Source organism: Zalophus californianus, chromosome 5 (genome assembly GCF_009762305.2).
Source record: "Zalophus californianus isolate mZalCal1 chromosome 5, mZalCal1.pri.v2, whole genome shotgun sequence".
Classification (NCBI taxonomy): domain Eukaryota; kingdom Metazoa; phylum Chordata; class Mammalia; order Carnivora; family Otariidae; genus Zalophus; species Zalophus californianus.
Genome location: NC_045599.1, coordinates 175,536 through 247,398, shown reverse-complemented (window position 1 = coordinate 247,398; position 71,863 = coordinate 175,536). Strand labels below are relative to the sequence as shown.

General features: G+C 53.0%; 2 protein-coding genes across 2 annotated transcripts; one reads left to right on the top strand and one right to left on the bottom strand.

The window, feature by feature from the left end:
- Positions 1-12,419: 12,419 nt before the first annotated feature.
- On the bottom strand, positions 12,420-60,917 carry SNAP47 (synaptosome associated protein 47). Its single transcript, XM_027624361.2, is given in 7 exon segments — positions 12,420-12,748; positions 13,227-13,390; positions 26,734-26,858; positions 34,637-34,816; positions 34,819-35,126; positions 52,181-52,710; positions 60,591-60,917. Coding segments are annotated over 6 exon segments (1,488 nt in total). The 5' UTR covers positions 60,789-60,917; the 3' UTR covers positions 12,420-12,748; positions 13,227-13,243.
- Positions 60,918-60,998: 81 nt separating this feature from the next.
- On the top strand, positions 60,999-69,007 carry JMJD4 (jumonji domain containing 4). Its single transcript, XM_027624362.2, is given in 11 exon segments — positions 60,999-61,054; positions 61,150-61,235; positions 61,326-61,491; positions 62,294-62,403; positions 62,923-63,138; positions 63,354-63,527; positions 63,710-63,983; positions 63,985-64,063; positions 64,572-64,718; positions 65,077-68,329; positions 68,872-69,007. Coding segments are annotated over 10 exon segments (1,611 nt in total). The 3' UTR covers positions 65,380-68,329; positions 68,872-69,007.
- Positions 69,008-71,863: the final 2,856 nt, after the last annotated feature.

Below are 71,863 nucleotides of genomic sequence, written 5' to 3'. Positions count from 1 at the left end.
CAAGGTGTCCACTCTCTGTGGGTACATGGGGAGTGACAGCCAGACCACAGCTCTCCTGGAAACAGAGGGGCAGATCCCCAGATGCTCCCAGCATCCCTGCTTTGCTGTGCACACAGCCACTCCCAGTAACTCAGCACTAATCAGATGGGGATGTACAGGGTTCTGCAGGTGGAATCAAGGTCCCAGATCAGTGGACCTTCGGACATATCCGGGTGGGCCTGACCTCATCACGTGAGGTCCTTTACAAGGGGACTGTTCTCCCGCAGGTCACAGGAGGGGCGTCTGAAATTCCCAGCATGGAAAGGATCTGGCTGTTGGTGTGGATGGAGGGGGCCATGGGGTGAGGAATGCAGGTAACCTCCAGGAGCTCAGAGCAGCCCAGCCGACAGCCAGAAAGGAAAGCGGGACCTCGGCAAGAAGCCGGACTCTGCCAGCAGCCTGGATGTGCTTGGAGGAGCTGGGAGGAGCCGCAAGGATGCAGCCCGGCCCACACCCTGGCCTCAGATTCTGGCCTCTGGAGCCGTGAGAAAATACATCGCTCTTGCTTCAAGACACCCAGTTTGTGCCGCTTTGTTCTGGCAGCCCCAGGAACTAGTACAGACCTCTTAGCAGGGCGTGGGGCCCCAAACTGTGGAAGTGGCTTTGGAATTGGGGAACGACGTGAGAATCTTGAGACACACGAGAGAAAAAGCTGGGGCTGCCTTGAACAGTCCGCGGTCCAAGAGCCAGTGGGCACTCAGGCAGAGACTGGGGGCCTTGTCATGGCAGCAGGGGCCTCGGCTGAACTGTGGCCTCCTGTTGGGCACAAACTGGGACTTGGGAGCCACGGCCCCCCTGGGAGATTCCTGAGCCAGCGGTGGAAGGAGCGACACAGAGGCAAACAGAGGAAGACGAGGAAGACGCCCAGAGAAGCTCCTGATGTTTGGGAAGTTCCCCGCCTGCCCGGGTCGCAGGGTTGCGCGGTTGGGAGCGCTCGCCCCACACAAACCCTGCACGTGGCTTGCGGGCACCCCCGCTTCTCCGTGGCGGAAACCAGGAGCAGTGCGGCCTTGAGGCCGTGAACGTCGTGTTAGCACAAGTACTGTCCGCTTAGATGGAAAGGGACCGAGGGAAGCAGGCACAAAACAGGCTGGGACATGCTCTTCCTTCAAGAAAAGACAGTGGCTCCAAGAGCGGGGAGCAAAGCCCTGAGTCACAGGCCTTGAAAGCCGCTGGAGTTTGCCTTGCTGGACTTGAAATTTCCTTTCCTCCCCCGACTCACCGCCTTCTTCAGGAGACTCTCTTTCTCAGAGCAGTTTCAGGGTCATAGCAGAATTGAGTGGAAGGGACAGAGTTCCCACATATGTTCTGACCCCACAAATCACAGCTTCTCCCGCTGCCAACATCCCACACCAGAGGCGTGTGTTTATTCAGATGGAAGCGCCTATGCTGACACATCATGGTCACCCCAGGTCCACAGCGTCCATCAGGGTGCAGTCTTGGTGCCGAGCGCTCTATGGGTTCAGACAAGTGTACCCACATTGCAGCAGTATCACACACAGAGTGATGGTTTCAAGGCCCTGGAGCCCCGCTGGGCCCCCCCGAGTCCCCCAGCGCCCCCCGAGGGGCTCTGTCTCCTGTCTCCACGGTCCCACCTTCGCGAGAACGCCGCCGTCCACTTGGAAGCACACGGCGAGTAGCCTGCTCGGATGGGCTTCTTCTGCCGCGTCTTCTCGTGGTGGGAGCTCGCTTCTTCCCAGCACTGACCCCTGTTCGTCGTCTGGGGGGACCACATTTCATTGATTCATTTGGTCCTCTGGATAACAGTCTTTTTTCAGGCATGCCTTTTGCAAAAATTCTCTCATTGTCTTGACGGTGTTTTTCCCAGAGCAGAAGATTTACATTGTAATGAAGTCCAGCTTATCCATTCTGTCTTTTGCAGGCCCTGCCTTCAGTGTTGGGTCTAAAAGGCTGTCTGGGTTTCCCCCACATTGTCTTCCAGTTTTATCATTGTAGGGTTTGCATTTGGGCCCATAATCTCTTTTTGAGTTAGGTTTTGTGAAGGATATAAGATCTCTGCCTAAGAAGACACGAACAGACATTTTTCCAAAGAAGACATCCCAATGGCCAACAGACACATGAAAAAGTGCTCAACATCGCTTGGCATCAGGGAAATCCAAATCAAAACCTCAATGAGATACCACCTCACACCCGTCAGAATGGCTAAAAATAACAAGTCAGGAAACGACAGATGTTGGCGGGGATGCGGAGAAAGGGGAACCCTCCTACACTGTTGGTGGGAATGCAAGCTGGTGCAACCACTCTGGAAAACAGTATGGAGGTTCCTCAAACAGTTGAAATTAGAGCTACCATACGATCCAGCAATTGCACTACTGGGTATTTACCACAAAGATACAATTGTAGGGATCCGAAGGGGTATGTGCACCCCAATGTTTATAGCAGCAATGTCCACAATAGCCAAACTGTGGAAAGAGCCAAGATGTCCATCGACAGATGAATGGATAAAGAAGATGTGGTATATATATACAATGGAATAGTATGCAGCCATCAAAAGGAATGAGGTATTGCCATTTGCAACGACATGGATGGAAAGGGAGGGTGTTATGCTGAGTGAAATAAGTCAATCAGAGAAAGACAGGTATCATATGACCTCACTGATATGAGGAATTCTTAATCTCAGGAAACAAAATAAGTGTTGCTGAAGTGGTGGGGGGTGGGAGGGATTGGGTGGCTGGGTGATAGACTCTGGGGAGGGTATGTGCTATGGTGAGCGCTGTGAATTGTGCAAGAATGTTGAATCACAGATCTGTGCTTCTGAATCAACTAATGCAAGATATGTTAAGGAAAATAAAGATGAAGATAGCAGGAGGGGAAGAATGAAGGGGAGTAAATCAGAGGGGGAGACGAACCATGAGAGACGATGGACTGAAAAACAAACTGAGGGTTCTGGAGGGGAGGGGTGGGGGGATGGGTTAGCCTGGTGGTGGGTATTAAAGAGGGCACGTTCTGCGTGGAGCACTGGGTGTTATGCACAAACAATGAATCATGGAACACTACATCCAAAACTAATGATGTAATGAATGGTGATTAACATAACAATAAAAAATTAAAAAAAAAATCTCTGCCTAGATTTTTTTTTTTGCATGTGGATGCCCAGCACACTTTGTTGTAAGGACTGTCTGTGCACCATTGTTTTGCCTTTGCTTTTTTGTCCAAGATCGGTCGGCTCTCTGTTTGTGGGTGTATGTCTGGGCTCTCTGGTCTGTTCCAGTTCTACTTGTCTGTTCTTTCACCGATACCATACTGTCTTGATTATTGTGTCTTTACAGTGGGTCTTGACCAATCTCTGACTGTTCTTCTCATTCAACATTGACTTGCCTATTCTGAGTCTTATGCCTCTGAAAATACACTTTATAATCAGCTTGTTGACATCCTCAGAATAACTTGCTGGGATTTTAAATGGGATTGCACTCAATCTATAGATTAAGTTTGGAAATGCTTACATCTTGACAGTATAGAATCTTCTTATCTGTAAACAAAGACAGTTTTCTCCCCTTTCCAATCCGTATACTTTTCCTATTTTATTGTGTTAGCTAGCACTTCCAGTATGACATTGAAAAGGAATGGCAAAAGGGAACACTTTGCCTTGTTAATGATCTGAGCAGGAAATTTTCTGGTTTCTCACCATTAAATATGATGTTAGCAATTGATGTTTTATAGATGTTCTTTATGAAGGTGACAAAGTTTCCCTCTGTTCTTATTTTACTGGAAGTTTTTTTATTTTTATTTTAATATGAATGGGTGTTGGAATTTGTCAAATGCTTTCTCTACGTCTATTAATATGATCATATGGTTTCTCTTTAGTCTGTTGATGTGATGGATTCTATTAATTGATTTTTGGATGGTGAACCACCCAGCCTTGCACACCACTTGGTCCTGGTGTATTTTATGCATTGTTGGATTTGATTTGCTAACCTTTTGTTGAGGATTTTTGCATCTATGGTCATGAGAGATATGTGCCTGTAGTTCCCTTGGAATGTCTTTGCCAGATTTGTATTAGGGTAATGCTGGCCTCATAGAATGGGTTAGGAAGTATTCTCTCTGCTTCTATCTTTTACAAGAGACTGTAGATAATTACTATAACCTCTTCCTTATATGTTTGGTAGAATTCACCAGTGAATCCATCTGGGCCTGGTGCTTTCTGTCTGGGATGACTGAAATCACTGATTCATTTCCTCCAGTAGATATATGTCTATTCAAATTGTCTATCTTTTGTAATGTGAATTTTGGCAGATTTTGTACTTCAAGGAATTGGTCCATTTCACCTAGCTTATCAAAGTTTTGGGCACAATTATTCATAATATTCCTTTATTATCATTTTAATGTCCATGGGATCTGCTCCTCTATAGGTAAGGTAAGGTGATTTTCCCCTCTTGGCTTGTTTCAAGATTTTTTTCTTTATCTTTAATTTTCTAAAGTTTGATTATGATATGCCTAGGTTTAGGGTTTTTCACTGTTATTTTGTTTTTGCATTGATCCTGTTTGGCGTACTCTCAGCTTCCTGAATCCATAGTTTGGTGTCTGGAATTAATGTGGGGGGAAATTCTCAGTTGTTATTACTTTCAAATATTTCTGCTGTTCTTCTCTCTTGCCTCTTCTGGTCTTCCCCTCAAACGTATACTTCACCTTTTGTACTTGTCCCACAGACCTTGGAGAATCTGGGTTCCTTGTTTTCTGGTCTTGTTTCTCTTTGCTTTCATCTTGGAAATTTCTGTTGACACATCCCCAAGCTCACAGAATCTTTCTTCAGCTGCATCCACTCTACAGATGAGCCTGTCAAAAACATTCCTCTTTTCAGTCATGGTGTTTCTGATCTCTAGCATTTTCTTTTTATTCTCTCTTAGCATTTCTATCCCTCAGAGCACATTGCCCGTCTGTTCTTGGGTGCTGTCTACTTTATCCACTAGAGTCCTTAGCTGTTTTAAATTCCTGGTCTGATAATTCGAACACGACTGCCTTGCCTGGTTCTGATGCTACTGTCTCTTCAAACTGTGTTGTGTTTTAGTGTGCCTGGTGATTTTTTTCTTGATAGTGAGACATGATGTACCAAGTGAAAGGAACCACTGTAAACAGGCTTTTAGTGATACAGTGAGGTGTGGGGAGGTCTTGGTCTTCAGTGAGCTGGTGCCTCCACTGTGACCTTCATCTGTGCTTCTCGGTCCCACTCACACCCCTGCTGGTGGGGCAGATGGCTACCGCAAGCTGCAGGTTATTTCCCTTCCAGATCTGTTCCTACTGGGAAGACGGGCGGGTGCTCTGGCATATTTCACAATGGCTACTCCCCCTCCCTGCCAGGAACACGGGGGGATGCTTTCTCTAATCTTTCCTGTGAGAACCTGGTATGACTCCCCACCCCTGGAGTCCTCTCTCAGACTGGTCCACACTGAGCCTCCAGACACCTGTCTGTTAGAGTGTAGGCTTATGCACCCGGGCACTGGTTCCCAAGGGGGTGTCTGCTCCAGTAGGTTGTGATTCTCTGAGTTCACCTGTGAGGTCTGTGCACCGGTGAGGGGTGGGTGAGGGGGAGACCCCACCGAGACTGTCTGTGCACAGTGAAGGGTGGGTGAGGGGGAGACCCCACCGAGACTGTGAGTGTGTGCATGGTGAGGGGGTGGGTGATGGGGAGACCCCCTCTGAGACTGTGAGGTCTGAGCATGGTGAGGGGTATATTCCTATGCTGGGCAGTGTAACAAGGGAGGACCGAGCATTTTCATGGCAGCAGATCTTGGACTATAGGCATCCTAGGATCAGGGTGTGAATACAGGAGAGCAGAGCACTTACTTTGCCAAACCCAAAGGTCAGAGTGAGCTTGGACAAGATGCCATGGTCTCCTTTCTCATGACCTGAACACTCCTGCGAGCACATGAGGCAAGTAGGCTGCAAGGTCGGGCACCTCTGGATTTGGGTTGGTCTGGAGGGATCAGGACACTGTTGCTACCAGGGCGTCTTGTTCTGCCCCCCCAGTAATTTCTCCAACCCCCTCGGTGACACCTTTTCTCAGGGTCATGTCCTGCATGGATAAGCCAGGTAGGAAGAAAGCTGGTCTGTGGGTTTAGCAGGCAGCCAGTGACTCCAGAAGGAAACCAATTTCCTATGGGATGAGGCATACAAGGGTGGGTTTGGCTCTGCACCCTGAGCAGTCCTGCTGCCTCTGGGCCCCACGCTGTGATCTGAGCCACCTTCCCTTCCCTTCCCTACACACTGTCCTCCCTGCAGCCTCGCTCCCTATTGGCTAGTTGTCACCGAGGGGGTTGGAGAAATTGCTGGGGGAGCAGAACAGGATGCCCTGGTAGCAACCGTGTCCTCATCCCTAGAGACCAACCCTAACCCTAACCCTGAAGTGCAGAGTGGACAGTATCTGCCAGAGTCGTCAAGCAAGGCATCAGAGCAAAACCACACACGGCGGCAGACGTGAGTGTCTGATTCATGGATGAAGCACTCACTCAGCACTTGGGGATGGTGCCGGGGCCTGACCTCCTGCCTGACCCCAGTATCTCATTGCCCGGCAATGACTCACAGAGCTATTGCCACCTTTGGAACCACAGTGTCATGTCCATTGGAAAATGCAGCCTGAGGTCCCAATGGCGATATCCACGGGATGTCATAAGGCTGTACGTTCCCTGCTTTTCCTTGTTAACCTTAAAAGTTATTTTTTTATTATGTTCTGTTAGTCACCATACTGTACTTCATTAGTTTTTGATGTAGTGATCCATGAATCATTAGTTGACACCCAGCGCTCCATGCAGTACGTGTCCTCCTTAATACCCATCACTGGGCTAACCCATCCCCCACCCCCCTCCCTTCTGTAACCCTCAGTTTGTTTCTCAGAGTCCATAGTCTCTCATGGTTCATCTCTCCCACCAATCCCCGCCCCCCCATTCTTCCCTTCCTTCTCCTAATGTCCTCCATGTTATTCCTTATGTTCCACAAATAAGTGAAACCATATGATAATCGAATTTCTCTGCTTGACTTATTTCACTTAGCATCATCTCCTCCAGGCCCATCCATGCTGATGTAAAAGTTGGGTATTCATCCTTTCTGATGGCTGAGTACTATTTCCTTGTATATATGGACCACATCTTCTTTATCCATTCATCTGTTGAAGGGCATCTCGGCTCTTTCCACAGTTTGGCTATTGCGGACATTGCTGCTATGAACATTGGGGTGCATATGGCCCTTCTTTTCAATACATCTGTGTCTTTGGGGTAAATATCCAGGAGTGCAATTGCTGGGTCATAGGGTAGCTCTATTTTTAAATTTTTGAGGAAACTCCACACTGTTTTCCAAACTGGCTGCACCAACTTGCATTCCCACCAACAGTGTAAGAGGGTTCCCCTTTCTCCATAACCTCTCCAACATTTGTTGTTTCTTGCCCTGTCCATTTTTGCCATTCTAACTGGTGTAAGGTGGTATCTCAATGTGGTTTTGATTTGATCTATAAAGAACTTCTCAAACCCAACACCCAAAAATCAAATAATCCAGGCAAAAAATGGGCAGAAGACATGAACAGACACTTCTCCCAAGACATACAAAGGGCCACCAGACACAGGAAAAAAATGTTCAACATCACTAGCCATCAGGGAAATTCAAATAAAATAGTTATTTTACCAGCAAGAATTGGTTTATTCTGGGATAATAGAGAATTGCAGTTCTGGACACTCTAATGGTTTCTCATCCACTGGACTTGAAGGGGTAGTCAGTTTCTGATAGAACATGCAATGCACACCGTTTCCTTCTGGGGCCTATAACTGATGACTCTTTCTGGTTGGGCATGTTTCCCTTGGGGTCTGTAATGACAGCTCTTCATGCTCCCCCTTCTGGCCTCCCTGGCTACCATCAGAGTCCACTTTAGGGAGGCTTCCCTTAATTTTCACCTCCTTGCCTTAAAGCGTGGGACCAGTGCTTGTGGCTGTCTCCCCACCCAGGGCATCTGCCCCAGTGTCTCCGAACAAGGGTCAGCATCACCAAAATCCTGAGCCAGCTGCATGGCCAGGCCACTGTGGGTGGGTGGGGCGGCCCCAAGGGCAGTGGTGTCGGGCTGTTTGAGCACTTTTGGGGAAGCCTGTGAGGCCCTGACCCTCCTCCGCATCCAGCTGGGTTTCTGCACCCTGCAACCAGACGGACACAAGCCCTTTGCTCCTTCTAGGAAAGATGCTCTTTTTCTAACCTTCCCGCCTGCTCCAAGCAGAATCTGAAGGACCCTGGGGAAGCTGGTGGGGGAGGATGCCAGAGGGTCAGTGTGGAGCCACTGCCCAGGACAGCAGTTGTGCATGACGGGGCACCAACCATGCTTTGAGGACATGCTCATCCATACCTGCTGGAGCCCTGGACATGCAGGCCAGGCTGACAGAGCAGTCTCCACTCTGGTCCTGCCCCTAGCTCCGTGTCCCTGCAGCCCAGGGCTCCTTACCTGGTACCACGGCCCTCCACCCCAGATACTGAGTGTGATCCCTGTGTGGCTCTCCCGGGCTGGGAGGAGCTCTTGGGATCTGCAAATCGATACCTTCCCTCTGCTCTTGCCTGCCTGCGTGTGCTGAGGAAACCTAGGGACGAGACTGAGCGGCCCTTCTGGGAAGCAGGACCACCCCTGCCTCTAGCCCTGTGGGTTTTCACTTTCAAAATGAATCAGGGAAAATTACCTCCTCGACAGGCTTGCTGCTGTTCCAAGTTTCCAGATGGGTGCCAAAAGTCTGAAATATTATGTGGATGTGGAAATCAGTTGCAAATGTGAAAACTGACTACAATTTGCGTGTCTTTCAAGTTTTACTCAAGCCTGTAGCTAATAATTAAACTGGCAGCAGGTGAGAATGGAGAGGGCTCCTCGCAGGTGAGGCTGATGGTCTCGTGCCAGGGTTGACATCCCAACCAACAGAACTGCCTCCTAGAGGGCATTTTATCAAACTCCAAACCCAACCAAGAGCCCCCACCCTGACTGCATATAGTCGAGGTTTTTTGTGTGTGTGGTATTGGAAAATGTCTCAAGGATGTTTGTTTTTTCCTCTCCTAAAATTTCTGCATGTGCAGACTTGGGGGCCTGTAGAGAAAGTCACTTACGGAAACCAGCACCAGTCATTCCTCACCTCTCTCCCTCCCCTCTCCTAGGTCTGCCTTTTAAGGGGACAGGACTATGTGCCATCACTGCAGCCTCTGAGGCTTGGGGCAGCTGAGCACAGCCCGGGAGCGGGGTGGGGATCTCCCAGCTGCTCAGGCCACACTCGAGTTTGGGGCTGAAGAGGGCAGTGTGTCGCCCTCCAGGACAGAAGGCCAAGTGCAGCCTCCTAAGGAACACACACCCCTGGGCGGGTGGTGGGCCTGCCGCCTGCCCTACAGCTTCCGTGCTAGGACGTGTTTAAAATTCAATTAGTTGAAACAATAGCATCAAAACAAGAATAACATTACATGACACATTTGAATGTCACAGGCAGCTTTATCTGAATACATCAAGCCCGTTTGCTTACAAGTCTAGGCTGCTGTCTTGTAAACCGCACACCTCCGATGTTGCAACAGACATCCTAGGGCTCAAAAGATGAGGTAGTTACTTCTGGGCCTTTTACAGAAGAAGTGTGCCCATCCCTGCCCAAAACTAACTGATTAGCTCAGGACTGTTTGGTCCTGACTGAGAATCAGCAGTCTCACGTCAGCACAATGCGGGTGCCACAGCTCCGAGAGTGTTGCTTTTGGCCCACAGTTATGTCGAGCAAAACCAAACTCAAAGCATTTTGTGTTTTAGGAAGTGCAAACACCTCAACGGGTAACAGACCAACATAATCCAACCCCATCAGTTCGAGGGCAAACAGATTTTGGTGCAGGAATAAAGCACATGGGTGACCTCAACCCCATATACAGAGTTCGAGGTCCACATGAGGAAAGTAAAACAGGAAGGAGGGGATGCCACAAGCCCCATTCCAAACAGCAAGCTACTGCTGACCATAGTCCCCGGTCCTCCTGACACTCTCCAGAGAATCTACTCACCTGCTGCAGAGACCCTGGCTCCAGCCATCACACCAACGCCTGGGCTACCTGAGGGTCACAGGAGAGATCATGAGCCTGACTGCTCACCTGCTTCCCCTTGTCCAGCTTCCAGGAGCAACTCGGTGTCCACTCTCAGTTATGTTCTCTACAAGAGCCCAAAATGTGGAGGCAGAGCCCGTCCACCCAAACTAGGGAGTAGTTGGAGGTGGAGCGAGCCCACATAAAGGGAAGAGTAGTAGGGAAAAGGTAGAGCACCTGGAGGGGGAGCAGTGGGGGGTGGAGGTAGAGCACCTGGGGTGTTGTGGGGACAGTCGGAGGTGGTGTGGTGGTGCACAGCTGGCATTGGGAGTAGGGGGTTTTGGAGTTATCGCCTGGTTTCATAAGGTTTTTGCACTTTTGCCTCTGCCTTGGAGACTAACAGTCAGTTCAACAGGTGGGTTTCTGTGCTTAGGCTAAAGGCAGATCAGTTTGGCAATGGATTTTTTTGCTGTGGGAAGGGTCTAAGGTGAACAAGCTAAGTCTAGGGTCAAGGTTAGTAAGTACCATGAAAAGATCCTGCTGGACCTTTCTTTTTAACACTATAATTCTGCAGAGAAAGACTGTAGTCTCTATCATTTAAGCATGTGTGGGAGAGAATGACCTATAGAATGACCTATAGTCCTCTAAAAATGCTACAATGCCTTTGGTCCCACATACCTTCATGCCCAGTGCCTGGGGTTTTAAGCATCCCCAGGTGCTGGAAAAGGAGACTTGTTCCGGGTAGAGTCCTGTCACCGGCCTAAGTGTGTGCAGCCCCCATGCCATGCAGGTGCTGGGCAGTGCATGTCTTCAGGACAAGTGGAAGCTGGCTGGACTTCCTTAGCAGCGCCCTCCTGGGATTCAGAACAGCATCAAGAGCGGCGGGGGGGCAGGTCTGTTTTCCCTTTGGCTGCTCAGGGCTCTCCACAGACGGATATGGGAGAAAGCAGGCCTGCTGGCAGCAAGTCACCTGGCCTGCTCCTCAGAAACACTTGAGAAGCATGTATACCCATACGGATTCTGACCGAGGAACCTGGGGGCGGTGGGTGTGTGGGCGTTTTCAGAGTCCCTGGTGCGAGCCCAGAGTGCGGCTGTGGCTCAGAACCACATGCTCCACCTCTGGAACGTCATCATTACTCGAGGGCGGTTGGGAGAAGCTGCAGCTTCCGGGCACACGGCCTGTCCCCTGTACTCGACCTGGGCCTGGGGCCTGGGCTGCCTCTCCTCCGGCATCACCCCCCCCGGCACCAGAGGGTACGGTCCAGCCGCCGCCTCTGGGCACTGTGTAAACTCTCAGTGACTGTCCTTGCTGCCGCGTCCACATACCGGCTGTGCTCTCCCTGCCCTCCCCCGCGCTGGGCCTGAGGGGAAGGAGCTGCCTGGGGCTGCGGCCTCTGCAATGGCTGTGCTGCCTCCTCACTGCACCAGGAAAGGCCAGGAGCAGCCACTCACACACCAGCACTGCATTCGGAAACCCTGAAAGGACAGGTGCACCTCTCATTTGGAAGGTTGGGAAGTACATAACAAATAAAGCAGCTGGAGACTAGGAACAGAATTCAGCACATTCAAAGAGTGAAGAATTAGAAGGCCCCTGGGAAGGTTTTTCTCTGGACCTGCTCCTTCCTGTGTCTTCTTGAACAGGTCAGCTTCCAGAAGGCTGAGCACTCCTAGGGAACCCCAGCAAAGCTTGGAATGTAACCTTAGTGGAAACTGTCACACAATGCAAAGGCTGACCTGATGAGAGAAGGGAGAGGGGGATTTGAGACGGCCATGCAGTGGGAGGCAGAGACTGGGGAGATGCGGCCACAAGCCCAGAACTCCCCCCCGCCCCCGAGATGGGAGAGGCCGGAGGGAACCTCCCGGAGCCTTCAGAGGGGGCATGGCCCTGCGACCTTGACCACAGACTCCTGGCCTCCAGACCCAGGAGAGGACAAAGCCTGCTGTCCTAAGACCCCCATTTGTGGTCATTTGTTGGCAGCCCCAGAAAACTAGCACTGCACCTGTGCATTCACTCTTCAAACCACGCGGGACTCAGAATGCCAGCACAGGGCCTGCCGGAGGAGATCCAGAGGAAAGGGGCCTCAAAGGGACACTTCGACAAGGCCCAATGGCACCTCTCTGTGCACTGCCCTCCGGGACCCTATACCAAAGCAGTCTAGAGGGGGCCTGTTCTGCTGTGACAGGGGAAGGGGGTCACTCAGTTCTCCACTCTGCCCCCGTCCATCCTTCCCTGAGGGGCCCTCCCACTAATGCACCCAAAACCAAGCAAAAAGCAGCATGACCGCCTATCTTCAAAATATATTCTAAAACTATGATTTCTCTCTTGTTTCTGCATAGAAATGGGGCAGTTAAAGAAAAAAAATCAACACTTTTTAAACAGGTGCAGTGTGTATTATTTTTACACTTGGCTATGAACTGGGCAGTGAAAAGAATATTCCCAGTGTTCACAGGATGACCTTGAGAGGAACTGGAGTCACAGTACAACCAAAAAGAAACAGGCCCGTCAGAGAACAAAACAAGTCACAGAACAAAGTGACTGTGGACGGGCCCATGCAGAGCAGCCTGCAGAGGGGAACAGGCTCGGGCCTGTCTATGGTCCTAGGGAAGGGGTTCTGCTGACACAGGATGCAGGGTTCAGGTGCACAGACTCAGAAATCAGCACATTTCTGTCATAGGGATTTAAATGGCCCTTTTACACCTGGCAAGAACAGAGAATAAAAATTCAGCTACTGGCCATGCTAACCATGCAAAGCAGGCATCGAGCACTGGGTACAGCCAGCCTTGCAGGGAGGAGCCTTCCTGCTGCTGGGGACCCTCTGAAGGGCTCAAGTATGAGTGGGGAGCCGAGGACTGAGGGGAGGGAGGGGGAGAAGGGAGCCAGGGCCTGTGGGGAGTGGGGAGCGGGGAGCAAGGGGAGCTGGGGCCACAACTGCAGGGGCGTGCTGGGGGGGGGACTCGCCGAATCTGCAGGCAGAACTCCCCTCTCCTGGAGCTCCTCCTTCCCGCGTGTGCAGTGGTCGGGATCCTTTACCCTGAGGCAAGCCTGCACCTCCTGGCCCAGGGCCTCCAACTACTAACCCACCCTTGGAATGACTTTCCAGGTGTTTAGGTCAAGGACGTGTGCAGGTATTGAGAACAAAGTACTCAGGGGAGTGACTGTCATCAAAACCAGTCACCTCTCTGCTCTTCTGTCCTAGGTCAGTTTTTTGGCACGTCGGTTATGCTTGTCGATGGTTAAGGTGGTCCGATCGACGGCCGCAGTGATGCCGTCCAGGGCCTCGTCCTGCCTCTCCAGCTCCTTCTCAGTGTCCAGGGCGAGACTCTTCAGCTTCCTCAGGATCTGCAAGAGCAGCACACAGGGCAGGATGGGTTGCCCTTTCTTAAACTCTCAAAAATAGATGCTATTTCTTTCTATCACTTTTATAGTACTTAGGAAATTCTGTGAGTCAGTGGGGATGACAAACACTCTGTCCTCGCATCCTGGGTTTGGGTCTCAGCTCTGCGGCTCACCAGCACTGACCACCAGGGAGCAATGACCCCCAGGGAGCTCTGACCCCCCCCTAAGGAGCCCTGAACCCCAGGGGGCACCGAACCCCAGGGAGCATTGACCCCCAGGGAGCACTGATGCCCCAGGGAAAACTGACCCCCCCCCCCAGGGAGCTCTGAAGCCCAGGGAGCACTAAACCCCAGGAAGCAATGACCCCCAGGGAGCTCTGACCTCCAAGGAACATGACCCCCAGGGAGCTCTGAACTCCCCCAGGGAGCACTGACACCCCCAAGGAACACTAAGCCCCAGGCAGCACTGACCCCCAGGGAGCTCTGACCTCCAGGGAACACGACCCCCAGAGAGCTCTGACCCCCAGGGAACACTGACCTTCAGAGAGCTCTGACCCCCGGGGAGCACTAACACCCGGGCAGCACTGACCCCCCCAAGGGGCACTGACCCCCCCCCAAGGAACACTCACCCCTAGGGAACACTCACCCCCAGGGAGCTCTGACCCTCAGGGAACACTGACCCCCAGGGAGCACTGACTCCCAGGGAGCTCTGACCCCCCAGGGAGCTCTGACCCCCCAGGGTACGCTGACCCCCAGGGAGCGCTGACGCCCCAGGGCGGCAGAGCTGAGGCAGATGAGGCGTCAGCCCTCTGGCCCTGCTCCAGGCCACAGCCCCCACACCTCCTGACAATGCCCCTGGGGCACTGCTATTCCAACCACACAGCAGTAGCGGGGGGTGGGGGGTCGGCTGGTCCAGGGCCCACCCAGGACCCAACCCCTGTCTTCATAACTTGTCTGCACCCACGTACTAGCTGCAGACGGAAGTAGAAGAAAAGCCAAACCCATCTTGCCTATCTGTTGGAAACATTTCACAGATACCTCCATAGCCCGAGGCGACGAAGCAGCTACCAAAGCACAACCCTGTGGGCGCACCTGGGGCTTCTAGAGGCCAGGCCCCTCACCCCCTCTCTGGGACTCACGTCATGCTTCATACGTCTCATGCACTGCTGAGAACAGCTACTTTATTGCAATCCTATCGAGACTACTTGCATTGTGAAATGTACTTTAACCACATGCGTGGTGAGCCTGCCTTTAAAAATTTAATATCCTCAAGCTGACAACAAAAAGGAATGATTTTAAGAGAAATCTTAATGACCAACTACTTGCAATAAATGTTAATACCTCTTTTAGGGAAAGTTTTAGATCCCTGGTTAGGTCAAGACAAAGGAACTGCAGACTGTGAATCATCAGAGTCCTGGGTGCCCGTTTACCAACTCGCTGTGGATCGACCGTGTACAGCCGTGTGCCAAGTCCTCTGTCCCGTGGGATGGATGTCAGCAGCGAGGGCCCCAGATCTAACTGAGCTGGCAGTGCACCACGCCACACACGGAGATCACCGTCATGGGCACGGCCAGGGGACACTGCAGCCTGGGAGCGGCCCCAGGTCAAGGAGAGCACGTGGCACCCCAGGGGAAGGGGAGGAGGGCGTGGCCAAGGTGCTCGTGCGCTCAGCTCACACGAAGCAGCCTTGCACTGCGCACCAACACGTGGGCGAGCCGCTTCGTCTGACACACGAGGACCAGAATGGAGGCAGGGAGGTGGCCAGAGGATAATAAGATCAACTCCGTCCTCAGGAACGGGGAGGCTTGAATGAGCTCACAAATGTGAACAAGCTGTGAAAACTATAAAGTGCGATGTGAGGTGCCCCGCCAAGTCCTGGAAGGCTCAGCGGCAGGAGCCCCGTGCCGGACCCATGCTGTAGAGGGACCTGAGACCATCTGCAGTCACACGTGCTCATGACAGAGGCAGGACGTAGCCCACATCTCTCTGCAAACAACGGCATCATCCCCAGGAGCTCCTCCGTCCAGGCGCCGAGGAACAAATCCTGGCCCAAGGTAGCAGGCTCAGACACCAGCCTTTTGCGCCCTCCTCTGGGAGCCGCTGAGTCACTGGAAAAACTGGACGGAGCTCTGGAAAGTATACTGTGGGGTCAGTCGGCTCCGAGGGACGGGCTGGATGACCTAATACAGGAGGTCTTTTCCATCGCGTTCCTATGACCTCATATGGCTGAGGCCCAAACGGCACAATAAACAGTCGCAGCTCAGCACGGTGGGATGCAGGTCCTTGAGCACTTCTCTGCTCAACGACCCCTCCCAGCAGGCCTGCACTTTTCCGTGCACTCACGAGGCTGCTCTGCCGGGCACGGGCACACCACAGCCCCGGGGAGACCAGCCTCTGCCACCTGCTCGCACCTGATGTCACAGCCACAAGTGGCCCCCCCGCCCTGTGTGGGGCAATCAGGCCGCACGCGCTGTCTGCAACCTCTACGTCCTTGTCAACTACATCAAGTGTCCCTCGGGCCCAGGAGGCTCTGAGCTGTGTCCTGTGTGGATGGTCCATTGTCCTGCTCCAGGACTCACACTGCAAGTAGAAAGTCAGGACATAGGACCAGAGAAGAAAGTAAACATTGTCCCGAGCCCGGATCCAATCTGTGCCCGTCAGGCAAGCACTGTTGGTGGCACGGGGGCGCTGTGTGCCCAGGTTCCTTCCATCGCGTGCCCATATGCTGGTACGGGGACGTGACCCTGGGAGTGGAGGCAGGCATCCATGCAGCTCTGTTTCCTGCTTCCCGAATGAGGGGGAGGGCCGTGGGGCTCTGTGAACCCTCAAACTCAATGTTTCACACATCAGGCTGACAGGACGTGCCCAAGATCCCAAGCTAGCAGCCAGCTCACAGTATGGGCCGGACGTGATGAGCCCGTGGATAACAGGTATCACTGTGCGATGGTGCAGACGTCACAGAACCAGGACGGACAGGACCGCACACGTTCCTTAAAAAGGCAAAAGGGCCATCAGCAGGGATCAGCAAGCCATTCAGCCACGGGAAGAGGGCGGGAGCCCCGGGCCTGCTCCTGGAGCCACGAGCAGCCATGGCAAAGGTCCCGCGTAAGGAGAGCCACACCTGTGACTTTAAATTTTCTAATGCTCATATTTTCAACAGTAAAAACGATAAGCATTTCTTAGACTTTTATTTATTTAAGTAATCTCTACATCCTCACATGGGGCTCAAACTTACGACCCCAAGATCAAGAGTCGCATGTTCCTCCAACGGAGCCAGTCAGGTGCCCCGTAAAAAATGACAAGCATCATTAATCTTAACAATGCATCCTGTTTAATCCAACCAAGTAAAAATATTATCGTTTCCCCATGAAGTCAACATGAAGAATAATGACCGAGATCTGTTCTCTGCTGGCTGGTGAATGGTATACTCGTGGCACATCTCCGCACTGCCCTCCCACCGGGGGCCACGCTCCGTGACAGCCCCTACTGTCTCCCTGCCCACAGAAGCAGCGGCACCGGGACGAATTCCTACGGTTCTGAGTCTATGCTTCTTACGCGCAGAGCCACGGTGATAACAGGCACAGCACTTACTTTGTAAGCAAGACCGACTGACGTGCCTACGAAAGCTGAGCATTTTATGGAGTCCATAGCGTACACACGGACTCATTCCTCTTGAACTGTCTGATTGTGAAAATGCCTGAGACCTCTCCTTCGCAGCTTCAAATGCTTCCAACTGCGCTTGAAATTAGCTAATACTGCAAAAACCCGAATGATCTGCACAGCTACTGAGTTTGCAAAGAAAGTTACTGAGTAGGATTGGAACTAGGAGTCCCTCTGGAGTACTGATCCAGTGTTTTCCCCTTTAAGGAAGGGACTGGACACATTAAATGCCATCATGTGCATTCCGTAGAACACGGGGTGGAAAGACTGCGGAACGCGAAGTCTGGCCAGACCTTCACGCAGTTGTGGCTTCTGCAGCCCAGGATGACAAGCTGTCTAGTCATCAGTGTGTCACGCCTCCAGGCTCTGAAATACCAGCTGGCCGCTCAGAGGGGCCTCTGACCAGGCTCCGCGCTTTCTTCCTCGAGCCCCTGCCATGCCAGTAAGTAAGCCCGGTGACCAGCCATCTCTGCGGACATGTCTGCCCTATCCAGGAAGTGCACCGAGCCGAGAAGAAAGAGGCACTCCGTGCACACAAGCGTAGGCGAGACACTGTCCGGGAGCAGCATCTGCAGGGAAACCGCAGAAATACTCAACAATCTGTAGCCGGCTGCAGGCGCTCAACCAAGTTTGCACAGGAGGCTCAGTCCCCCACGAACAGGGTGCGTCAGTGACCGGAGGGGGGTGGGGACACATAGCCCAGGCGACCTGGGCTGGGGCAGGGGGCGCCACGTGGTTCCCAGGACCGAGCAGACAGTCCTGTGCTCTCTACTGCTCGGGCCACAGCCTCTACCTCCTAACCCTAACCCTAACCTCCCCGATACCACAGGCACGAGCAGGTACGGAGATGTTTCCATTTTGTTTATACAAACGGAAGAACAGCTCACCCAGCAGAGGGGGTCCGCTTACCAAAGCACCTGTGCTTAATGTATGCACCTCATGCAAGCCAACAAAGTGTGGGATTCGGGGAATCAGAGGGGTCCCTGGAGCGCCCGGCCTCGGGCGTTCACCGAGTAACTGCAGCAGGGAAGGACGCGGGGCGCAGAGGCGCGGGCCTTGATGTTTCCAGAACATCTGTAATGTGCTGGTGGCCTCACTTAGGGTCTGAAGGAAGAAATGTTTTGTTCTACTTCACGAGGAGACTCCAGGATTCACAGTATTACTGTATTCATAGGAAGCACCTAAAGTGAGTTCAGTAATAGCTAGACTGTCTACCCTGATCTTGTTATTAAGCTGACTCATTGAAAAACTGTGAATTTTCTTGCAGTGAGAAATTAGCAACCATTTAAGAACAGAGCTAGGATAAATCAAGCTGTCTGCAACTCCAAATAGTTCTACCAGTTGGGGCCATTAATATGCTATAGAGAAGGTAAAGAGGGAAAAACTGGCTTCCAGCACAGCCAAAGCTCTGGAGGCTGTAAAGAACATTCTAGGCTATGATCTGTCACATTCAGCACTCACAGACCACCCTGCGTCCCACCCCGTCCCTTCTGTTGCATTCCTTGAGGCCCCAAGGGCTATCTGTGGACAGCAGCACAGGGCTGTTTTCTAGGGAGGCCCCTGCCGCGGCCCCCTCCTCCAGACCCCCTCTCTGTGCAGTGGGGGATGGGAGCGGGGAAGCTGATGCACCAGGTCCCCACAGTAAGACTCTGAGAGTGGAGTCTCCAGGGATCTACCAGCCCTCACTCCAGTTCCCAGTGGCCTCTCGAGGTCCAGACAGGGTCAGCACATGGTGAGCACCTCCCAGGGCTAGAGGGGGACACTGGGGACCAGCCTGCTCGCTCTCAGCTCACAATGGGATCCAAATAGGACTCATCCCAGAATACAAGAAAAGAGGCACAAAGGCCTAAAAACCGCACATCACACTGAAAGAAATTAAAGACCGAAATAATGAGGGATGTTCAGTGTTCCTGGACTGCAAGACTTAATACTAGCAAGACGGCAAGACGCCTCCAAGTGACCTGCACATTCGATGCAAATCATATCAAGTTTCCAGCAGCCTCTTTATTCCCCCAGAAATGGAAAAATGGATCCTCAAATCCATATGGAATTGCAAGGAGCCCTGGAGGGCCAGAGCAATGCTGAAAAAGAATGAAGTTGGAGGACTTACTTCCCCTCAGCCGTCGCCGGCAGGATTATAAAAGGGTGAAGCCATTACGGAGAACAGCCTGGCAGCTCATCAAAAATCTACACGTGGAATTATCCAGGACCAAGCAATTCCACGCCTCGCTAGGTATATGCCCCCAGGGAGCAGAGACAGGACTCACACAGATGTCTGTGTGTGTGAATGCTCAGGGAAGCACCACGCACAACAGCTGTGGATGAATGGACACACAATGTGGGCCACCCGTATCGCGTGCACCACTCAGCTGTTAAAAGGGAACACAGATCAGCCCGAAGACACAGTGGAGAGCGAGGACAGCCAGGCATGGAAGGGCATGTGCATGACTTGACAGAAGACCGCAGGGGCCAGTGCTTCACGGGACCGTGTGGGCTGGGGGCACAGCAGGGCGCTCTGCACATAAGCAGTGGGCGAAATGGCAATATTTACATTATATACATTTACTACAATAAAAACACCATTCTAAAAGATAGCCAGGCACTCAGCAGCAGTACGACCAAACACCCGACGGTAACACTTCAGGCTCACTTGCAGGCTGACTGGGACAATGGGAAAGCATCGGTTCCCCGGCCCTCACTGGCCGTCGCGCTCCTTCCTCTGCACAGCCCAGCAGCTGCTCTGGAAGATGCGCGGTGAGATGCAGCACGCTCGGCAATCCCGTCCGCAGTACCAGATCCTGGTGTTCCTTGTCTGGCACTCCCGCCCTGTTCACCTTTCTGGGACAGTGGAGGGGACACAATGTGGTCCAGATGGACCGCAAGGCAGCCGTCCCTTCACGCAGCCCATGGTTGTCCCAGCTTTCTCAGCACTGCCCCAGACAGCACACGGGCCTGCCCTAGAGTGCTGGCCATAGCTGGCACAACGTGAGCCCCGTGGGCTGTCCAGAGACTGGGGAGGGTAGCCCGAGCGCGGGGGGGCACATGAAACCACAGAAGGGGCCCAGGGTGGGGGTCCGTGACGGCAGGCTCGTGGCTACCAGTGACCAAGGCAATAGCAGAACAGACGGGCAACCCCTGGATGCATCTGGAAGGTATAGCATGACGCTGTCCTGTGAGTCAGCTCACATTACTCTGGTGGTTTCTGCAGCAGGCGATGACCAGGGCCAGGGGAGGCACGCAGCCCACCCGGGCTGGTGGGGTCGACAGGGCAGGGCCGCACCAGTGCCTGGACCCCAGTTCCCAGTCCAGGGCTCGTCCTGTGACGCATGTCCTCTCACTTGAAATGTCAACTGTCAAGGACGTCAGAAGTTACTGGGCACCTCTTCCCCGTTACCAAGGCTCTTCTGGTTTAACAGATGACACAGGATGTGACGAACACTTGTTAATAATTTACAAAGTAACAGATACCGAGATGAGTGGCCTACCTCATGGCTCGTATCTGGACCGGTATCAAAGCCATAAATACAAACATAACCTCGTCCCTTTTGTACTGCGCCCCGTAAGTAATGAGAGGAATGAACAACGTGGAAAAGGGCAACAAGAGAACCTGAGGATGATGGGCAGAAATCTGGAATTACAACATCTGCAGTCCTTCCAAACGGCTCACAGGACCAAATCCAGCCTCCCCGACCTGGCACACAGGTGCTGGTGGGTTCGCGGACATGAGCAGCTCTCTGGCCCTGAGCCCTCCACAGAGCCCACTCTGGCGAGGCATCTGCATGCTGTCCCGGGTTGGCCGGTGCCCCACTATGCTGGAAGGCATCAACCCTGCCCCCCACTCTCACCGGGCTCCCAGCAAAGCCATGCCCTCTTCCAGGGACGTGTCTGTTCTGGAGCATGTGCTCCTGGAGTAGGGCCCAGGCTGCTGCCACCACAGATGGGAAGCACAGCGGCGGGTTCCACGGCTGGCACGGCACCCCCATGACTGCACGGGCAGCCACCCAAAGAACCCGAGATCTGTTGTCTCTCCAGACAGGTAACACGTGGAGACCAGTGCTAAATCCTGCACTGCTAAGACACGGATTTTCGGCTGAAGAAATGTGTCGATTTTGTATGGAAGAAAGGACAGACGAGGAGACATGGGAATTAGGACAAGCGTGAACACCACACCAGAGAAGGAACAGAAGAGCTGAGCATGAAAGGTGCTCTAGGCTTCCTACATGGGAAAGAGAGACGGCTTCTGCAGAGCGCCACAGAACTCAGCCAGGACCAGCTCAAGAAGCCACAGGTGGGCGGCAGAGGGGACGCCGCACCTCCACAGCCTCCTGCCCAGCCTCTGGCCACGACCCCACCGCCTGAGTCCTCTCTGAACAACCCACCCCCAGGCCCTCGGTTAGTTCGCAAGCTCTGTGACTGGGGTTTATGAGGAATCACACACCCTGCCGTAGTCACAAGGAGCTCAGAACCATGACCTACACCCTGAGTCCACACGCTGCACCCCCACTACGGGGAACCATGACCTAAAAACCCGAGTCCACATGCTGTCCCCCGCTATGGGGAACCATGACCTAACACCCCGAGTCCACACGCAGCACCCCCGCTATGGGGAACCATGACCTAACACCCCGAGTCCACATGCTGCACCCCCACTACGGGGAACCATGACCTAACACCCCGAGTCCACACGCAGCACCCCCGCTATGGGGAACCATGACCTAACACCTGAGTCCACACACTGACCCCCGCTATGGAGAACCATGACCTAACACCTGAGTCCACACACTGATCCCCGCTATGGGGAACCATGACCTAACACCCCGAGTTCACACGCAGCACCCCTGCTATGGGGAACCATGACCTAACACCCGAGTCCACACACTGACCCCCGCTATGGAGAACCATGACCTAACACCCCGAGTTCACACGCAGCACCCCCACTATGGGGAACCATGACCTAACACCTGAGTCCACACGCTGCACCCCCACTATGGGGAACCATGACCTAACACCCCAAGTCCACACGCTGCACCCCCACTATGGGGAACCATGACCTAACACCTGAGTCCACACACTGACCCCCGCTATGGAGAACCATGACCTAACACCTGAGTCCACACACTGCACCCCCACTACGGGGAACCATGACCTAACACCTGAGTCCACACACTGACCCCCGCTATGGGGAACCATGACCTAACACCCCGAGTTCACACGCAGCACCCTCGCTATGGGGAACCATGACCTAACACCTGAGTCCACACACTGACCCCCGCTATGGGGAACCATGACCTAACACCCCGAGTTCACACGCAGCACCCCCACTATGGGGAACCATGACCTAACACCTGAGTCCACACACTGACCCCCGCTATGGGGAACCATGACCTAACACCCCAAGTCCACACGCTGCACCCCCACTACGGGGAACCATGACCTAACACCTGAGTCCACACACTGACCCCCGCTATGGAGAACCATGACCTAACACCCCGAGTTCACACGCAGCACCCCCGCTATGGGGAACCATGACCTAACACCCGAGTCCACACACTGACCCCCGCTATGGAGAACCATGACCTAACACCCCGAGTTCACACGCAGCACCCCTGCTATGGGGAACCATGACCTAACACCCGAGTCCACACACTGACCCCCGCTATGGGGAACCATGACCTAACACCCCGAGTTCACACGCAGCACCCCCGCTATGGGGAACCATGACCTAACACCCGAGTTCACACGCAGCACCCCCGCTATGGGGAACCATGACCTAACACCTGAGTCCACACACTGACCCCCACTACGGGGAACCATGACCTAACACCCGAGTCCACACACTGACCCCCGCTATGGGGAACCATGAGCTAACACCCGAGTCCACACACTGACCCCCGCTATGGGGAACCATGACCTAACACCTGAGTCCACACACTGACCCCCACTATGGGGAACCATGACCTAACACCCCAAGTCCACATGCTGTGCCCCTTGTCACGGGAAGGACAGGAAGGCTACTGGAGTCCCCTTCGCAGTGCTCACTGGTTATCCCCATCTTGGGTGCAGTAAGGCGGGGGCAGGTCTTGACAAGGCAGTGGAGCAGAAGGAATCGGGAAGAAATGTCCGGGGACACTGTGATGCCCTGAGGGAACCAGGAGCTGCCTCCACCAGGGAGCCCACACAGATCCCTAACAAACAAGCGGCAGTTCTGAGACAGGAAAGGCCAGCACATCAGATGTGAGACGGTTCAGGGCGCTCTGCCAAACCCATCCCTTCCTGGCCGCCGCCACCGCACGGCCTCCCTGTGGACGGGGGACGCTGCAGTTACGGCTGCTCCGGAGGCCCTGGGGGTGCAGTGCGAGCTGGCACAGGGCGCGGAGCCCACTGGCCCCGGGGAAACCACAGCCGGTTGTCTCTCTCAGCATGCCACTGCAGGGTAAGTCACCAAAACCCATTTCCACGTAACGATGGTAATTGCATCTGCCACAGAAACCACAGCTGAACGGGGGGGCTGGTTCTTGCATTTCTGTTTTCCCCAGAAATTTACCTCATTCCTACTTATGCTGGAGCTTCAACTCCACAGCTAGGAATTCTTCTCCAAATATGAAACATGTGTTTTACCTCCAGAAGACGATCTCTGGTGGAATTGGGCTGTCTCTGCAGGGAGGAGGACCGGCAGCTGGCTGGTGCGAAGCCCTGCTCTCCCGCGGCGGCTCTCCCCAGCCCCACCACTCAGGGGTCACCACTTCCCCGCCCTGCGGCCAGCGACCTGACTCACGGCATCCGCTGTTCCCAGCACGGACACCACAGGGCTCACTAACCTGCTGATGACGCTTAGGACCGACCCCACAGTCACACACTCTCATTGAGAAGGAGGGTGAGGAGACTTGCTCCCCACACAGTGGCTCGTGCCTTCATCATGGTGACCTCCAGCACCTTGGCTTCTAGGGCAGAGACTGCTGGTTTGAAACTGAAGGGCCCTCTCCAACTACATGGCCACCACCAGAACTAACAGATAAAATCGCGACATTTCCCATCCAAAAGCCACGTTCCTGCCTTGGCCTTGACCCAGTGGTGGGACGCCTTATAGGAGGGTGGCACAGGGGTCCCAGATTCCGTCAACCTGAGGCGTGTGGGCTCACATCCACCCTCAGGAGAAAGGGAGCGTTTCCTTTATAGGATGAGGGTTTCGTGTTCTGCGGTCAACACGAGCATCGAAAGCTGCAGTCAGTAACCTGCAGAATTTTCTGGTTGCTGCTAGAATGCAGCATTTCTGTGGGTCATTACTCAAACTGACTAAGTTAGACCAGGGGAAAGAGTGACAAATCATGCATATTTAAAATATCCCATAGCAAGGATGAACACTTTTTTCCAGAAAGGAAATGGCCAAGCTTAAAGGAGGCTATGCCTATGTGGACACGTCAGTAAGATGACTTCTTTAAAAACGGGTTTGAAAGACACACGGTCTTCCTGTGTGCCCTGCTGGGGGTGTGCGGTGCCATGGGTGACATGGCCTCTCCAAAGCAGAGCCTGGATCCAAAGACATCTTGAGCTAGGAACCAGGGAAACCGAGTCAGGAAGCTGCAAACCAAAACCTCAACAGAGAAACAATGGAGTGTTTCCTACAAATACACCGTGAAGCCAACGGAAAGCACAGAGGGAAGCCATACCCTAAGAGGCACTTTGCTGAGCGGCTGGTACAGACCTCAGGCGGGTCGTGAGCTGAACAAACACGCAGCACATGTCCCTGAACGAGACGGTGTACGTCTGATGAACTGAGGTGAGCACGGCGCAGTGTGGGGCTTGCTAACAGTTTTTACATTCTAAAGACGTGCACAGAGATATCTGTGAATGAGGGGACACGATGTCTAGGCATCTGCTTCGAAATTACTTAAAAGGGGCAAAAGAAAAAACACTGTACTGTCCCGCAATAACACAGGAATACAACCTAAAAGTACTTCTGTCAAATATCGTTAGATTTCTACTTGCCGGACACAAGGTGACAAGCATCCTCAAGAATCCAGTGTCAAGGCCTTGAGAGAGGCCTGGAGAGTGAGCACGTTTGGTGGTACACACACCTGTGGAGTCATGCACATGCACAGACACACGCACAGACAGACACAAGCACACACGGACAGACATGCACACAGACACACGCACACACGGACACACGCATGGACAGACATGCACACGCGGACACACGCACACACGGACAGACACACGCACACACGGAGAGACACGCACACGCGGACAGACACACGGACAGACACGCACACGCAGACAGACACGCATGCGAACAGACAGACACAGACACGCACACACGGAGAGACACACACATGCAAGGACAGACACGCACACACGGACAAACACGCACACGCACGGACAGACACGCACACGCAGACAGACACGCACATGTACGGACAGACACGCACACGCACGGACAGACGCACGCGCAGACACACGCACACGCGGACAGACACGCACACACACGTACAGACACATGCACACAGGGACACATACATGGAAGGACACGCACACAGACACAGACACGCAAGGACAGACATGCACACGTGGACACAGACACACGCACGGACAGATACACGCACACGCGGACAGCCACAGACACAGGCGCGGACAGACACACGCACACGCGGACAGACAGACACATGCACGGACAGACACGCACACGTGGACACAGACACACACACAGACATGCACACGCGGACAGCCACAGCCACAGGCACAGACAGACACGCACACGTGGACAGACACACGCAGGGACAGACAAGCAACACGCGGACAGACATGCACATGCGGAGAGACACAGACACCCGCACACGCGGACAAACGCGGACGGACACATGCACACGCGGACAGACACACGCACGGACAAATGCACATGCGGACAAACGCACACGCACGGACAGACACACACGCACAGACACAGACACGCACGGACAGACGCACACGCGGACAGACGCACATGCACGGACAGACGCACACACACACATGGAGAGACGCATGCACACACGGACAGACACACGCACATGCACGGATAGACACACGCACAAGCAGACAGACACGCACACGCACAGGCAGACACACACACACGCGGACAGACACACACACGGACAGACGCACGTACACATGCACGGACAGACACGCACACATGGACAGACACGCACACGCGGACACGCACACATGGACGGACACACGCACACGCAGACAGACACACACACGCATGGACACGCACACGCAGACATACGCACGGACACATGCACACACGGACAGACACGCACAGGCACACACAAAGACAAACACATGCACATCACACACATGTATATGTGGATCGTCTCACAGCACGTGAGCACATGCATATGCACAGAAAGTCCACATGTGCCTGCATATCCCGCACACGCACAGCCCAGACATGCACATGCATATGTACACGTTCAATAGGTGATGCGGCCAGCAGGCTGACTGCGTGTGCACTGACACACGGGTATGTGTGCATGCCGTGAAACACAGGTACTTGGACTGGGCACTGCTCCTTTTCTCTGTTCTCCAGCTCCAGAGAGCAGAACAAAGTGGCTGGGCACACAGCAGCCCCCCCATAGACGAGAGGCCAGCATCAAGCAGTGGGGAGCTGTGTGCAGGCAGGGGCGAGGTGGCCCCGTGAGCACATGTTACCTGTCTCAGTTCCTGGGCGTCCCCCTCAGAAACCAGCGGCTCACTCATCTGCAGCGGAAGCGGCTGGCCCTCCTGGCTTCCCGAGCAGGGCTCGCGGTGCATGGCGTGGTCCATCAGCCCCGACGCTGGAATGGAAAATCAAACAGCAGTGACATCTTCCCGGAGGCATGAACAACGCAAGGACATTCAGAACTTCATGAGGAGTGATGTGTAAGGCTGTCAGGGCTCTCTGAGCAGACGCAGTGTTTTCGACTCACACACCGGTCTGTGGCTTCTGCGCCCGCCGGGGTCGTGGGGGCTGCCTGAGCTCACTCCGACCCCGGCCCAAGCTGTGTCCTTATCCCGCTCTGATCAGAGAGGGCACCACTGACCATGCTCTGGGTCTGGCTCTGTAACTGCTCTCTCAGGAAAGGCACTTTATCCGTGTGCGGCCATTTTTCTTCTCTGGGGGAGAGGGCTACACGTGGGGAGATTCAAACAGGCCACTTGTGGGACCTGGTGAAACGCACATAAAGCACAGTGCTTGAAACCGCAGCAACATCTCGCCACCCCACAGAGCACTGTGGTTCTCCAGAGCACAGGACATGGCCAGCTGGTCGGGCCAAGCAAAGCTGGCTCTGTGGCTGCATGGAGGTGGGGGTGAGTCAGAGTGCTGCACGTGGCCAGGCCCTGCTCCGCGGTGTTCCCGGTCACACGGCACCTGCGCCTGGGCAGGCTCCCCGAGGAGTGGAAAGGCATCCTGGAGATGTGCTGATAGCCGAGGGGGCCCCGCACGCCCCGTAGCACGCTACCTGTCCTCTGTTTAAAGAGCTGACTCCAACCGCGGGGCCCAGAGAAGGGCACTGGCCAGGGTCTGCTGCCTGCGCTTCCCCATAAGACAAGGCACCTCAGCTACGCAGCACAACCCGTTCGTGTACTGGGATGCTGGAAAGTGGACAGCTGTCTGGGTACCAGCACCAGCTCCTCTGGGCACTTCTCCACTTCCGGGGAGTGGGAGGCACAGAAGCCACCCGATGAATGCGCCGTCAGGAAGGGGGGAGGGACAAGGAACGCGGTCTGGGCCACAGCTCCCCACTGGGCCTGAAGAGCATGAGCCTGGCTGGCCAGCCCCAGCACACACAGAAATACCGCCTCTACCCTCATTTCTCAAAATAATCCATACAAATCATTATTCCCTGAGGACTGCCTGGCTGAGCAAAGGAAGCATGGCCTCGTCCAGGATAAATGCAGGCTGCAGCGAGGATGAGGACGGCATAGGCTTCTCATGGTCCTGGAGTGGAACAGGGCCCAGGCCAGACGGAGGGAGCTCAGGAACCAGTGCGTGAGCCAGAGCTGCACAGAGGAGGACCCTGGGTCCCGGCCTGCCTCTGCCGGAGGAGGCTGTGTGCGGATGTCCCCATGCTCCATGTGCCTGTGAGAGGTGCATGCAGGAGGCCAGAAAAACCCTTACTGTGCACCATGCACACTGTGCACCATGCACACAGATGTCTGCTTTTCTAGGTCCTTCTTTAGGAACAATCAAAGCTGACTGCAACCCATCAAACTGATCTCACCACCTGTGCTCTACAGTCTCAAAGCCCCAGCCTACTCCAGCCTCCTAAAGGCTTTTACTCAGCAAGGAACTCTCCACAGCATGCCTCACGTGCTCTGAAATGTCCCTACCCAAAATGGTACAAGTGACAAGCACTTTTCTCAGACGGCTGCAGCAGAACACCGTCAGAGCTAGCTGGAAGATATGACGGCAGAAATAGCAACGCAAACGCGTTCCACCGGCTATTATTAGCCTCCAGGAAGTCATCAGGGCTAACGCGATGACACACACTGGTCCCAGGCCCAGCAGGAGAGAGCCAAGTCCGCACACAGCCTGGACCCCTCTGCCTTGGTTTCTACGCCCCAGGCCCATGCACTCCTGATCCAGCCACCCTGGCGCCCCGTCTTCGGACCCCTAGTATATGCCATCCCCGGGGCCCCCATCGCCGGCACCCCATCTGCACACATCACATGCACAGATGTCCCCCAGCACACGTCTGACGGCATGTCCTCCACTCCACCACCCCATCAGCAACAACCTTTGCTCATCGGTCCGGGCATCGTTCCTCTTGCACACCTTTGGTATTCATGTGCTTGTGCCGCACTGCTTCTCTGAGGCGAAGGCCCACATCGGATTCATACCGGCGCCCGCCCTGGGCTGCTTCAGCACTGCTGGTTTCCATTCCAAGACCTAGAGCTATCTTCTGGAGGGACACGCTCACCTTTTTTTGAATGTTTAGCAAAATGGGTTTTACTTAACCAGAAAGCCAAAATAGGGAATTTTTCTTCCTGGAACACACTACGTCGGGGGTATTTTTCACGACAAGCTGTGGGGTCAGCAGGATCGTGCGTAGCACAGAGCTCGGCACCCCTGGTGCTCTGTGTTGAGACCTGAGTCACTGACTCAGTTTCTTCAATGCTTTGAAACATCTTCAAAAAATATTAACTTCAGTGTAAAATGGTTTCTGTCTCTAACGTCCTTATCACAGTTAAACAAAATCAGCACAAATTGTTCAAGCTACAAGGGAAGTTATGGGTGATTTCACTTTCCAGGAACAACAGCTGGGCTGGTAGGGGCAGCTGTGGACGCCAGTGTCCTTCATGTATAAGACGCAGACCCCGGCCTCACCAGAAGGTCAGAGCATGGACCACCAGCCCTGACCTGAGAGGAGAAGGAACCCCCCCATCCCCACCCCCAACCCTGTCTGGGCTTGGGCACATCTTCCTCCTTGTCCCTGAGACCCAAAAGCCTCATGATGACACAGGGAAGGAAATGCCTACTCCACCCAGGGACAGCCCAGAAGCTTACACAACTGGGGTGGGAAGCCCTTTGCAAAAAAAATCATGAAATGCCCAAGCACGAGGCCTAACAGAGAGAGGGCAAAGTCAACTACGCACAGCTAAAGGAACGTACTTGGCAAATGTGCCTTGGACCCGAGGGTCCTTGGAAGAGATCAAGTGCGTGAGAGCCACACAGGTTTCCAGGGGGTCTGCGGGGGTCAGGGGGTGCCCGTGTCCTAGTACCTAGTAGGGGTCTGTGAGTGGTTAGGTGTGGTGTCAGCGTCCTGGTGACCACACAGGTGGGGGGGGGTCTGTGAGTGGTTAAGTGTGGTGTCAGCGTCCTGGTGACCACACAGGTGGGGGGGGGTCTGTCTGTGGTCAGCGTGGTGTCAGCATCCTGGTGACCACACAGGTGGGGGGTCTGTGGTCAGCGTGGTGTCCGTGTCCTAGAGACCACACAGGTGGGGGGTCTGTGGTCAGCGTGGTGTCCGTGTCATGGTGACCACACAGGTGGCGGGGGTCTGTGGTCAGCGTGGTGTCCATGTCCTAGAGACCACACAGGTGGGGGGTCTGTGGTCAGCGTGGTGTCCGTGTCATGGTGACCACACAGGTGGGGGGTCTGTGGTCAGCCTGGTGTCCGTGTTCTAGAGACCACACAGGTGGGGGGTCTGTGGTCAGCGTGGTGTCTGTGTTCTAGAGACCACACAGGTGGGGGGGGGTCTGTGGTCAGAGTGGTGTCCGGGTCCTAGAGACCACACAGGTGGGGGGGGGTCTGTGGTGAGCGTGGTGTCCGTGTCCTAGAGACCACACTGGTGGGGGGTCAGTGGTCAGCGTGGTGTCCGTGTCCTCAAGACCACAAAGGTGGGGGGTCTGTCTGTGGTCAGCGTGGTGTCCGTGTCATGGTGACCACACAGGTGGGGGGGTCTGTGGTCAGCGTGGTGTCCGTGTCCTAGAGACCACACAGGTGGGGGGGGGGTCAGTGGTCAGGGTGGTATCCGTGTCCTAGAGACCACACAGGTGGGGGGTCTGTGGTCAGTGTGGTGTCCGTGTCCTAGAGACCACACGGGTGGGGGGGGTCTGTGGTCAGCGTGGTGTCCATGTCCTAGAGACCACACAGGTGTGGGGTGTGTGTGGTCAGCGTGGTGTCCGTGTCCTAGAGACCACACAGGTGGGGGGGTCTGTGGTCAGCGTGGTGTCCGTGTCCTAGAGACCACACGGGTGGGGGGGGGGGTCTGTGGTCAGCGTGGTGTCCGTGTCCTAGAGACCACACGGGGTGGGGGGGGGTCTGTGGTCAGCGTGGTGTCCACGTCCTAGAGACCACACAGGTGGGGGGTGTGTGTGGTCAGCGTGGTGTCCGTGTCCTAGAGACCACACAGGTGGGGGGGGGTCTGTGGTCAGCGTGGTGTCTGTGTCCTAGAGACCACACGGGTGGGGGGGGTCTGTGGTCAGCGTGGTGTCCGTGTCCTAGAGACCACACAGGTGGGGGGGGGGTCTGTGGTCAGCGTGGCGTCCATGTCCTAGAGACCACACAGGTGGGGGGTCTTTGGTCAGCGTGGCGTCCGTGTCCTAGAGACCACACAGGTGGGGGGGGGGGGTCTGTGGTCAGCGTGCTGTCCGTGTCCTAGAGACCACACAGGTGGGGGGTCTGTGGTCAGCATGGTGTCCGTGTCCTAGAGACCACACAGGTGGGGGGTCTGTGGTCAGCGTGGTGTCCGTGTCATGGTGACCACACAGGTGGCGGGGGTCTGTGGTCAGCGTGGTGTCCATGTCCTAGAGACCACACAGGTGGGGGGTCTGTGGTCAGCGTGGTGTCCGTGTCCTAGAGACCACACAGGTGGGGGGGTCTGTGGTCAGCGTGGTGTCCGGGTCCTGGGATGGGAACTCCCCCGCTGGAAGCTCAAGTCTTAAATGAGCAGTCCTGCACAGGGACGTCGGGGTCCCAGATGTGTACTACTTCCTGCAGATGAGTGTGCTCCTGGATGCCTGGGCCTGTTCTGGGTGCTGGAGATGTGGTCATCAAGAGACAAGTTGCGTCCCGTCCGGATGCAGTACTTGTCCCAGTGTGAGAGCACGGCAGCCAATCAGAGGGCAACAGCACCCGAGGGCGAGTGTTGTCTCTTAAATGAGGTGGTCAGAGAAGGCTTCTCTCAAACGTGGCCGTTGGCAAACAACAAAGACAAAAATTACCCAAAATACCATCAATTGCTAAGCATGGGCCATGCTCTGAAGTCTTCTTCCTAAAACCATCACCCCAGGACCGTGAGACAACATGAGACAAGAGTGCAATCACGAGACGGTGTACAAAACCTCAGCACGCCTCCTACGCGCCGTCGAGACCCTCAGAGTAAGGGAGCCCAGGGAGACACCACCCGTCGTGGGGGACTCCAGACGGTGTCCTGCAACGGCAAGCACGAGGGGATCTAGACAGAGCTCAGACAGGCTCGTCAGCTGTGACAGTGAGGATGGCAGCCACGGGGGACCCTCCTCCCAGCTCTTCCTCAAGTCTGAAACCACGCTAAGATGTAAAGGGTACCCTAAAGATGCTGTGCAAGAAAACGGCCATTTTCCACTGCTCTTCCCCAGGGTGAACGCAGGCCACCTGTGTCATTCCCAGCCCCCGAAGCCCAGGAGACCCCCGGGGCCAGTCGCTGCCCGGGCCACCTACACTGCAAAGGACTGCAGAGGTCTCTGGAAAGTTCTTCCCCACACTGACCCAAGGCAAACCCGGTCCTGTGGTGACACTGCCCCCTGCTGGCCACGCAGGCTACCAACACGGCTTCTGCAGGACGGGATAAATTTCTGAGATGTCAAGTCATGGTTTCCACCCCCACCGCTTCTGCATTTTCCACCGCGGGACAGTGAAAACACAGGTGCTGGAAACAACATCAGAGGTGACAGAGAGGGCCCGCCCAGGCCTCCCGCGGAGTCCCCAGCAAGCCAGACGCGGTCCTGCTGTTCTGCTCCCAAGCCCACGTGCTGGCCTCCCCCCCACCTCCCCTCCTCATCACCTGCGCCCTCACCCACTCCCGGGGCAGGGTGGCCTCACCGAGGGAGCAGGGCACCTCTTGCTCCATGCAGATGCAGACATGCTGTGGGAACCCCTCCACCCCAGAGGCTAAAGTGAGCACCAGGATGAACACCCATCTGTCATCGTGGAGGTGGTCCCACTCCTTCCACACACACACTGTCTGTGACTGACAGGCGAGGCCACACATCCTGAATCTAGGTGCTGCTGAGAACGTGTCTGTGGATGTGGCGAAGGCCCAGCACCAGCTGACTTTAACGTGAGGCTTCCCTGAGGAGGAAGACGTGCGGCCTGTGGTCAGCAGCCTTGGCCTGTGCCCTTCCTGATGGCGGGCCCTGCGGAATCCACACTCACCTAGCTTCCTGCCACTGGACCACGGCCACAGAGGCCCTGGCACGTACTTCCTGCTCCTCTCCAGCCCTGTCTGCACCTGGACATTCGGGGTCAGAGCAGGCCCAGCAAGCCTCTTCTCCCCTGCATAGAGTGTGCTGGCATCCCCCACCTGGCATGCGACACTCTCTCCGAAACCACCAGGTACACAGAAAACCCACGAATGTGGTGGAGCTCCATGAGAAGAGGGACTGTGCAGGGGCCCGGCACTGTGCCTGGCACGGGGAGTTCTCCATCAGCAGAATCAATGGCTGAAGGCGCTCTGCGTCAGGCCTAACAGCCCCAGGTCCCCTCACTGCCCAGCCCCAGCCCCCCAGGGGCAAACCGCAGGGTCGGGGCACCGACGGCCTGGCCTGACGCCTCCCTCATCAGGGTCTTGGGCTCGCTGGTACTGCCCACCCTTCTCGGCCCCTTTATGGGCTTCCCGGTCCTACCTTGAGAAGGGCCAAAGAAAAATCTGGAAATGCCAAAAAATTACCTTTTACATTAACACTTCCAAAATTTTGGTGCTTATGGGACAGATTTATTTTCAGGTAAATTTCTTTTGAAACGTGAAGCCATGGAGAATAACATCAAAATATTCATGTGTTAGGGAACCAGGTTACATATTAGCACTGAAATCAATCACTTTAGAACAAAAAGAAGCAAGCATATCTCTTATTGTAACAGACATCCAGCAATCAAAGTCAATAAGGAAAGACTACTAGCCTGTAAGAAAAATCACAATAACACAGACATAGGATCACCTATGGGAAAATAAGGTATGTTATGACTTTGGGATTTCTTAAGATGGGTGCAGAAACAAACTTAAGGGGAATTTACCCAATTAAGGATTTCTGTAACGGAGAATGACAGTCTGGCAGAGGTGGTAGCTTCTAAAGCCAAGAGGGATGCATACCTACAACATGGACTAAACAAACAGCACAGCAGAATAAAAAAACAAAAACCACAGAATAGGCAATCCACAGAGAAACATGTGAAGCCCAAAAGCAAATAAGGAGCGTCAGATGCTCCACGTCATAACCAATCAGACATGAAAATAAAGACACCAGCACGATGCCACCGGATACCATCAGGACGGCAAATCTGAGAAGTCAGATGACCCCAGGCTGCTGTGGGCGAGGCTGGGGCTGGGCCTGCGACCTGGGACCCTTGCGACCCCTGGCCATGCCCAGCTCTGTGCTCCCCAGAGACACTCGGAGGACAGCACGCCTCACCAACAGTGGAGGCCTGCAAACCCACAAAAACTATGCTGCAGTTTTCAGAGATTCTGATTCCTAAACATGTCCCTGGAAGGCGGGCTGGGATGACCCAGACTGATGCCAAGGTCAGGGGTGGAGGGACTGGACACCCACCAGGGTGGGCAGCTAGGTGCCCTGAGTCACACAGAGGAAAGGGGGAATCGCCTACCGTGGAGCCTTCCTCTGTTCTGAAAGTGCCACCAAGCCTTGCTGAGCTCAGGGGAAACCCACACAGCCCTCCAGTGTGTGATACACCTGTGCTCTGGGACTCACACAGTCTGAGGTCGCAGGTACTGAGGAAAACGGTCTGAAGTGTTCTCATTTACAAACAAACGGACAGTCTGCACTGGTGCACAGAACCAGCAGATGCTATCAGCGACCTAGCACGTTAACGGTGTACCACAGGCCGCGTCCCTGGAGACCGACGCGCACTCACCCGCCTGCCAGACATAGCAGCCCTTCTCTGCTGGGGAAGACGTGCTGGCACTTCCGGGTGTCAAGCCACCTTCTAACAACTCCATCTTCTTGCTGAACTGCACCTCCAAAATGGGGACAGCCTCGGGCATCTTGGCCGATATCAGGCGATAAGCTATGTCTGGCTTCCCGATGAACCGTGGCGGATGCTAATTTCATAAGGTGTGTGAACCGTAATGTCATCTATATCTTCTCTTTCAAATCTGTGCATGAGCAAAGAACTCGAGTCATGGATTTCCAACCCGGACACAAGGATGGTGAGACATCCTGCTTTAACATGAGATGCTGTTCCCTGGGAGATAACAGCAGGAATTCGGACCACTACCCCTTCTTTTCCAAGAGCTTTGGGACTAGCCGTTGAGGCGCCCCCCTTGGGCTTTGTTTCTGCTGGCATCTTCCAAAGCTTGGAGCTAAAGGGCCACCAAGAAGGGGACTCCAGCTCCGTCAGCAACCTAAAAGACCAAACAAAACACAGAAACACAGTCAACTGAGTTTTAATGTTTTCCTGAAGACTGTTAACCATTTTGTAGTGTTCTTTTCCACAAGCACTCCGTGAAGCGGAAGAGCAGGAATTACTATCCATGTGTTTTAGAAAAGAAAACAGGCTAAGAGCAGGATCTCGTAGGCCTACGGACACAGAGCCCATCAGTAGTAAACACAAAACATGAACACACGTCTTCTGACTAGAACGATGCCCTTTTCACATTGGACCCTGGGTAATTCTGACTCAAAACAAATCCTGACCTCAATCTGGAACTTTCTGCAGTAATCTCTCCTTTCCAATGTGGTAACAAGCATGTGTGGCTACTGGGCATCCAGAGTGTGGCTGATATAACGAGGGACTGAATTTTCAACTTAAGTACATGTGACTAGTGGCTACCACAGTGGATGGCACCACTGTAACGTACCCATGAATACAAAGAGATCTACCTTGTAGCAAAAGTAAAAAAGGAAGCAGGAAAAGAAAAGCAAAGGAACAAAGATCAAATGGTATCGACAGAAAATAAATATCAAGATGGTGGATAGACTCAACCATATTAGTAATTATACTAAATGTGAATAGACTAAATCCTCTAATTTAAAGGCAGACTCTCAGCCTGGATTAAAGAAAAAACCACCAAGACACAGCTATGTCTTGTTTATAAGAGACACTGAAATATAAGGACACAGAAACATCAAAAGCAAAGGGACTGGAAAAAAGACTTATTGTGCCGAAAATAAACTCTAAGACAGGGACTGTTACCAGGGATAAAAACAGACAATACATAATAATAAGAGAGTCAATTTGACAAAAAGACTTAATACTAAACATGTATATCTAACACAATTTCAAAATTCATTAAGCAAAAATTAACAAAACTAAAAGGAGAAACAGACAATCACAGTTGTAGATTTCAACAAATTTCTCTCCATAATTAACACAGCAAGAAGACAAAAATGATGAGTAAGAATATAAACACTATTTAATCCACTCAGGCTGACTGGTATTTATGGAAACATCATCCAACCGCTGAATACACACCCTTTTAAAGTATATTCAAAACTTTAAGAAAAGAGTATAACATGTCTCAATAAATTTCAAGTATACCACCTGTCCCCAAAGAAATGAAATCTGAAATTAATGACAAAAGACTAATAGAAAGTCCTCAAATATTGGAGATTAAGCACAATTCTAAATAAAGGGAATTGGACAATATCTGAAGTGAATGAAACAAAACAATATGCAGGAAATGGCAGGATGCAAGTAGAGCAGTCACGAGGAAAATTTATAGTTCTCAATGCGTGTATTTGAAAACTTCTCAGAAAGGTTTATAATCAGTGATTTAAGCTTCTGTCACGAAAAGTTATAAATTAAACCCAGAGTAGAAGAACGGAAAAGCAGAAATCAATGAAACTGAAAACAGAAAAAAAGAAAATATTAACAAAGCCAAAAGTTGGTTCTTTGAAGTAATTTTTAAAAATTAAACCCTTACAAGACATGAACAAGAATAAAACAAAGAGGGGTGCCTGGGTGGTTCAGTCGGTTAAGCGTCTGCCTTTGGCTCAGGTCATGATCCCATGGTCCTGGGATCCCCCGCATCAGGCTCCCTGCTCTGTGGGGAGACTGCTTCTCCCTCTCCCTCTGCTGCTCCCCCTGCCTGTGCTCTCTCGCTCTGTGTCAAATAAATAAAATCTTAAAAAAAAAAAAGAATAAAGCAAAGAAGATGCACATTACCAATATCAGGGATAAAAAGGGAGGCATCACCATAGATCCTTTTAGCCCTGGAAAGCCTTCTAGGGGATATCATACCCAACTTTACACCAATAAATGGGACAACTTATATGAAATAGACAAAATACTCAAAACACCCAACCTTCCAAAACTGAAGCAAGAAATAGTTTAAGAATATGAACACCCATAAAGTGGCAAGCAAGAGAAATTTAGAAAAAAAAAATCCATTTACGAATGTACCAAAAAATAATAAAATACCTAGGGATAAATTTAACCAAGGAAATGAAAGACTTGTACTCTGAAAACTATCAGACCTTGATTAAAAACAAACAAACAAACAAACAAAGATGACACAAGCAAATGGAAATACATACTATGCTCATGGACTGGAATAATTAATACTGTGAAAATGTCTATAATTCCCAAAGCAATCAAGAGATTTAACGCAATCCCTATCAAAATACCAAGAGTATTTTCCACAGAACTAGAATAATACTAAAATTTGTATGGAACCACAAAAGACCTCAACTAGCCAAAGTGATCTTGAGAAAGAAGAACAAAGCTGGAGGTAGAGGTATCAGAATCCCAGATTTCAGGATATACTACCAAGTTGTAGTAATCCTAACAGTACACAGTACTGACACAAAAGCAGACACACTGATCAAAGGAATACAACAGAGAGCCCAGAAATACACCCACACTTACACTGTCAATTAATCTATGACGAAGGAGGCAAGAATATACAACAGGGAAAGGACAGTCTCTTCAACAAATGGTGGTGTGAAAACTAGACAGCCACATGCAAAAGAATGAAATAGGACTCTTTCTTACACCATACACAAAAATTAGCTCAAAATGGATTAAAGGATTAAATGTGAGACTTGAATCCATAAAACTCCTAAAAGAAAACTATACAGTAAAATCGCCTTGACATCCGCCTTGGGTAACATATTATATGGATATGTCTCTTTAGGCAATGGAAAGAAAAGTGAAAACAAACTGTTGGGACTATATCAAAATAAAAAGCTTCTGCACAGCAAAGGAATCACTGACAAAACAAAAAGGGCAATCTACTGAATGGGAAAAGTTATTGGCAAATGATACATCTGTTAAGAGGTTAATATCCAAAATATATAAAGAACTTATACAATTAATCACCAAAACAAATGACAATCCAATTAAAAAATGGGCAGAGATCTGAATAGGCCTTTTCCCAAAGAAGACATCCATGTGGCCAAAAGACACATGAAAAGATCTCAACATCACTCATTATCAGGGAAATACAAATGAAAACCACATTGAGATATTACCTCACACTGGTCTGAATGGCTAAAATTAACAACACAGGAGACAACAGGTGTTGGTGAGGATGCAGAGAAAGGCGAACCCTCTTGCACTGTTGATGGGAATGCAAACTGGTACAGCCACTCTGGAAAACAGTAAGGAGGTTCCTCAAAAATTAAAAACAGAATTTACCATATGATCCAGTAATTCCACTACTGGGTATTTACCCAAAGAAAGTAAAAACATTAGTGATAAAGATATCTACACCCCTATCTCTACTGCAGCATTATTTACAATATCCAAAATACAGAGGTCTCCCTAGATGGATAATGAAGATGTGACACACACACACACACACACACACACACACACACACACACACACACTCACCGTGGAATATTACTCAGCCACAAAAAAAGAATGAAGTCTTGCCTTTTGCAAGCATGTGGATGGAGCTAGAGGGTATTAATGCTAAGTGAAATAAGACAGAGAAAGACAAACACTACATGACTTCACTTATATGTAGAACCTAAAAAACTAAGCAAACGAACAAACAGAAAGCAGAAACAGACCCATAAATACAGAGAACTGATGGCTGCCAGAGGGGAGAGGGTTGGGGGAGGGGCAAAATGGATGAAGGGGAGTGGGTGATACAGGCTTCCAGTATGGAACAAATAAATCATGGAGAGAAAAGGTACAGCATAGGGAATATGGTCAACGGTATTGTAATACCAACACAGATGGAAGCTACACTTGTGGTGAGTATAACATTAATTTGTCAAATCACTATGTTGTACATCTGAAATTAACAGAGCATTGTGTATCAACTATACTTCGACTAAAAAAAGGGGGGCATGGATGTCCACCCTCAGTTGGCTACACTGTGGTGTGCTTTCCCCAACTGGAGCAGTGTCAGAAAAAGTACGTGAGGAGCCTCGACACCCACCCTTACCTGGCTGCAGTAGGACTTCTTCCCCTAAGTGGGATGGTGGTAGGGAAGGCCACATGAAGAGCCATCAGTAACAAGGGAAACCTTACTGGCTCAGTGGAGGGGGGACGGTAACAAGACCCCCCCAATTCTCCCAGCTAGGGCACAGTTATGAGGAAGCTTGAAATCCCACTCCCAGCCAGCAGCAACAGGTGTCTGTTCCTATCCCAAGGCACAAACAAGGGCCACGTGGGGAATTGGGGCTCTCATCCTCACACGGCAGTAAGAGGAATCAGCTTCCCTTCTCCTTCCCTTCTTTCCCTCTTTCCTTTAAGAGAGAAAGAGAGAGAGTGGCGGAGGGAGAGAGAGAATCTCAAGCAGTCTCATCGCCCAGCATGGAGCCCAACGTGGGGCTTCATCGCACCACCCTGAGATCACGGCCTGAGCCGAATTAAGTGTCAGATGGTTAACCCACTGAGCCACCCCAGGCGCCCCAAGAGGAAACAGCTTCTTACTCCTGGGGCACCATGTCAGGGAAAGCTCTGCTAAAACAGAAAAACAAGATTCAGAGTCTTAATTCCCAAAATGTCCAGGATACAATGAAGAATCGCCATGCCAAGAGGCAGGAAAACCTCTTCTTAAATAAAAAATAGAAGCAAATGCCAAAACCAGGATGAAACTGATGGAATTGCTGGACAAGAATTCTAAAGCACCATCATAAAAGTATTTCCACAGAGCAATTATGGACATGCTGGAAATAAATTAAAAACCACAAAGTCTTAGCAGAGAAACAGAAGACACAGTAAAGTATCCAGAAATTTTTGAACTTAGAAATACAATAACCGATAAAAAAATGGGTAGACGTAGACTGCAGCCTGAGATGACAGATAAAAGAATATGTGAAATTAAAGATCAAAGAACAGAAATTACCCAATCTGAACAACAGAGAGAAAATACTAAAAACAACAATGACAACAAACCCAAGGGTCCAAAACAAAAGACTGAACACTCATCACCACCACTCCAGCAGGAGAAGAGAAAGTGTGGGGCTGGAAAAGGACTCAAACAAATAATGGCTGAACATTTCCCAAGTTAGGCAAAAAGACATAAATAAGCCCATAGAGTTAAAAAAAAAAAAAAAAAACCTAATCAGACCCCCACAGCATAAAACCAAAGAAATTACCGCGAAGTTTGTTAAACAAAGAAAAGATCTTGACAGTGGCATGAGAGACCTCACCTACAGGAGAAAACCAATTTGAATGGCAGCGCACTTCTCGTCAGAAACCATGGAGCCAGAAAGAAGTGGCACAATGGTTTTCAGTGCTCAAAGAAAAGAACTGTCGGTTCAAAATTCCACAACGAGTGAAACTTTTCTTCAGGAATAAAGAAGAAATTGAGTTATTCTCGGAGGAAGAAAACCCACAAAGAAATTGCTGCCCTAAAAGAATGTCTTGAAGAAGTCGATGGATCAGAAATGAACTGATAAGGGCAGGAATCCTAGAACATGAGGAAGGAGGGTAGAGAAACAGAAAGAGTACAAATATAGGGAAATAAAATGCACTTGCTTTTTTCTTTTGAGCTGGCTAAAATATGTATGGCACTTGAAGTAAAAATTACAAAATTGATGTGGTTCTCAAATAGGTAAATGAAGTTAAGATAATTAACTTACAGAGGATTATATGAATCTGGTAGGGTAAACAGACATAAAGACAGTGGTTAGGTTCTACACACTGCTCAATTGGGTAAAATGTCAACACCAGGGGTGCCTGGGTGGCTCAGTCATCAAGCGGCTGCCCTTTGGCTCAGGTCATGATCCCAGGGTCCTGGGATCAAGCCCCGTATCGGGCCTCCCTGCTCTGTGGGAAGCCTGCTTTTCCCTCCCCCACTCCCCTGCTTGTGTTCCCTCTCTCGCTGTGTCTCTCTGTCAATAAATAAATAAAATCTTTAAAAAAATGTCAACACCAGCACACTGTGACCAATTATGCATATACAACGTAATACCTAGAGTGTCCGGTGAAGAATATATGTAAGGACATACATTTACAACAGTGTAGGTAAGTCACAATGGAATTATGAAGTAATATTCAGGTAACCTACAGGAGGCAGGGTGGAAAAAATAAATGAGCAACAGAGGTAACAAGTAACACAAAAAATAAACAGCAGATTTAAGTGTTTTTACACCACACTAATAATTACATTGCTAGGATGGCAAAACTGCTCCAGGTTGAGTCCAATTTCTATCAAAATCCCAGCTGGCTCTTGTGCAGAAACCGGTCAGTTAATCCTGAAAATCATATAGAAATGCAAGGGACCCAGAATAGCCAACGATCTTGAAAAAGAAGAATAAAGTTGGTTGACTCCCCCTACCTGAGTGCAAAGCTTACTAGAAAGCTATGGAAATGAAGATGGTGTGGTACTGCCATAGGGTCCACACGTGGATCAATGATAGAACTCAATCTAGAAACAAGCCTTTACGTGCAGGGTCCAGCTGGTCTCCAGCAAGGACAACAAGACAATTCAACGGGGGAAAACACTGAATTGAAATATTGCTGAGACTACTGGATATCCACATTAAAAAGAAAAGAAGTTGGGCCCATTTCTCATTACCAATGAACTGCAAGTGGATCACAGACCTAAAACAGAAAGGCTAAAAAAGAGTTAACCTCTGTGACTTTTGGATTTGGCAATGACTCAGATATGACACCAAAGGCAAATGATGCAAGAAAAACAGATACACTTTAAATCTTTTAGGCCTGCATCCCGCCAGGTCTGGGCCACAGGCAGGAGAGATGCAGTCAGGCCCTGGGATGCTGGTATCTGGAGGAGGAGAGTCGAGGGTGTGGCCACGAAGAGGGCCCGGGTGCACGTGTGCCATAGTCGTCTCCCACGGTCAGACCACATGCTCCAGGGAGGGAAGTCCTGCTTGGCAGTGTCTGAAGAAAGGGAAACTGCAAAAGCTCTGGAAAGCTCATTTTTTGAATATAAAAGATCAATGTTGGATGCTGGATCAAGATCGGGAGGAAGAAAAAGGACATTTGGTACTGTTATGTTGAAACCACAATGAAAACAACAAAGGATTTTCTCTGGTCCCTTAAAACAGAGAAGCCAAAAACAGGACACAGATGTTTTGCTACATCTGTTGGGTTGGACCTAGTTTTTCCACCATGAACATGGGAGAAACTGGATGAGTTTCTGTTTTTGAATATATATATATATTACATATACATACACACATATATATTATTACATAAGTAAATGAATCTCTTGCTCTAAGTTATTTTGAGAAGAAAAAAATTAACTGAACAGTTATGAGCTGGGAGGCATCATAATGTGTTTTGAGAATTGTTCTAAAGCACAAAAGTGGGGCACCTGGATGGTTCAGTCCATAGAGCATGTGGCTCTTGAATCCTGGGGTTCATGAGTTCAAACCCTACATTTGGCACAGAGATTAGTGTAAAAAAAAATCTAAAGCACAAAAAGTGGAAAGATTGTTATTTTCAAACTTGTATCTTCAACCAAATGACACAATTTGTACATCCTTTGTGAATATATGAAGGCCACTGATGGGACCTAAAATTGATAACATGCAGTCTGAGGAGAAATGTCTACTGGGAAAGTTGAGGTAAAACTTTCTTTTACTCAATCTTTTTTTTAAAAATATTTTATTTATTTATTTGACAGAGAGAGACACAGCGAGAGCAGGAACACAAGAAGGGGGAGTGGGAGAGGGAGAAGCAGGGTTCCTGCCAAGCAGGGAGCCTGATGTGGGACTCGATCCCAGACCCTGGGACCATGACCTGAGCCGAAGGCAAGCACTTAACCAACTGAGCCACCAGGCGCCCCTCAATCTGTCTTATTTAGGTCGAAAATAAATTGTGTTGGGGTTCCTTGGAGAAAAAAAAAAGATTCTCTGCTTCAAAAAATATCTTCAAGAAAGTAAAATGGGGGGCAGCTGGGTGGCACAGTTGGTTTAAGCGTCTAATTCTTGATTTGGCTCTTGTTCATGATCTCAGGATTGTGGGACTGAGCCCCCTGGGCTCATGCCTTTGTGCTCAATTGGGAGTTTGCTTGAGATTCTCTCTTCTCCCTCCCCACTCCATATCTAAAATAAATAAATAAATCTTAAAAAAAAAAGCTAATAATACACTATATTGTTAATTAATTGAACTTAAAATTAAAAAAAAAAGGAAACCCCCCCCCAAAAAAAAGAAAAGAAAATGACAATCCACAGAAAGGGAGCAAATATTTTCAAATCATGTATCTGTTAAAGGGACTTCTATCCAGAACTCTGTAAGAACTCTTATCAACTTCTATAAAGAACTCTTATAAACTCCATAATAAAAACACAACCACATAAAAAATGCTCAAAGAATCTGAAACAAAATACACATATGCACAAAAAGCATATGAAAAGATGCTCATTATCACTAGGAAAATGAAAGTCAACCACCCAGTGAGACACCACCTCACACCCACTAGGAGAGTTATAATGAAAAAGATAGATAACAAGTGTTGTGAGGTTGTGGAGAAACTGGAGCCCCTCATACATTATTGGTGGGGATGTAAAACGGTCACAGCCACTTGGAAAAGAATTGGTCAGTTTCTCAAAATGTTAAAGAGACCCAGCAATTTCCCTTCCAAGGAAAGGAAAAGAAACGTCCAAAGCAGCACTATTCATAATAGCAACAAAGCAGAAAAAGAAAATGCCGTCAAAACTGGTCGAGGGATAAACAAACTGTGATAGGATCATACAACAGAATATTAGCCAGAAATATAAAGCAACAGGGCGCCTGGCTGGCTCAGTCAGTAGAGCATGGGACTCTTGCTCTGAGGGTTGTGAGGTTCAAGCCCCATGTTGGGCATGGAGCCTACTTTAAAAAAAAAAAGAACAATAAGAAGTAACAAAGTACTGATCTATCCTACAACCAGGATGAACCTCAAAACATGATGCATATGTGACCTCTCTCGAAGAGACAAATCTACACAGAAAGAGTAGATCAGTGGTGACCTGGGCAGGGCAAGAACAGAGTGACTGCCAAAGGGCTTGAGGCAACTTCTGGGAGTGACGGAAGTGTCCTAAAATTGGACTATAGTGATGTCTGCACAACTCTGTGAAATCTACCAAAAATCATTGAATTGTTCACATACAATGAGTCAATTTTATGGTATGTAAATGAGAAGACTGTTTTAAAAAAATCTACAAAGACACCTCAGAATAAAACATCAGAATATCTAGGAAAGGGGGAAAACAGTAGCCACAATCCTACACAACTTAGCAATAACATACACTAGGAAGACAATGGAAAACATCCTCAAAGTCCTGAGCTACATAGGGCTCAACTGTGAAGAGCCAAACTGTCATTCAAGAGTGCCATTTTCCAACACGTGAACACCAAGGCCACACTATTTACTCACAGATGCCAATGGAAATACAACCAAACTACTTACAACTAGATTCCAGCAAACTCCTGATATCAAAACCAGGTTGCCAATTTGTCTTCATTTCATTTAAAGAGAGATACGGAATTCCAGGAAGTAGGAAGCGTATAATCCAGATTTTTAGTACACACACACACACACACACACACACACAAATTTGTTTTCTTCGAGTTCTATGGGGCCCTTTTGCTGCTTTCGATCACAGAGAGGCTAGCATAGGGGTTTCAACCACCATGAACTGAAGCAGCTTTCCAGCTAGAGAATTCAAAGAGACAAGCCCTATTCCTTTTCCCTTCATGGGAGCCAGATATCTAAGAATGGAGACACAAGGGAAGAGAAATTTCAATGAACACACACAACAACAAAGACATGGTTCACAAAAAATAGTTTGGAAAAGACTCAAAGCTCAACAACCTCCCCCAGAAGGATAAACTTATAAAGATCCACACGGAGATGCATCATAGTTAAAGTGTTGAAACCCAAAGACAAAAACAGAGTTTTGAAAGCAAGGAAGAGACAAGCGACCTGCCACATTCAAGAGATTCACAGTAAGAAGCAGTCCAATGTAATCAATCAACCAACCACCAAGTAGCTGGTTGAGGAGGGCCTAGACAACACAGCCATACTGGAGACTCCGTGTTGGTCTCCAGTTTGGGTGTGCAGCTAGCGGCCCGTGGCCAGGCTGGCCTTGGTGAGTTGAAGTCCATGTTGCTGAGACCCATCATGACTTCCATCTCTGTCACCGTGGTCACTTTGCTCATGGGCCTACTGGGCAACTGCAGGAGATGCTGGGGAAACAGGCTGGCTGGGATCCAGAGAAAAGGTCATTCCTAGCCACTTGATTATCACAATCCTCCTCTGCTGAAGAGACTCTGGTGAGCGTTCACATGGGACACATCTTTGCCTTTTGTCCCTCTCAGAGAAGTCTATCCATATACTTCTAACCCCAGACCTCCCTGTCATGAAGTTTCCAATCATGTTTCTGCCATTCCCCAAACATCCAGCCAAACCACCGGCCACAGCCAATCAGTAAGCAGTTGAGCCTCTAGCCGTTCCTCCTTCCAAGGAAACTGTTGAGCAGAGTACCACACAACGGTCACCAATCTCAGGGGCCTCCAAACACGTCTGCCCCACAGCCATCTTGGAGTTACCACAGAACACTAACATGGTCAAGCACTGGATGGAGCAATGCCTTACCCAGCTTTACTCACATGGAGAAGAGACGGAACAAAATCAGGTCCAATGTAGGCACTGGTACCTCACGGACATCAGGTGCCCCTGGCAGCCGATGCAGGACAACCGGCTTATGTACATCCCTCTAACGCTTCAGCTCAAGGACCAACCCCCCACCCCCAACTATGCAGTCTGAAACACAGAAGACTGGGGGTTGTGCCTGAGAGCCACTCACATGCATGCTTCTGCAGAACAAAAGAGCACTGGTAGAGCTTGTAACAGGGAAAGCCATTTCCCTACTAGGGGGATAAGTCTGGCTCAGGCTATGTGTCCCAGGCCCTAAAACCCATTCTTATGAGGCTGAGAGTGCGTCAAAAAGACTTTATGCACAAGACTGCCTTTCCAACACAATGAATTTTCAGGTGCATGGCTTGAAGTTCAGCCCACTGGGAGGATTTCTGAGTCATGCCTGCATATTGGCACAAAACCATCTGTTAAACCAGGCTCCACAATTTTCCTCCTCAGTCAACTGACTGTAGGGTGTTCCCCAGGTAGGGAATGTGCCCTCGGTGCAGGCTGGGAGAGAAAAGGCGGTATGGCAGGAGTGGGGGCCATGTGACCTAGCCTATGCTTTCAGGGCCTGCTAGAGCCTGATCTGTAGCAGGGCTCTGTTCTGAAATCCTACACTGTGACTCCCTATAAAGGTCCGCAAAGGCTCCAAGAGCACCTTTGTCTACCGCAGATACTTGGAGCGCCACTGGATCTGCTGGATCATGTGGCCCAGGTGGCACCTGGTCCTGCTACAGAGCCTTCTTATCCCGGACCCCACTCAAAATTAGCAACTTTTCAAGTCACTTGGTAACTGGCCAGAGTAGCACACCCAAATGAAGAGTATGTCGCTTCCAAAATGCTAAGGGGCTCACTAGGTGCCATGTCTCCTTTTAGTTTTGTTTTTTCTTTTGTAAATTTTATTTTATTTGAGACAGAGAGAGAGAGCATGCACAAGCATGTGTGTGAGTGGGGGGGCAGAGGAGAGGGGGTAGGGAGAGGGAAAGAATCTCAAGCAGACTTCCAACTGGGTATAGAGCATGATGTGGGGCTCAATCTCATGACCCTGAGATCATGACCTGAGCTGAAGCCAAGAGTTGGACGCTTAACCGACTGTGCCACCCAGACACCCCAAGTGTGTCTTCCTTTTGGTTGTAGGAAGAGCCAGATGCAAAATCTATCCTTCACCATAAAGAAGATACTTCAGCAAGCCCCACTCCACTGGATCCCTAGAAATTTCAATGAGGATGAAAGTCCCTAATTTCTGTCAGATTTCTTTCCCACCTCTGACAAGCAAACATCTTTCCAGTGCATCTAGAGTAGCTGCTACTTCTTCCTTGAGCCAGTCTGCATGGTATCCCCCATGTAATGGGCCAGCATGCTATCCTGTGAAGGGAGAGACAGTCAAGGGCCCTGTGACATAAAGCATGACACAGGGCTGGAGAGCTGGTATACCCCTGAGGTGGGACGATACAATGCCACTGCTGGCGGCTGAAAGCAAGCTGATCTGGTGGTCCTTCCTAAGAGCATTTGCCAGACAGACCACTGCAGAGCACGTTCCAGAGGATGTGTTCATTTGCTCAAGCATCGGGAACAGCAACTGCAATTAAGAGTACCACCTGGTAAGTTTAAGACAATCCATCTTTGTTCTGCATCGTCGAGTGAGTGAGCTGAGTGCAGATGATGCAGGGCTCACTATCCATGCACCCTTCCAGTCCTGATCTCAGAAATCCCTCCAAGAAGAGGTTACTATTCTAGGCAGTCCAGAGGCTCCCACTTGGCTTGGCCACCAGAACAGCCCTCACTACACAGGTCAGGGAACCAGTGTGCGATTCTGCCTGCTGCTGGATGATGTGCTCCAGGACTGGGATGGGTTCGGGGCCTACTGGGCCCACTGTGACACTACGAGGCAGACCTCAGTTAGAACTCCACTGATCCCTTGACCCCCAGAAGCCCCTACTCTGACTGGTCTGCTGCCATCGGGTCAGTTCCAGCATCCAGGGGTCCCAAAAAGTCTGGTGGCTTCCTGCTCCCCAGTGCACGGCCACCCTGGTTAAATGCCACAAGTCCCGTGGGGGAAGGCTGGGAGAAAGAACAAGGTGTAAACTTTAATTAATTAATTAATAAAGCTTTTATTTATTTATTTGAGAGAGTGAGAAGGAGAGACCGTGAGAGAGTACAAGTGGGGAGGAGAGGGAGAAGCGGGCTCCCCACAGAGCAAGGAGCCTGATGTGGGGCTTGATCGCAGGACCCTGGGATCATGACCGAAGCCAAAGGCAGATGCTTAGCCAACTGAGCCACCCAGGGGCTCCCAAAGGTGTAAACTTTTAGGAGCAAACTGGGGTCCTTCCAGCTTCCCCATCATTCAAGGGGTTTCGAACCTGCAAACTCGGTCTTCAAGTCTGGGAGCTGATTCAGGGGCCGTGACTGCTTTTTAATTCAAGTTAGAGGCTTGCTCACTTGACCCGGCCAAAGTATGAACTGGGTCAACTGGGGCACCCGGGTGATCCTGGGGTCCTGGGATTGAGCCCCACATCGGGCTCCCTGCCCTCTCCTTGCTCGTGTTCCCTCTCTTGCTATGTCTTTCTCTGTCAAAGTAAATAAATAAATCTTAAAAAAAAGAACAGGGTCAACTGGCCATCTACTTCTCCTCAGGAGCACAGGTCTCTCGGAGTCAGACTATTCTGATCACGGCTTTGGCTCTGCTGTCCGTTATGGTGACCATCCCCACTTGTCTTCAGTGGCCAAGGGCCACTGCTGGCCCAGCCACCCCAGAATCTAGTTATCCCTGCCTCAGAACCCTCTGTGTGGGAAAAAAGACAGAATTCCAGGGACCTCTGAAAACAGGCGTGAAGTTGGGCCTCAAACCCCAACAGACTGGAAGTTCATTTAACGAGAACCCACCTGGTGCTGCTAGGCCCCACCTCCGTCTGGTCACCACTGCAGGGGGCGTGGTGAGCTGCGAGCAGGAAATGGGAGCAGAGGCCTCCCCCAAGCCGGGAGGCACACCCCAGGCCCTTCCTGCAAGAGGCTTTCCAGAAAATCCTGAGAGGATAAGAGGACAGTAACCCACAAAGTAACAACAGGCGGCTGCTATTCAAAAGAAACATTTGGAGATTAAAAAATAAATCTTAGAAATTAAAATATCACAAAAATGGAAGGGTAGGAGAAAGATGAAACTCAAGAAATAGTAGAACAAAAAGACAAGGAAAAAATGAGAACGCTATCAGAAGATCAATCCAGGACGGCCGATAACCAGACAACGGGCGTTCCAGAAGGAACACACATTAAAACTGAAAGGCAGAACCGCATCACATGCTCACCGAACACCTGTGCCAACGACCCCCAAGAGCCAGGAGACCCCCACGAGGAGCACCCGTTGGCGGCTCTGTGGGAGCTCGCTGTGGAACTGTGGCACGTGTGGCCCTGTGCATGCCCCTCCAGCTTGGGCTTTTGCAGTTCAGTGCTCCCTGCATTTCTGCTACTTTACCATTTAAAAACTCTTATAATGTTGCTTTTGTACACATCTACTTTCAACTTGGTTTTGTGTTATTAACATCGCTTTGAGGTGGATCCAAGTCAGTCTGTGCAGATCTAACAGGAATCAGTGCCTTGAATCCGAGTTGGCAGTGATGTGGGAAACAAAGGCAGAAGGAAAGGCAGATAAAATGTTTTGTCCTTCTACCCTGCAGCCTACTGAGAAATACTGCGTTACTGTTAATGCCTGGCTACAAGGAAAAACCACCTTGGTCTGACAATAGCAAGGGCTCTGGTAACCCATGTCGTCCTAAGCAGATGAGATCCTTTTGGAACCTCCCTTTACTCCCACCCCACCCCAAAGTACAGCATCATTTGCTCCTCATGCCCCCAGCAGCAGCTCTTTCCGCCCACGGGTCCGTCCCCGTTTAATAAAACCACCATTTTGCACTGAAGACATCTCAAGAATTCTTCCTTGGCCGTCGGCTCTGGACCTCACCTCTTTCCAAAAACTACATAGTAGTGACTGTTTACTGCATCCCCTTGAGGATCGACTGACTACTGCTGCCTCAGTGAATGTGCCCAGCCACACACGCTGGGCTTCGTCATGGGGTCTGTGCACCTTCGGCTTAGCTAGGTCTTGCCAGGGGCCGAGCCAGGTCCCATCAGTGACAGCGACACAAGACATCTCGTCCCGACCCACACCCTGACCGTCAGTCGGTGTTGTCCCACATCTGTACTTGTTGGTTTAATTTACCTTTCTCTAATTACTGGGGTGCCAGTACCTCCCTTTCATGGGCTGGGCTCATCTGCTTAAAAACAAGGCCGTGTGCACTGGCCTCCCTGTGCCCCCTTCCCAGTGGCTGGGAAGAGTGCTGCCAACAGCTTCTGACGCAGCCACGGAGCCAACACGGGGCCCCGGGGCGTGACCCAGAGCAGAGCCTTCGACCTGCCTGGGACGCCGACCTTCCCCTGCACCCTCTGTGGGAGGGCGGGGGGGAAATAGCCTCCCAGCCTCTGTAAGCCACAGGATCTGAGGATCTCCGTGACGGCAGCCGACCCTACACTCCAATCAACGGTTCTGCCCATTTTTCTACCGAACTGGCTTTTTCTCATTCTGGCATATGAGCTCTCTACCTAGCTGGGTATGAATCCCCGGGTGAGAATACAAGTGGATACTACAAGCATCTTCTCTAGCCTCAGGTTCATCTTTTCACTTTTGTAGTGGTTTTTTTTTTTTTTAAGATTTTATTTATTTGACAGAGAGAAACACAGCGAGAGAGGGAACACGGACCAGGGGGAGCGGGGAGAGGAAGAAGCAGGCTTCTCGCTGAGCAGGGAGCCCGATGTGGGACTCGATCCCAGAACCCTGGGATCACGACCTCAGCCAAAGGCAGACGCCCAACGACTGACCCACCCAGGGGCCCCATCAGTTGGCCCTTCGTTAAAAGAACATTTCTAAATTGCCAGATTGTTCTCCAAAAGGATTAACCAACAGACATTCCCAAACAGCAGTGTGTGAAAGCGCTTATTCACTATCCTCCAGCTGGTACTGTGTATTCTTCCTTTAAGTCTTTTTTTTTTTTAATTCTTATTAACCTGATCATCGAAACCTAGATTTTTATTATTTTAATGTTGACATAGCCCCCCACTGGAGGGCTGGGGTCGGGCCTGCTCTGGGATGCCATGTGGCGACCCAAATTCCAGCTCACGTCTGAGTCCTGGGGAGGATTCTCTGCATGCCACCAGCAGGTGAGGGGAAGACAGCACACAGATGGTGTGGGAGGCTTTCAGAGACCAGGCCTGGAAGTGACCTACATCACTCCTGCCCACCACTCAGTCCCATGACCTCCCCCACCCCATGATGGCACGGAGGGCAAAAACTGCTCAGCTATGTTCCCAGGACCAAAACTCACAGAGGTCTGAGCACCTTCCACCTCAGTTACCACAGGCACCCCTCTTAAGGGTAAGATTTGGGGCCGTTCCCTGCAGCACTAGGTCTTTCACCATGCAGGCACTTAGGAAAGAATATCCCAAGATAGCCACAGGTGGTAACTGCAGACTGGGGTCACTCAGGGCCAGGGGTTCTCAGCACCAGCGGCCACGTGTCCCTGATGTGAGATAGCGTTGCCTACGCTCAGGGCCCATCATGAGAGGCCGCCACCTTGTCATGACCTCTGAGGCAGCCCTCCCAGCGCTAAAATCCCTTTCACACTGCACACGGCTTAGAGTCAGGGCAGTGCTTGGCAAACTGGGGTCTTTGGGACCATCCGGGGGGTCTGTTTCTTCACAACAGCACCACGGCACTACTTGGTTTTTCACCCTCGCTCTCCTGCATGTGTGGGGAGCGCCCGGAGGGCCCCGGGACACAAGATCACCTGGGGGGGGGGGCGGGGGGGCAGGCTGCAGAAGCAGGTGGAAGGACCTGGCCATCTCTGACACGGCCCACTCTTCCCACTAAACATGTCTGCTTTATCAAAGCTATTTGTCATTGACAAGGTGATTTCCGTTACTAGGTCATGGGTTCATTATCGCACTTTTTCAACAGACAAATACTTTTTTAATTTCTTAGTTTTTAAAGAAATACGGCAATGTTGGCACACACAGCCACATAAACAAAAGCTCCTTGGGGCCCCCACTGTTTAGAAGACTAGAGGGGGTCCCTGGTTTGGGAGTGGCTGGTGTCGCAGCAGAGCCAGCAGCTCCTGGAGCCAAAGAGCTTCAGCTCAAACCCTGCGGCCACATGGCCGTGCAGAACAGCAACTTCATGTGTGTGACCTGGCCCCTCGGCCTGTTTCCCCCACAGGATGAAACGAGGTAGCCTTCCTTATTTACACAAGACTGGAGCTCTGCACCAGGCACAGAATGTGTCCCTCACCAACGCCCACCCGGCGTCACTGCGCACGGCAGGGGCGTGACCCGTGTGTCCGAAACGTCCCCTGTACCTGTCAGCCACGTCCAGGTCAGATTCCATCTTGTCCAGGCCCTTGGTGATGCTGTCCAGCTGCTCGCCCTGATGGTGGAGGACTCGGGCTGTCTCTTCCAGGCGCTTCTGGGAACAGGCCATCAGACCAGTCAGCTGCTTCCCCTTGGTCACAGGGAGCGGTGCTTCCGATGGAGACAGCAGCAGCTCTCTCCAGAAATGCTCGATGATGGTGAAGACTGCATTCCGACTGGGCTGCAAGGAGCTGAACCAGTGCTTGAGGTGGTCCTTCTCCAGGACGGTGATAGAACTGAAGACAAAGTGAGAAGCCTCCTTCTTGATCTCAATCACACTAGACAGGGGGAAGCTGACCAGGGCCTCCCCGGTTTTATCAGTTGTAAATCTCAGGGAGTGAGAAGTTAACGAAAGCTTTCCAGGAACCCATCGCTTCTCCGGTTCTAAGTAGTAGGAGCAAGGCCAGGAGTGCACACAGACCTCTCTGCTCATCTGGCTCCCGGGCTGGTCTGCCCCACGGCCACGGCCACCCTGCCTCTGGAGGAGAGGGACAGGTTAGCGGATGGGTGGGGCGAGCGCGTGTCAGCACACTTGGACCACAGACAGGAGGACTGCTCGGGGTGCTGAGTACACCGGGGACTCCCACCACCCAGGACTGGCAGGATGGAGGCCCACCCCACCCAAACCAGGGTCCACGGCTCGATGCGACTGCCACCCCAGGATCCTTCACAAGAACACCACTTCTGCTGTGACAGCCCCACCAATACACAGTCCTCTCATGTTCCTACGCTAACACTCTCCTCTCGAAATCTTCATCATAAAGGAAGTAATCCTACAGGCAGACCTTTCCCTTCTTGCATGGCCCACAAATTCATCAAGTTCTACGTAATTATCTAGCTCCGCGTACGTATCTGTACGTACGGTTTCACACGGCTGTAAGTAGTGAAGGTACGCTGTTCACATCTACGGCTTTTGCATTTGCTAACAACGTTTGGGAAGTCAGGCATGATGGATGTGAGGCAATCGTGACAGAACACCACGTGCGCCCTTCTCACTGACCAGAGAAGCCCACAAAGCCAGGAAAGGAGGAGAACCTCGTGCAAGGTCAAACCACAGGTACGTGACGAGGACTTGGCTACAATGAGACTTGGGAATGCCTCGTGCACCTCCCTTGTGTGCAGAGGTCCAGCTGGGGCCTGTTGTCCACAATGCCCCTCCCCCCCCGCCACGCCATGCGCACACACGGTTACGGCATAACCTCGTTTGTAAACACGGGAGAACAAATCACTGCTATTATCTCTTACAATACTGAGAAGTGTGGGAGTCTCTGAATCCTGGCCATGGCTTCGAGGCCCCACAGGCCATGTGGGGTGGCAGGCACCGAGGTGCCAACACTGACATCGCCCCTGGCTCCTGAAGCTCAGCGTCCACAGAAACCCTCTGCATTTGTTCACTGAGTTATACTTAAAAGACCCAGACTTCTCCACGATGCCACATCAAGCAACCAAGGCTGGGCAAGACAAGAAAAGAGCTTGCATGGCATGGAGCTTCCTAATTACACGGAATCCAAGTGCCTGGAGAGTCGGCAGACAGCAGGCTCACCGTGTGACCTCAGGAGGGCTCTCTGAAGGGCCAGCCAACCCACAGTTCAGACCTGCTGAACACAACACCGAGTTACCTCCTTGAGAGCTTTCACACACGTCCTACGACCACCTGGGGCACAGATGCAGCACGGCGGCCTCTCCGCTGGGACGAGGTCTCTCACTGGAGAGAGGGAACCAGAAAGCAGACGTGTCCTGCTCAGACTTCTCTCCCCAGCAAGAGGGACATCCACCCAACACTGAAACAAACACAGACCCCTGTGGCCTGCTGGCCTGGGACCCCTACTGGCACAGACATGTGAGGTCCCCCGCACAGACCCGCCAGGGCTGTTGTGCCATGGGGCCCCCGAAGTCATTCGGACTGTGACCCAGGAGTTCTCCCGCACAGACCCGCCAGGGCCGTTGTGCCACGGGGCCCCCGAAGTCATTCGGACTGTGGAGGCTGGGAAGGTCTCTACTCTCAGAACGGGGAATACTACCCACAGTTTCTGGTGTTTCCCAGTCCAAGAGCGAGATCGGAGGCTGGGTGCCTCGGCCCCACCCTGGACCATGCTACATGTGCTGGTCAGCACCTGGAGCCAGCCTGACCCTCGTCCTCCCCGCTGAAGGGACCCTCCTGCCATTCAGCCACCCGACCACCACCAACTGTGTCCAACCCGCAGAGAGAGTCAGGGCCTGTGTTGTTCACCACTGTCCAGCGTTGGGGAGCTTGCTGCAGCTAGAGGCTGAGTCCCTACTAACAAGAGCCTGTGCCCCGGGGGGACTCCCGAGCTCCAAGCGAGATGAGACACACATGCTCCAGAGCGATGGAGTGTGGCACTGCAGGGTCTGAGGAGCTCCGCTCTGCCACGTGCTTTACAACCATGGAAAGTTCCTTCACCCTCTGGGCCTGTTTACCCACCACTCAAATGACTGAAGACCGAAGGACAACAGCAGCTCTGAAATATGCTAGAATTCAAAGAGAGGAGGACACTGAGGTGCCTGGCTGGCTCGGTCGTTAAGCGTCTGCCTTTGGTTCAGGTCATGGTCCCGGGGTCCTGGGATCGAGCCCCGAGTTGGGATCCCTGCTCCGCGGGAAGCCTGCTCCTCCCTCTTGTACTCCCCCCGCTTGTGTTCCCTGTCTCACTGTTTCTCTGTCAAATAAATAAATAAAATCCAAAAAAAAAAAAAACCAAAACACAAGGAGAGAAGGACAAGGAAAGAGGAACGAAGCAGAAACGCAACACCTCTCGCTAAGGTGCTACACGTGAGGACTGTGAGAGCAGCCCTCGGGTTTGAGGATTCCAGGAAAAAGCAAGCAGAGAAACCTGTGGCCAGCACGCTTCCTACCACACCTTTCCGTGGCGTTTTCCCATGAGACGCAGTGAACAAGATGAAGGGGAGGGCCAGAGCGGGAACGACACGCCCACGGCCTCCCTCTCCCTCAGCTGTGAACTCACTGGCCACACCTGTCCCCGGGTGTCCCGCCTGTGCCCGGCCCCCCACTACCGATGGCAGGAAGAAGCACCCCTGCTCCCTACAAGGCTGGGCCTCGCTCTTGTGCCCTCGATCCCAACCCCTTCCAGCAACACCGACCTCTCCGTCCTTCCGACACCGGGGCCCAGACGGCAAGTACCTTAGGCTCTGTGAGCACACGGTCCCCGCTGCAAGAGCGCAACCCTGCAGCCGTACAGCGGGAGCAGACAGCGGCGCACAGAGACAGAGGGCTGTGGCCGTCCTCACTCACAAGACAGGGGGCCACCTCGCTCGCCCTCCCCTGCCCTGGACCCTCATCAGTTTGCACAGACGCCCTAAGCTCTCCACCTTCGGACAGACCAGCGGACCCCTCCCCACAGCCCCACAGCCCCCTCCCGCTGCCGCGCCTCCCAGAGACACCCACCGCGCCTCCCACCACCAGGTACCCCCCACCCGCAGACACGCTGCTCTGCCCAGGCCTCCAGGTGGGGCCAAATGCAATGCCCACCTCTGTCCGTGCTAACCTCTGTCCGACACAGCTGCCCGTCTGGAGATAGACCATGCTTCCTCCCTGGCCTCCCACCCCCAGCCCCGGGAGCCTCAGGGGCCCCCTCTCCTCTCCTGCCCCAGCACCCCACCACCCCATGGCCAGCTCCAGGGGCTCCTTTTCCCCTGTAACAGACCTTTTGCTGATCACACAGCACTTGCCACAGCTCCCAGGAGCCTACATGTTGACAAGCTCAGTCTACGTGCTGGAGAAGGCAAACCTAAGGAGAAGGGTGCCTTGGGCACAATGCCAGCACATCGTGGGCACCAGGTAAATACGTGGAAACAGCGACCGTGTCCACCGTGGACGGCTTTCCTCCCCCCACCTGCTGACCCGGGTCTCTGATCTATGCTCTGTTCCTGGAGACCTTGTTCGGTCCTCACCTGTTATAGTCTGGAACCCACGTCGACCTGCGCTGACCCTGGGAATGGAGCTGAATGACGACAGGAAGTTCTCGGGGCAGCACCCCAAGAAATGCTCGTGGGGAGACGTGAGCAGGCACGTGGACGGAGCGCACGACGCCCCGCATTCTGTACGAGGCACTGTTGTATATGAATGTCTTTTAGCGCCTGCACCAGGCCTGTGCCCTGGAGTGAGCCTCAGCATCAAGTAAACACCCTATTTTTAGTCAGTTTCCAAAGGCACAGACCCAGCAACATTTTACACAAGTTCCAAGGACTCCTGAACACAAGGAGGCCTGGAGGCAGAACAGTGGGAGCACTGTCTCCCGGCGCCGGTGGCCACCTTTTCCATTACCTCCACCTCCTGCTTCTCAGAGGCTCCCACTCTCAACCTGGGAGGTTCAAACGTGCGGGTGTCTCTGGGCCACAACGCGGCCTATTCACATGGCATGCACCATCCTTCTCACCCTCGGAAAGGAGATCGAGGACCTCTCTGTACTCCCACTGCATTTCCGACCACACCCTAGCGTGAAAGTCCCTTCCGGCCGTGTGGACAGCGCAATGCTGGGGCACGTCAGGGCTCAGAGCAGCATCCTGCCCCCCACGTTCTGACTCAGTGGGTCCGAGTGGGGCCCAAGAAATTACATCTCTCACAGTTCCCAGACGATGCCAGGACTGCTTTCCAGGGGCCTTCGAGGGACACGGCCCATGTTGTGGTCCCAGCTCCAGCACCAGAGGGCCACCGTGTGGACTAGAGGGAGCACAGCACGGAACATGGGGTCCCACCTCCTACCCTGGCTTCCTGGCTCAGCTGCCTCAACAATCCTGGGGAGCACGTGGACCGGCTGGCCCAAAGCCTACCCCTTTTCAGGAAACCTGGTTTTAAGAACTGAGCTTCAGGAGCCAGACTCCCGGGATCCTTCCCAGACAACACCTATCTCAATTTCACATTTCTCCCAACACACACACTTTAAACCACATTTTCTCAAGCTTCAGACACTGACAAACACTCTGCTTCCCACACTTTTCCCAACTGCCTCCTGTGATCTGCATTCGCCACAACTGAAATCTAATTATTAAGGAGCATCCAGTCGATTTGTGGCAAGATGTGGACAATATATGATTAAAAAAAAAAAAAGCCTAAAAACAGCTGAGGCTTACGTACGCAAACTTCCACATGTACAAAATATAGATGTGTCAGGGAAATTCAAATCAAAACCTCAAAGAGATACCACCTCACACCAGTCAGAATGGCTAAAATTAACAAGTCAGGGAACGACAGATGTTGGCGGGGATGTGGAGAAAGGGGAACCCTCCTACACTGTTGGTGGGAATGCAAGCTGGTGCAACCACTCTGGAAAACAGTATGGAGGTTCTTCAAACAGTTGAAAATAGAGCTACCATACGATCCAGCAATTGCACTACTGGGTATCTACCCCAAAGATACAAATGTAGGGACCCGAAGGGGTACGTGCACCCCAATGTTTATAGCAGCAATGTCCACAATAGCCAAACTGTGGAAAGAGCCAAGATGTCCATCGACAGATGAATGGATAAAGAAGAGGTGGTATATATACACAATGGAATATTATGCAGCCATCCAAAGGAATGAGATCTTGCCATTTGCAACGACGTGGATGGAACTGGAGGGTGTTATGCTGAGTGAAATAAGTCAATCAGAGAAAGACATGTATCCTGTGACCTCACTGATACGAGGAATTCTTAATCTCAGGAAAGAAACTGAGGGTTGCTGGAGTGGTGGGGGGTGGGAGGGATGGGGTGGCTGGGTGATAGACATTGGGGAGGGTATGTGCTATGGTGAGCGCTGTGAATTGTGCAAGACTGTTGAATCACAGATCTGTACTTCTGAAACAAATAATGCAACATATGTTAAGAAAAAAGAAAAAGAAGAAGATAGCAGGAGGGGAACACTGAGGGGGAGTAAGTCGGAGGGGGAGACGAACCATGAGAGATGATGGACTCTGAAAAACAAGCTGAGGGTTCTAGAGGGGAGGGGGGGTGGGGGGATGGGTTAGCCTGATGATGGGTATTAAAGAGGGCATTCTGCGTGGAGCACTGGGTGTTATGCACAAACAATGAATCATGGAACACTACATCAAGAACTAATGATGTAATGTATGGTGATTAACATAACAATAAAAAAATGAAAAAAAAATACAGGTGTGTGTGTGTGTGTACAAAGCGGGGGGAGGGAGAAAGAGAGACAGACATAAAATTAGCAAGCAAAGAAGGAATGCCTGGCGAGATAGCTGCATTTCAAAATGTCTTGAAAAGTCCGGTGTGGATGGGATTACAGGGGATTCCTCTCCACACTGACCGCCCCACATGTTCTCCCTGACTTCATGCCACTCACTGGCCCAGTGAGGAATTCCACACCTGGACCACCCCGGGCACAGCGAGGCCGCCTGGGAAGGCAGCCCAGCACACACAGCATCACACAGCCCTTCGCGCTGCTCCACCAGCCCACCTCACTGGTGTGCTCAGCCCAGAACCCAGACGCTCCCAAACTCACCCTCCTCCCAGGCCCCCCTCTCCTCTGCCTTTCCCCACCTGCCGTCCTCCCTGCTCTCCGTCTGGGTAAGCTTTAGGATACGTGGGAAGAGTCCCCCTCAAGCCCCTCTCCAAAGCTCAGAGTCCCAACTGGGGACAACTCCCTTGCCCCACCCGCAAAGGTAAACAGGGTGGCATCTTCCTCACTTAATAAAGGGGTGACATCTACCCCTCGTCCTCACTCGGAGTGCCCCTTTGTTCAGGAACGACATAACGTGGCATCCAGATTTTACAAGGCACGGCCACCAACTCAGAGCCGTAAACGCAGAGCTCCAGAACTGAGTCAGGCATCTCTCCCCAGCAGCCCGACTACAGGATGCATCTATCTGCTTTTCCCTCAGGGCGATGGCAGGTCTTAATCGCTCCTTCTTGTGCTTGCCCATGTATGAGACGTACTCCCCTGCCCATGCTCCGCATCCATGCCATCTGCCAGGCTCCCGTAGCAGCGAGCCCGCGTTCCTCCAGACTGACGGGGTAGCTTGGCGTCCGCAGAACCTTGTCTCTAACACGCTCAGACCCGGACATGTCACCCCTACCACGTCCCCACGCAGACGCCCCCCATTTCCGTCCTGCTGGCGTGGGCCTCAAGTTCTCACCTTTGCCTGCATTTCAGGCCCCCTGTGCCCCCACCAGCCCCTCACCATCCGTGCCAGGCCCCCACCATCCCCTTAGGCCCCAGCAGCTCTTCCAGGTGCCTACAATCCCCTGGGCCCCCAATATCCCTTCCAGTGCCCCAGCATCCCCTCCGGGCCCCCAGCATCCCCCTGGGCCCCCAGCATCCCCTCCGCGCCCCCAGCATCCCCCTGGGTCCCCACCGTCCCCTCCGGGCCCCCAGCATCCCCTCCGGGCCCCCAGCATCCCCCTGGGTCCCCAGCATCCCCTCCGGGCCCTCAGCATCCCCCTGGGCCCCCAGCATCCCTCTAGATCTCCAGCATCCCCTCCGGGCCCCCAGCATCCCCCTGGGCCCCCAGCATCCCCCTGGGTCCCCAGCATCCCTCTAGATCTCCAGCATCCCCTCCGGGCCCCCAGCATCCCCCTGGGTCCCCAGCATCCCCTCCGCGCCCCCAGCATCCCCCTGGGTCCCCAGCATCCCCTCCGGACCCTCAGCATCCCCCTGGGCCCCCAGCATCCCTCTAGATCTCCAGCATCCCCTCCGGGCCCCCAGCATCCCCCTGGGCCCCCAGCATCCCCCTGGGCCCCCAGCATCCCTCTAGATCTCCAGCATCCCCTCCGGGCCCCCAGCATCCCCCTGGGTCCCCAGCATCCCCTCCGCGCCCCCAGCATCCCCCTGGGTCCCCAGCATCCCCTCCGGGCCCCCAGCATCCCCCTGGGTCCCCACCGTCCCCTCCGGGCCCCCAGCATCCCCTCCGGGCCCCCGGCATCCCCCTGGGCCCCCATCGTCCCCCTGGGTCCCCAGCATCCCCTCCGCGCCCCCAGCATCCCCTCCGCGCCCCCAGCATCCCCCTGGGCCCCCAGCATCCCCTCCGCGCCCCCAGCATCCCCCTGGGTCCCCACCGTCCCCTCCGGGCCCCCAGCATCCCCTCCGGGCCCCCAGCATCCCCCTGGGTCCCCAGCATCCCCTCCGGGCCCTCAGCATCCCCCTGGGCCCCCAGCATCCCTCTAGATCTCCAGCATCCCCTCCGCGCCCCCAGCATCCCCTCCGCGCCCCCAGCATCCCCCTGGGCCCCCAGCATTCCCCAGGACCCCACCTTTGGCCCCGGGGCCTCTCTGTCAGAACAGGAGAGGTTCTCATCGCGGCAGCAGTAGCAGGCGGGACTGAGCCGGGGGAGGGTCGGGAGGACTCTCGCACAGGCCCGACCGCAGACTGGGGGCGCCGCTTACCTGTGTCACTGGGGAGGCGCGAAGACGGCCAGACTCGGGTCCGGCCCGTTTCCGACGCCGGACAGACCAGCCAGCCGCTCCAGAGGCGCTGTGGGACGCTCCCGCGCCTGCGCAGAAGGAGGGCCGCGGGCTGCTATGCGCGTGCGTCCAGGGCCGGGCGCGCCGGGATTCGTACTCCGGCGGGAACTCTGGCCGCATTCTCTCGATTCCGCTCGGCCGCGCCGGGCCGACCGCAAGCCCCGAGAGCCCGTGCCGCGCGGTTCTCGCTCCGGCTGGCACGGAGGCTGGGGAGCAGCCCGTGCCCGCTCCGGCGCCTGCTCCGGAAGTAGTTGTAGCAAGTACTTCCTTTTCATCTCCCCGTTTGAAGAGCAGGGAAGTGGGAGGCCGGAGGCGGGTGCCGGGCCGGGGATGGACAGGGAGACGCGCGCGCTCGCCGAGAGCCACTTCCGACGCCTCCGCGGACGGCCCGCGTGGACGTCATCGCGAGCCCGGACTCCTTTTCCTACGCCGACTTCTTCGAGGGCTCCCTGCTGCGCCGCGTGCCGGGCGTTTCCTCCAGCTCCTTCACCGAGGGCTGGGGCAGCCGCAGGCGCTGGGTGACGCCGGGCGGGAAGCCGGCCTTCGAGCACCTGCTGCGGAACTACGGTAAGTGCGGAGCGCGCGCGAGCAGCCGGGGCTGGGGGGCCGCCGCCGTCCGGGGGAGGGCGCGCGACGGCCGACGGCCTCTCGTTTCAGGAGACGTGGGCGTCCCTGTGGCCACCTGCGGGGTCCGGGAGTACACTTCCAGCCCCAAGGAGCACATGCTCCTCCGAGACTACATCAGCGACTGGAAAGACTACATCCAGGGGGGCTCCTCCTCTCCGCGCGGCCGCCTCTACCTCAAGGACTGGCACCTGTGCAGGTGAAGGGGGCGGAGCGCGCAGAGCAGCTTGTCGTTTCCCCGGGTGGGAGTTGCGGTGCGCGCACGAATCTGGCTCCCGCAGCGTGGTTGGCGGTTCTCCCCACCGCCGGGCCGGCCACGCTGCGTCAGGTGGGAACCCCGGTGGCCGAGGCCGCCTCTCCTGGGTGTCCTGGCTGCTAGAACCATCCTTGCGGGCTGCACGCCCTCTGACGGGGCGTACCTAGCTGTGCCTTTCCTGTCCGCTGCCCGCCGTTCCAGCTCAGGCCAGGTCTCACTCACCCTGGCCGCCCCAAGTCCCGCTCCACCCTGCTCAGCTCACTCACATTCTCAGCCGTCTTCCCAGCAAGGCTGCGCCCGAGCTGTGTAGCATCTCCGTCACGGACCAGCGGCTCGCCTGCCCTGTCCAAGGAGGCCTTCTGTGGTTCGAGCACACCCTTCTTCCACCCTGGGAGCTCCAACGAGGGGCCTCTGCGACATATCTCACACTCGTGGGCAGCCACACCCCGGCTGCTTGGTTCCCTTGCTCAGAGGGCGTCCTTGGGTTGTGTCCATTCCCCTACCCAGCGGTGTGCTGGTCACAGGCAGAACCCTCCTCCTCACACCCCAACCAGCTGGTACAGGGCACAGTACGGGCTCGAAGAGTTTTGTATAAATGAGTGAACGATTGAATTCTGGTTTTGCTGATGTGGAAACTAGGGATATTACAGTGAGTCACTCGCTTGCGATTCCCAAGACCCATCCAAGAGCATCTCGCACTGGCATGCCGTGGATGCTCCCAGCCTCACAGCCTCTTGTCTGGCAGTGAGAGCTCGCCCCAGGGGGTGGACCAGGGACACCCAGACCCTGGTTGTGGCCCCCAGGGACTCTTGATCCAGCAGCACATAGGACTCCTAGACCCAGTGCTCCTGCACGGTGGGCGTGGGCTTCAAATAGGCAACAAGTGTGTTACAGGTGTTACACGGGACGTTCCTGTCCGTTGTTTGAAGGTCAGTTTTGACTGAATATTATATATCTTCCCTGGAAACCCCAGAGCAAACAGAGCAGAGGGAGGCCAGACAGGCAGAGACGGCTCTAGGGGCCGTGATATCGGATTTGAGGGATGAGTGGCAGTCTGACATCCTGCAGAGGCATGGCGTTTTGGGGTACTACACGTGGTTTGGTGCTCCTCGGGCTCTCCCTGATCATGGCTTCTGACCATGAGTGATGTGTGAGCTACTCAGAAGCTTGTTCCAGTGCGTCGTTGGGAGAGCTCATTCTCTCTGGGGCTGGGTTGGTGTGCTCCTGTGTGTGTGTGTGTGGGGGGGCATTTTTCTGGTTGCGGGGATCAGGCTTTTGGACCAGGAGGAGTGGGGGGCTGTGGGGTAGGGGAGAAGGACCTCAGTGGACATGGGCCATAGTGCCTGGGCCACTGGTCGGGCATCCACTTGGCAGACTCGAGGTCACTGGCGGGGCGAGAGCGTGGACGAGGCCCACAGGTTCGGGAGAAGAGCGTGATGCAGATGAGGCACTTAGAGCACCAGCTCAACCAGAGGCTGGAATTCCAGATCTGGTGCAAGAGGGGTCTGGAACAATGGCGGTGCTGCCTGCACGGGTCATCTGAGCGGCATCACAACACCCCCAGCGTCGTTTCCTCTGTTTACGACAGGGGTTCGTTCCTTGCCCGGGGCTCAGGTGGGGTTGCTTGGGCCTGTGGTCATGTGGTGGCTGGACTCGCGCAGGGTGGCCAGCCTCACTGTGGATGCTGGCTGCGGAAGGCAGCTCAGCGTCATCCGTGCCCTTCCACACCTCTGGCTGTCTCCTGCTCGGGGCACAGGGGCCAGAAGGTGGCCGCTCCTGCCCCGGCCCCCTGTCACTTGCTGCAGGGCCCCCTGTCACTCGCTGCAGGGCCCCTGGTCACTCCCTGCAGGGCCCCCCGGCCGAGGACGTGTTCACCCTGCCTGTGTACTTCTTGTCCGACTGGCTCAACGAGTACTGGGACGCCCTGGTTGTGGACGACTACCGCTTTGTCTACATGGGGCCCGCGGGCCCCTGGTACCGTGCGTCCCTCCCAGCCTCCTCTCTGTGCCTTGTCCCTGCCCCACACGCTCTCCTCAACCCTCTGCCCTCTGCCAGAGCCTCTCAGAGATGCCTAGGCCGTGGGGAAGGCTGCCGGCCGTCCCCTTTCCAAGCCTCCATGCCTCCGTTGCCCCTGGGGGCTCTGAGATGGGGGAGGTGTGAGCGCTGGGGCCCCTGGGGCCCGTGTGCTCGGCCAGCCTTTCTGAAGCGCCAGACCACCTCTGGTTCAGTAGGCACCGACAGGAGGGTTCACACAGGTCACCGTTCCACGCCGACATCTTCCACTCCTTCAGCTGGTCTGTCAGCATCTGCGGGAGGAAAAGGTGGTTCTTCTTCCCTCCGGGGCAAGAAGAAGCCCTTCGGGATTGCCACGGTGGCCTGCCCTACGACGTGACCTCGCCTGCGCTGCTCGACGGCCGCTGTGTGCAAGCACTGCAGCCCACCCCTGGAGCTCACGCGGGAGGCAGGCGAGGTGGTCTTCGTGCCCAGCGGGTGGCACCACCAAGTCCACGACCTGGTAGGGTGGGCACAGCCCACTGCATGTGCGTGCCATGCGGCCCAGGCAGGTCAGGGAGACGCCCTGGGGTCCCACTGGTCCTAGCCCAAGCCCAGAGCGTCCATCTCCTGTTGCTCTGCCCCTCGGCTTGCCCAGCACACTCCTCGCCCTTGACACATTCTTAGATGCCCTTCCACAGAGAGAGGGCCAGGCGCACCCCTCCTGATCCCACAGTGGGCAGGCTGCCCCCTAGAGAGCCTGGGTATGGGATTGCACGGACCGGAGAAGGGCCACCAGCCCCCGTTTCTTCCCTGGGCAGCAGTGGGTCCTTCTATACCGTGGAGCTTCCCTGGGAGCCCTGCTCTTGGTTAGCTGTGCACTCAGAAGGATCCAGCCCTGTCTTTATGCTAGCACCTACCGGGAGACAGGAGCAGCCCTTCCTGGCCGAGGAGGGTTGCAAGGACCTCAGGCCAGGGCTGGGGGATGGTCTGGTGTGGACTCATGGGCACCCACACCCCACCCCTTCCAGGAGGACACCATCTCCATCAACCACAACGGGGTCAACGGCTGTAACCTGGCCCATATGTGGCACTTCCTGCAGCAAGAGCTCCGGGCCGTGCAGCAGGAGGTCAGCCAGTGGAGGGACACTATGCCTGACTGGGACCATCACTGCCAGGTGGGCCAGCCTGGGCAGGAGGGAAGGACTGGGAGGGGCTCTGCAGGGCCAGGGCTGCAGGGTGGGGAGGGCGTGGGGCAGCCCTCAGGGCAGCCTGCATTCTCAGAGGAGGGCTTGTTCCGTAAGCTCAGAGCTGTGGCTTTGGGGACGTGGTAGCCGCCAGCCTGCCCGTGTGAAGGTCGGTGTGGTCCTGAGGCAGGTCACTGGGGCTTCCAGGTTGCAGGACTCAGACCCATCGCTGGCTGGCTCCCGGGTATCTCTGTTCCCATCCTCTGGGACTGGGCCCTGCCCATAGTCCTCAGACACTTGCCTGGCGCTGCAAGCAAGCCGCGGCTCACTGGTGCTCCTCTCTGGCCAGGTCATCATGAGGTCCTGCTCCGGGATCAGTTTTGAAGAATTTTACCACTTCCTCAAGATCATCGCTGAAAGGAGGCTGCTGCTTCTGGCGAAAGAGCTGGGCCCTGGTGACATGGAGGGCAGTGCGGGCAGGGGGCTGGGCCCCCAGCAGGCTGCTTTTGATGTCAGCCGGATTGCAGAGGTGCTGGCCTCCGTGGTGGCCCACCCCGACTTCCAGAGAGTGGACACTAGCGTGTTCTCACTGCAGCCGGGGGAGTTCCTCCAGCAGCTGGAGGAGGTCGTGGCTGCCACTGCCTCTCTTTAGGGCATGAGGCTTGCATCAGGCAGGGCCCCGAGGCACCGGCACGGAAGGCAGGCAGTCTCTTCCACAGCGCCTTCCAGAAATAAAGCTCTGTGCTGCTGTGTGGCATGGGACAGGTCACCTTCCCGCGGAGCCTCGTGGCCTCAGGTGCTCTTAGGGTGTGGTACTGTCCTGACTGTCCACTGGCATCCCCGGGACCCTGATGCCTGTGCAGAGGGTTTGGGCTCCCTGTCTTCATGAGGCTTAGCCAGGGCTGAGTGCTCTGGATCCAGTGAGGGGGTGGGTGGGGAGGTCCTGCTAAGTGAGATCTGCAGCCAGAAGGCCCGGAGTGTGCTGGGGACTCAGGCGTGGGGGCAGCATGTGGTTGGGATTCCTGGTGCCCCCAGCCTTCCCTCAGCAAGGACCAGCATCCCAGCCCGTAGGCCTCCCATCCACAGCAGTGCGAGGCAGCTGGCTTGTCCTGCACGGTTCCCTCTGCAGTAGGACCACGCCCCTGCTCGGCTCCATCTTGCCCTGGAGCAAGCCCCTCCTGTGTAGGCCGGACATCCTGGGGCCCAGGACCTCTTGTGTCTATCCCACAGGAGAACCACTATTTACATGGAGCTTGCCGTCCCCCTACTGGCCTGTGCTTCCCCTTAGCCCCCGTCCAGAGTCCGGAGCCAAAGATGTCTGTATGGTCCGGGCACCAGGCCAGGCCTCATACCTTGTCCCTCATGCAGGCCCCTAGGCATCACAGGTGCACCGTTCAGGGGCCCCTCAGGGTCGGCTGGCACCCGTGATTTTATGTCCCTCTTATTTGTGGCAGCACTGCCTGTGCCCCCCAGGCCCCAGTGAGGGCTTGGACCTTGCCCCAGGTGTCCAGAGCCCCCCGTAGTCCCTCTCCCACCCTTCACATGTGCTGGCCATCTTAGGCCACCAGCAGTCGGTGCTTGGTTCACAGCCACTCTGCACTCCGTGTGCCACTCGACAGTGACAGTAGTAGGGTTCTCCAGGGAAATGGAACCCACAGAATAGAGCGAGAGACGGTGGGGGCTGGTGAGTGAGATCTGCAGGGCAGGCCAGCAGGCCAGGGACTGAGGGGAGCGTGGACTTTGTGGTCTGGGGTCCAAAGTCTGCAAACTCAGGGTTAGTGTGTTGAAGTCTGAAGGCAGAATTGCTTCTTTGGGAAACCTCTGTCCTTGCCCTTAAGGCCTTCCACTGACTGGATGAGGCTCACCCAAATTGTGGGGGATGATCTGCTTTATCAAGGTCTGTGGAATTCAGAGCTAATCACATCTAAAGGATGCTTTCACAGCAGCATGGAGACTGGCGTTTGAACAAACAGCTGGGCACCGTGGCCTGGCCAAGTCGATGTGTTGAACTGGCCAACATAGTCACCTCCCTGTGCTCGCAGGGACTCAGCAGGCACGCTGCTCTGTCCCGTGCCCACCTCGACGCCCAGCATCTGCTCCTTTCCCAGCAGCCGCGGGCAGTCCCACAACCTCCCCGTGTGTAGCACTAACCCCCCCCCACTGCCATCGGACAGTTGTGTCTGCACACGTCCCTGTGTGCCGTCCAGCCGTGCCGTGGCACACACCGCATTATTCAGCAGTCACCCCTTGCACACGTGTCCTGTCAGCCTCCACCCCTGGAACTCCTGCTCTACCATGTCCTTGCTCCTCCCACGCGTCCCACGTGTCCCTCAAATGCTGGTACTCACACTACTCAGGTGCACGGTGTGCACACTTGCCATGTGCGATCCAGTGCCCCCTGCACACCTACAGTGCCTCACGTTTGCTCCTGTTCTCATCATCAAGCTTTTGGTTCTAGCACACCCACTTGGTGCTAGTAGACAATGTCTCACTGCACACTCACAGGCCAGGTGCAAACTTGGCATCGTTCTGCTGCTTGTAGTTCCCGTCTGCACAGCCGTGGTGTGCCGTCAAGTGGTGCTTGTGTGTTCATGGTGCGAACCCGTGACCGCTGCGCACACGGCGATTCATCAGTTCCTTGCGCATTCATGCTGTACCATCCAACCCACTAAACCACCCAGAACTGCCACGTGTGGTCCGGTAGCTGCTTGCTCCATGTTGCTCTAGCTTCTGCCCCCCTCTTGCACACCCACTTGCATTCAACAGTCTGCACAGTCACTGGGCCTGCACCTGAGCCGTGCTGTGTGTCCAGTTGCAGCCGTTGAGGAGGAGGGGCTAACTCAGCATTGTCCCCATCATTCACCCGTCTCTTGCCTCTGCAGGCTGTCTCTTCAGGGGAAGATGTCGGCAGTATGTGACCAGGTGCACTGGAGGTTCCCTGGCTTGCCTGGCTTGCCCTTCAGCTCCTCATCCTGGGGAAGGACCTGGAAGGGCACTCCAGCAAGCTCAGGGCGTGTGTGTTTGCCACCTGGATTGGAACCATTCCAGTGTTTCATTGGTGAGGCAGTTGCGTGCTGCCCGTGGATCATCATTTCTGGTAGCACCCCTCTGCTCAGGCTGCATTTTTCCGCCTCCTCGTGGGAAAAGTTTGCACCCCCATGACGTAACCAGGACACAGTCATGAGGTCTCAGCCAGACAGGAGTGATCACGGTGTACCTGATGGGGTGGGCGTTTCTGGGGTGAACAGTTGTGCAAGGCATAGTGGTGATGCTGGAACTCCTTGTGTACAGGGAGCAGGGATGCTTATGGACTGAGTTGGAGCTTTGGCTCTAAATTCTGCATCACAAGTCTTTACCCTGGATAAGAAGCCAACAGGAAAAGGGGGTCTGAGGTCAGAGACAACCCCAGGAGGGTTTAAATCTAGGTAAAGCCAAAGATACAGATGTAGTGAAAAGAAGGGGCACCTGCCCCCCAACGTTCGTAGCAGCAGTGTCCGCAGTAGCTAAACTGTGGAAAGAGCCGAGATGTCCTTCAACAGATGAATGGATCAAGAAGATGTGGTCCGTATATACAACGGAATATTACTCAGCCATCAGAAAGGGTGACTACCCAACTGTTACATCCACATGGATGGGACTGGAGGAGATTATGCTCAGTGAAATAAGTCAAGCAGAGACAGTCTATTATCATATGGTTTCACTCATGTGGCACATAAGGAATAGCATGGAGGACCACAGGGGAAGGGAGGGAAAACTGGGAAGAAATCAGAGAGGGAGACGAACCATGAGAGACTCTGGACTCCGGGAAACAAACAGGGTTTCAGAGGGGAGGGGGGTGGGGGGATGGGGTAGCCGGGTGATGCACATTAAGGAGGGCACGTGCTGTGATGAGCACTGGGTGTTATACGCAACTAATGAATGGTGGAACACTACATCAAAAAACAATGTATTATACAATGGCTAACTGAACATAATAATAAATAAATCTAGGTAAAGGGTTGGCTGTGAGGCCCTTGGGGGGGGTTACGGAGGTCAAGTCCTGCCTGCCCTTAGTCCACTTACAAGTAATCTTCCCCTTGCCACGTTGCACATTCTCACCTGCTTCGTTTATTGTTCTTGGTTTTGTATGATTTTCCCCACTCAGGGCTGAGGCAATTCCGGAGTTCGATCTTGAACACCACAATTTCTCAATCGGTGGTCAGAAGAAATCTCAGCAAGAGAAGCAGAGTGTGTTCCATCTTCCCCAATTGGAGCAGCTACTGTCCTGAGAAAGGAAATGGTCCTGGCAAGCACTATTTTTAAAGGCTCCCAAGTTTTAGTGGTTGCTGTGCTGAGAAAGTACCTTCAACCTCTAAATGCCAGGATTCTGGGGGGCCGTCTCTGCTCTTGTCCAGGGTCCCAACACTGAAGTGTCCTCTGAGCAAGGGGCACCTGGTGTATCTCAGAGCACCCAGAGCAATGTAGCTGGCCCTCCTCGCTTCTCTCACCTAATAAGCTGATAAGCCTGCAAGACTTTCTACGGAGTGAGGAGTGGGTCTGTGTTTCATTTAAACACAGAAAGTGAAAGAACAAAATCACAGCTCCCAGCTATGGTAGAAAGAGGATTTTAATGTAGAATTCAAAGTGTAGCTTTTGATATTTATGACCAATATTGTCCAAATCAGTAAAGATTTTTTTTTAACCTGTTGTACAAAAATTCAATTACCCTCTCACCTCTTCTGAAATCGTCCCTTCCCACCGGCCGTATCTCCTGTGGTCTCAGAGCCCTGGTGCCTGGCGTTTGCAGGGGCACCAGAGAGTATCGGTGGGACTCGGCTGCCCCTCCGCACCTGGTGAAGAGTGAGGTCCTTGAAGGGGGCCTCTCCTCTCCTGGGGGAGGGGCGGACAGGACTCTCGCTCACCATTGGCCTTGACGGTAGAATCTGAGATTCCATCTACGCTGAAAAAGTCTGGAGCAGTGCGAAGCAGTGTGGACCCTTGGGAGGGTTGTGGGCAGATGCAGACGTGAGTAGGGAACTGCAGTCATCAGACCCAGTGTGTGAGTGAGTGCTCTGTCGTGCCTGTGGGCACAGGGGCAGGGACCCGTAGCTGTGCAGGGGTGAGGGAAATGCCTGGCTGCAGGCAGGGCACCATGCCCATTGGCTGTGTTCCTTGGCCAGGGTCAGCTAGTCCTCAGGGTCCTGGAAAGCAAAAAGTACCTAAGGCAGCAGGTGGTCCACAGAGTTCCAGGCTGGCCTGTCAACTGTCAGGCATCGTGCTCAGCCGTAGACCAGAGTCTGTGGTGACCTGTGCTGGCATGCTGGGGGGTGGGGGTTGTGCTGGCCTGGGCCACTCCAGTCTGTAAGTGTTCAGCTATCTGGTGTCAGCCATAACCTAGAGATGGTGATCCTGAGGCTGGCATTGCCAGGGGTCAGTCAGATGCACTTCATGAACTAGAAACAAAGCAACGTAAATGTAAAAAAATGTTAGAGAGTAATGTAGTTGAGAACAGAAAAGCTGTAGAGAAAATCGGCAAAAGTTGTTTTTCTGAAAAGATGGAAAAAAAAAGTCCAAACAGCTATATTGACTAAGAGAAATTTAGACAGGACTCAAAAAAAGGGTTTATTATAAGAGACTATGAACAATTGAGCAACAAATTGGATTATCTAGGTGAAATGTACAAATTCCTAGAAGCACACAAACTACAAAACATTCTATTGGTGAATACTACTAAACATTTAAAGAAAAATTATTAACACTTCTTCTCATCCAGCAAATAGGCGAGAAGGGAACTCTTGATATCTACAAAGCTAACATTACCCTCATATCAAAGCCAAAGGCGTCACAAGGAAACTACAGACCAATATCCCTCTGATATAGATGCAGAAATCCCACAATAAATAATACCAAACAGAATCCAGCAGCAAATTAAAGGATTATACATCATGACCAAGTGGGGTTATCCAGAGATTTAAAGCTTCCATATATGAAGAGCGACCTATCCAGATTAGTAGAATGAAGTGGAAAAATCCAATCATCTCCACTGCTGCAGAAAAAGTATTTGACAAAAATCCAACATCTTTCGCAATAAGAGTACTCAATCAAGTAGAAATAAAAGGGAATGTCCTCAGCATGATGGCATTTATGAAAAACCCACAAGTAACATCGTGCTTAGTTGACTGAAAGCTTTCTCCCTAAGATCAGGAACAAGGCAAAGACATCCACTTTCATGACTCCTACTCAGCATTCCACTGGAGGATCTGGACAGAGCAATTAGGCAAGAAACATAAAAGCATCCAAATAGGAAAGTAGTCGGTAACGCTGTCTATTTATAGATGACAAGCTCTTATATGTACAAAAGCCTAAAGAATAACCCCCCCCCACACACACACACACACAGACAACTGTTTGAGCTAATAAACAAATTCAGTCAGGCTGCCAGATACTAGATCAATGGAATAGAACTGAGATCCAAGAATTAAATCCATACGCATGTGCTCAATGGATTTTTTTTTCCAACAAAGGCACCAAGACCATTCAATGAAGGAAAGCAGTTCTTCAAACAGTGGTGTTGGGAAAAGTGCATTTACTACACGCCAAAGAGTAAAGCTGAAGCCTTACCCCACAGCATATGTAAAAATTAACTTAAAAGGGATCAAATACCTAAATTTAAGAGTTAAAATTCTAGAACCCTTAGGAAAAAACACAGGAGCCAATCTTCATGTCATTTGATTTACCAATGGTTTCTTAAATAGGGACACAAAAGCACAAGCAACAAAATCAAAAACAAATTGGACTGCATAAAAACTTAAAAATGTTGTGTATCATGGCGCCTGGGTGGCTCAGTTGGTTAAGCGTCTGCATTTGGCTTCGGTCATGATCCCAGGGTCCTGGGAATGAGCCCCACATTGGGCTCCCTGCTCAGCGGGGAGCCTGTGTCTCCTTCCCCGTGCCCAGCTCATGTTCTTTCTCACTAGCTCTCTCTCTAAAATAAATAGTTTAAAAAGTGTGTATCAAGGGACACAAAATAAAACCACCCACATGATGGTAGAAAATATTTGCAAATATTAGATATGATAAGGGTCTTGTATCAAGAATACACAGATATCACAGTAAGATACCACATCATACCCATCAAGGTGACTATAATTTAAAAC